Source organism: Rhinopithecus roxellana, chromosome 17 (genome assembly GCF_007565055.1).
Source record: "Rhinopithecus roxellana isolate Shanxi Qingling chromosome 17, ASM756505v1, whole genome shotgun sequence".
Taxonomy (NCBI): domain Eukaryota; kingdom Metazoa; phylum Chordata; class Mammalia; order Primates; family Cercopithecidae; genus Rhinopithecus; species Rhinopithecus roxellana.
The window spans coordinates 59971223-60043311 of NC_044565.1; positions in this window are offsets into that span (position 1 = coordinate 59971223).

A 72089-nucleotide genomic window follows, 5' to 3' on the forward strand; every position below is an offset into this window, starting at 1 on the left:
TTGCTTTAATTCTAGAAATATCTGAAGGACCATTCCAATCCCTGAGCACCTCCTAGGGTTACCTGAAGTGTCTGTTGCAATTGTATCACTTATTAACTTTTTTTTCTGCTCAATCCTGCTCTTCCTACTTGTTCACCCCCACCATTTGGGACCAGGCAAATCTCTCTCAAGCCTGTTTCACTTGGAGAATGGCCCAAGACCTATGAAGATATTAATTTAAAGTTTTTTTTTTTTTTAAATAATTTTCTTTGTGTCTTGGGGTAAACATTGGGCTACTTTTCAATTGTATGTTTGAGGTGCAGGAAGGTAGGTAAAGAGGGAATCAACTCCTCAGAATGACAACCACTTTTTAGCCTTTTTTCCTCCCATGCTCTCCACTTTTATGTCTACCTCTTTTGCAGGGTTTTGTTCTATAGGGTAGGGTGCCTCCTTGGTCTTCACTGACATCATTTCTGCCGACCTTCTGCACCTTGGCTTGTGCTACTCTATTTTGTCAGTCAATAAGCTTAACCTGCTTTTTGTGTTCCAGAAGTACATTAGCTTATCTCTTTTGTTAATATTCCCCCTATTCTTTCAGTTGTAGTGCTGAGATGGATCTTTTTATTCCTTTAGTGTTCGTGTGATCCTAAGAGAAACACTGTTCTGTACTCTTAAACCTGAAGTCTTTTCTTGACTTTTATTTGACTTTAGGAAGATTACGTTACTGATTGACTTTCAGTAAATGAAATTTCAATTCTCTAAGATGGTATAAAGATTCTAGACTTTCCCAAATTCCATAGTGGTTATTTGGGAAAACTACCAGATACAAACAAATGTATTTATATCAATTATCTGGGGGACTTAGGACTAGGTGCAATTATAGACATTTAACTGTGTTTCTCATAATTATGTAGTCAAATCATGACTGAATGTCTCCTCTGTGTCAGACTCTGAATATAGTGCCATGGATGGGTTAAAAAACAACAACAACAAACAAAACACATAGTGTCTGGACTCATAGTCTAGTGGAGGTGGCAAAAATAACAGATGTTTTTACTGCAAAATAGCAAGTGACAACTAATAGTATTAGGAAGCTTGTATAGAGCTAAATGTATCAAGTGTTTACTATGTGCTGGGTCCTCTACAAATGCATTACATTTATTAACTAATTAATATTCACAACATACTTTTGATATAGGTTTTATTCTCTTTCCCATTTTGCAAATGAGGCCACTGAGGCGTTTGCCCATTGGCTGAGAGCTGTTAAGTGGTAAAGCCAGGAATCAAATCCAGAAAGTCTGGCCCAGATACAGAACTCTTTGCCACTGGCTGCACTGCTTCTCGAGAGGAGGACAGAATAAGCAGAGCACAGAAGTCAGAATCCTGATGGAATTGGAGGTGACACCCTGAACACTTTCTTTTGTTTTGTTTCTATGGGAGGAGGGAATTCATGGGGTTTTTAATCTTTTCTTGACAATCTTTTGGGAAAACTGTTCTCAGTGTGGGCCAAAGTCCTTAAGCCATGGTCCTTTAAGAAAATACTTGATGTTCACCTAAAGTTGATGTGGCTATATATGAGAAAAAAAAAAAAAAAAAAAAGCCTAAAAAGAATTTATTGAATTCTAACTAATTTTGATAATTACAGATTAAATAATTTCATGAAACATTTAGATATTTTGTTAGTCTTTTTTCTTTGAAACTTGCCCTTTTAAAGAAATATTTAAGGATAAAATATTACCCCTACCGGTTTGTCAAAAATGAAATAGAAAATGCCAAGTCTTGGTAAAGATGTGGAAATTCACATATACTGTTGGACATTGAAACTACTTTTGAAAATCATTTAGCATATTCTAGTTATTAGAGTGTGTTTATTTCTTATAATCAAGGAATTCTACACATAGGCATGCACTTTGGGGAAGCTATTACGTATAACCTCAGAAGAAATGTAAAGGAATATTCATGGAAAGAAGCACTGCTTGTTATAGCAAAACCTTCGAAATGATACAAATGTCCATTAGAGAAAGAAAAAGTAAATCAACCTTGGCACCTTAATAAAATAAGATAAGAAGTAGAAATGAGAGTGTCCAAATACATTTCACTATATATAATACTTTTTGTGTGTGGTACATTTCATAGGATGATTTTTTAAAGAAATGATAACATTTTTAATTGGCTTTAGAAGAACAATGGGCAAGGTTTATATAAGAAATTAATGTAACCTTAATTAATGTAACATTACTTCAAGTAGTAACAGCAGAATTCCTAAATCACTTCAGACATTAAGTGCAAACAGGCTTTACATTAAAGACTTAAAGAATTTAGAACTACTAAGTGAGTTAAAGTTTCTCCTTTCTAAAAATGCAACTTAATAAGGCCATGTGGGTATCGGTGAGATCAACTACTCTCACTTTTATTGGTTTTATTCTTCAGAAAGGATGCTTAAAAAACAAATAAGAGTTAGCCAGGCAAAAGAAAGTGGGAAGTCCTTTTCAGAGGACAAAAGCAGCACAAAGAGAGAAAAAGTCATGGTCCTTTTATCTAATACTCTTTCTGTGGCTGCTTTATGGCACAGCTATAGTGAGTCTGCTAAATCCTTTGACGTTCTAAATCATAGTAAGTGTCAAATGTATTCTTTAACACATGCTGTTCACTTATTCATTACTTCACTCATTAATTTAACAAACATGTATGGAATACCTGCCATATGCTGGTCCTGGGACTGGGGAAATGCTAGAAAATCTTCAGTGGAATAGCTGGGCCTACATCTGTTCCATGACTTACGCAGAAATTCATCCACAGGCTGGCCTGCAGGAGAATGAACAACAACCAAAAAGCTTTCAGGAGGATGACAGGGACAGTGAACAAGAGCCACGCAACCATATATGTCCTGAAAGAAGGGAAGAATGGAGAGACAGGCCACTTAAATTGTTGGGTCAGCACAGTGGGTATGACAGAGGATACCATATTAAAGAAAGACTAATTTCAAACCGGGTAAATTTTCTAAAAATATGTGATAGATAAAGGGACAATATGCGTAACATATAAAATCTACCTACAGATCAATTTAAAAGTGGCCAAATGGAAAATAGGCAAAAGATATGAACATATATTTTATATTTAAAAACATACAACTCAACAACATCATTATCAGAGGAATGAATATTTAAAAGATAATGTCTTGCTTACCAAAATAGCAAAGTTTAAAGGCTGGTAATACTAAATTTTAGTCAGTAGGTATATGAGAAAATAGGCACTCTCTACAATGGTAGTAAGAATATAATTGATCAAATTTTCCTACAGGGCAGTATACATTAAAATTAAAAATCTCTGTTCTTTGATTCAACAATCAATTTTTAGGGCATTTTTCTTATGAAAATATTTGTAAAAGTTGACAAAGATATTTGTATAGTAATAATGGTCACTGCAATATAGATTTTTAGTAACAGAAAATTACCATCAGTCTACACATATAATTTCTGCATTATAATATTGGTTACATGGATGAGCTTTACTGAATGTAGAGGGAGAACAGGCAAGGCAATGAAGAGGTCCCTCTTTAAAAGAGTGTTCTTTTCTTGCTTCTGATTGTAATAATACAGGCTCTGGTTTCCTGGTCCTGATGGGGATGTGTGAGCTTGACATTCATTTGGGACATGGGGGCCCACTGTGACTCTAGAGCAATGGTTCTCTGTGCTGGCTTCACTTTAGAGTATTAGTGTCATATGGGTAAATTAGTTGTTGGGAGACTAGCTCTCACATCAAGGCAATGCAGGGGACAGAAAGCAGATGGCTCCCCTCCAATCTCTACTCCTCCTGCTGTGTCAAGAGGCTCCTTTTTCAGTCTTGCCCCTGCCATGCCCTCTTCCTGCTTCCATGCACATACACCAGCTCATGAAAGCCTTTGGTCTCTTAAGGTTTTTATATTGGTTTAGCAGATAAAAATTTCCCTCTCCTGTGTTGTTTTTCTGGAGTTGATACTGGAGGAAAGAACTAGCAGCCCATGCTTGTTCATCATCTTAGCAAGAATTATAAGTAACCTTTATATTTTAAAAAATCAAATGAAACACATGAGAATTTTAAAATATTAACTTCCTTTTCTTTTGTTTATTTGAGTTCATGATGTGGCTCTTTCTAAAAGTATTCTGAATTTAATATTTTTTCATATATTTATAGGGAACATATGTTTCTTTTCAAAAATATCAGGAAAGCTAGATCAATACATAATTAAGGAAGAGGTTTCCACAGTGGAGCTAGGAGATGACATAGGACGCTTTGTCATTTCCCCTGGGTTGTTGGCTGGAAGCACCAGCTGCAGCTTTCTGAGCTCGTCCCAAGGCAAGGTGACTGAGGGAGACTTTGCACACTGGGACCAACTCCACCTCCAACAGTGGAGGTCACCATGGCACTCTTTGAGGTCCCTTTGGAAAGGATGTTCTCTCTCTGGTTCTGACTCTAATTCTGCAAGCACCTGTTTTTCTCTTGTCCCAGTGGGGACACGTGAGCCTTGGTATTTATTTGGAATTTTGAGGCCCACTGATGCTGCAGAGCAATAGTTCTCGGAGTGGTTGACTTCTCATTACAGTTACCTGGGTGCATATGTTGGTTCCTATGCCTCCCTCCTAGATATTCTTAATTGGTTTGGGGTTTCACTTAAGCATTGCTTTTTGTTTTAAAGGACTTCAGGTAGTGGAATGCCTCATCTCACAACACAGCTTAAGCCAACCCTTGAGGCAGGAGGCACCTGTTATTACAGATACGGAAAATCATGCTTCCTTCCATCCTACTGCCATGTATAGGGCAACTAGGGTTACTCTCACAGTCTCCAAATTCTTGCACCTCTCCAAAGGTGTCACACACTGCCCACATCCTTCACTACAAGTAGCCAAAGTCAAAAGGCTGATGCATCAGTGAACCCACATGAGTGTGTTAACAGATGTATGTAAACTTCACAAGGTCAGAGCATTTTTGAAGAGACCCAGATCATTAATGAAGCATCTTCCAGGCAGGCAACATTATCAGAGAGGGAAATAAAGTAATTTATTTTGTATAGTTGTATTGTCAACCTATCAGCATAAAAAATAGTTTGACCAAATTCATAAATTGATTTGGCAGAAGCAAATGGTGTAGAAGACCAGAACAAAAATGCCAGGAGGCTTTTGTTGGGAAAAACAAACATGGAATACAAAATAACCCACCCTCTAGGAAAAAAGTGACAACCCAATTTTTTTCTAACCATTTTTCAATGGTTCTGTTGATAAAAGAAAACAGAATTCTAGTATTATGCTTCTAACATGTAGAATTCTGGTCTTAATCAAGACTTGCTATGTTTTTGAGCCTTTTTACCCCACTCACATTTAAACTAGGGATAAAGCAAACTAGGTATTTTCCAAAATCTGGTTCTATTCAACAACATATTCATGCAGCCTAATGTTATTCCTACAAAAGTGAAACTTAATTTTCATGTGAATTTAGGGTCCCAAGTTTTGCTGTGGACGGTTGTCTGCATTCTATGAAACCGATACTCCAAGCCTTCAGAAAGAAAAGACCTGGAGAATCAGGCTACTCTGTGGGATCCGGGGATGCTACCATGTGTTCAGGAGACCCAAGTTTAACACACACACACCAGAGTGTGTAGGGTTTTTACTATTGACTTTAGAAGATTTGTCTGGGGGTAAGAGCTCAAGTGCAAGCAGTCATCCTGGGTAAGATCAGCGGGCTCTAAAGATCTAGATGAAGCCTCCCCTACATTAACTAGCTAGAAAACAAATAAACACAATGAAGGTGGACTGGAAGGAGTTGAAGCATTGCTAAAACCAGTGCAGTTGAGTGACTCTTTCTAGCATTCCCCACCATCAGAACTAAAAATAATTTTTATTATGACTGGAAAAGCAGGCGGTTTTATCAGGTACTAAACCTCTTATTTCAGAACCCATTTAATCTCTTGGGCAGTGAAGTAGAAACAAAAAAATAGCTTTACTCTGGAATTGTGAATGAAAAATTACAGAACACACACACCTTCTGTTTTCCATAAATCCCTTAAGTGCCACCATAAAACCTCACCCTTGCGGGAAGCTGAGGCAGGAGAATGGCATGAACCCGGGAGGCGGAGCTTGCAGTGAGCTGAGCTCGCTCCACTGCACTCCAGCCTGGACAACAGAGTGAGACTGTCTAAAAAAAAAAAGAAAAGAAATAAAGAAGGAAAAAAAGAAAAAAGAAAAGCTAAACAATCAGATATGTCTTGAACTAATGGAGTAAGAACTCACTCATCACCAAGGGCATGGTGCTAAACCATTCATGAGGGAGCTGCCCCCATAATCCAATACCTCCCACCAGGCCCCAACTTCAACATTGGAAGTCACATTTCAGCGTGAGATTTGGAGGTGACAAACATCCAAACAATATCACATCACCTTTGCCTCATGACCTAATTCCTAGTCAATCTCTGTTTTTCTTAATCTAGCCTCAGGATAAGCAACCAAGCCAGAAATAATTCCTGCTTCCTTTAGATCTCCCTTAATGCCTTTCATCAGGATCTCAAACCTTAAAAAAGACATTTTCTTCCTTCCTCATGGTATCTGGATTGCCCTCCCTCACTGTTGAATCAATTCATCTGATCTGCCAGACAGCAGATTTGTGGCTGGTTGTCTTTGGCTGATAAGGTTTGGCACTGCGGCGGTTGTTATTGTAGTGATAGCAGTAATAGTAGGTGCAAGGTGTTCAGGGACTTAGAGATGCATTGCATATATTCTAGAGACATTTTATTCATTTGTTACTTACTTAAGTTTAAGACAGATTTTGTGTATGTGTGGGAGGGATAGGGGGTCATACATTTTTGTTAAATCTTTGAGTAAGAGCCCCGTTCTCTACTACAGGAGTCTCATAGGATGTCAATGAACAAAAGCCCATGTCACAGAAAACTTCAGGGAATCTTAGAAATCTGGGCATCCAAACACCAAGATGTAGGTTAATGGGACCTTTGTATGTGGAGTTTTGGTGCCTTTTCCCCAAAAGTAACATTGACAGTTTACCCAAAAAAATAGATGCTCCCATATTGATGGAATAGGTTTACATATCAATCTAAAGTAATATTAAAGTAGTGTGGGAATGAAGAGGCAGTATACAATTCACTGTTAGTGAGTCCTACCACCTTTTGAAGAAATACAGCATACTGCATTTTCTAGGTATAAGTTCCATAGCACATTGGCAGAGAGAATGCAATGGGGTGCCCATTGGTTGGGTAAGGCTTTGGGAAGCAATTGGTCCTAAAATGGTGTTTGAAACCCTGGCAGACTGGGAAGGGCATTTTAACCTGGAAAGAGTATGAAGGAAGAATGGTATGAGTCTGGCATGGAACAATGCCTTCTCTCTAACCAGTGATTATCCATTATTGAATAGAATGGAGAAACATATTACATGAAGTTGGGCCAATTTTTAAAACTCACAGTGCCCATAGGAGGGAAAACAATAGTTCATCATTAGTGGTGAAGAAATTAGAAAGTACTAATCCCTGCCAGGTTCTCGTGTGTGTTCACTGTACCATCAGCTTAGTAGTTCAGGGACAAAGCCAGATGTCAGATAAGTGAGTAAGATCCTGGAACATCAAAGGTCTTGAGCATTCATCAAGCCCAGGCCTACTTTTATTTCTGCGTCTACAACAGAGCTTCAATGGAATTTTCTTTTATAATGAAAATATTTTATATCTGTACTGTCTAATATGGCTATTGAACACTTAAGGTATGGCTTATGTGACTAAAAAATGGAATTTTGACTTTAAATTTGACTGAAACTATTTAGATTAATTCAAATTTAAATTTGTATGGCTAGTGGTTATCATATTGGACAACACAGAAAGGATTGATTGACTCCTGAATTCCATGGCAGAATGTTGGTTTGACATATTAACAGTGTTCCTCTCATTGATGGCAGTTTCCAGAAAGAGGTCATCTTTATAAATCATGCTTACTCTTTTCATTAGGAATTAAGGACAACACAGGCTACCAAGTGCAGAGCTCCTTAGAACTGAACGTTTCCAATATCTAGTCTCTGGCTACACCTGAAGGGAATTCTTGGGTAAAGCAAATAAACGAACTAAAAACGAGAACCAAACAAATAAAATACACTTTAGAAATGGTGACCAAGTTTCTTAGATGCTATCAGTTGATACAGGTGATCATTTGGGGCAGTTATTTCTGTTTTTAATTCTCAGGATCTAAATCCCTATTAGCAATGGAATGAGTTATAACATGTTTTATTTTCATACTGTTCATTAATTTAGCCATGGAAATGATGTTTATTCATTAAAGTATTCAAGATATGCATATGAAGAATCGTTATCCCTTCACAAGCTTGACTAAGTTCCAATATTCTGTTCTAAGGTGGGGAACACTTGCTTTTCCCACACTGTTGAGCTGCCTGGTTTTTGAGAGCAGTAAGTTGAATCAGGACCTATGTTTGGGGGACCATTCCAGGGTCCAGCCTGACACAGGTGTTAACAGAGGTCTTATGACTTGGTAAGCCAACAGTCGAGATTGGCCTGGTTTGGAACCCATCTTTCCACTTTCCTCTAAGAGTACAGGCTGATGTTTTGCAATCTTGCTCTTTTCTTTGTAAAGATTAGATTGGATTTTAATTTTAACATAATACACCTCAAAAAAGTATGATTAGGAGACCCTACCATTTGACTTTCCAGCAGGCCTAGTGTTTCAAGACAGGTTACAATATGTTACCACTGGGATTGAAAATACTTCTATTTCGTACCTGCTGAATAACTTGCTTCTGATTGTATTTCTTCTGAAAATCTCTTCTTTAGTAACTATCAGTGATGCATTACGTAAAAAAACTGATCCGTTTTTCATCATAATCTATATTCCCTAAGAAGAACAAGGCAGAATCTCAGCTTGCCAAATAAGGCAATTAGCAGATGATACTCTTAAGGACTCAACAGAATTGATAATTCCCAATTGCTAAGTATATTAATAAAAGCTAAGAAATATCTTTGTTGTTAGCAAAAAAAAAAAAAAAAAAAAAAAGATATTGGTAAACACTTCTTTTTTGTGTTCTAACAAAAGGGAGGCCACGTGAAAAACAGATTTGTATTTGTTTTACTTTTAAATCTGTTCAGTGTTACGGCGTGTTTTAGTTCATTTTCACACTGCTATAAAGAATAACCTATGAATGAGTAGTTTATGAAGAGGTTTATTTAACTAACATTTCCACATGGCTGAGGCGGCCTCAGGAGACTTAAAATCATGGCAGATGGTGAAGGGGAAGCAGGCATCTTTTACACAAGGCAGCAGGAGAGAGGGCGGGATGGGGGGGTAGAGAGAGAGAGGGGGAGGGGAGAGAGGGAGGGAGAGAGAGTTAGTAAGCATAAGGGGGGATGTGCTACACTCTAAAACCATCAGCTCTTGTGACAACTCACTATCATGAGAACCACATGGAGGAAACTGCCCCCATGATCCAATCACCTCCCACCAGGTCATTCCCTCAACACACAGGGATTATAATTTGAGATAAGATTTGGGTGGGGACACAGAGCCAAACAATATCATGTGGAGAGCTAATAAATGGATTAGAAATAGTTTCCCCATAAGAGCCCATAATCCAGCTGGACATGCAGCTTATGTCACAGTGCCTCATTTCACTTACACATTTTGCTCTGTGACTTTCATCAAATTTTATTTTAGTGAACATTTTTTTTTTCCTGAATTAGATTTGCCGGAGCTATAGTTCTACTTTTGTTATTTACTCAAAGTAAAAAATGTTGCGGGTTTTTCACTCCTGTTGTTTGGCAAGTAGAAGGGAGTATTACAGCTCTTTTACTCCCACCACTAGTGAGCTCCAGGTTCTTGTTCCATAACCAAGAAGAATAAGCCATGCAGACACTGGAGACTGAGTAAGTCAGATTTGGATGTATTAGGTGACAGAAAAGCTCTCAGCAAGAAGACAGAACTCAACAGGGGGTTGCTGACTGCAGGGATTTTTGGGGTTTTCAATGGGCTGGAAAGAGGGAGGAGTGTACTGACTGGTCTGCAGGCCAATTTGGAGAAAGCATCACTCAGAGAGAGAGACATGATAGTAGAAAGAACCAATTGGAGGCAGAGGTGAAGGCTTGGTACAGGACCTTGGCCCAGGATCAGTCAGGGACTGAAGTGAAGTCTTGGCCTGCCACAATCAGGGGCTAGAGTGATATTTCACTTTATGTAAACAAAAATTTGGCCAGTTGCCAATCACAGAAAGGTAGGTATATATAAAATAGGTGAAAGGTATCAGGAGGAAACATGTGCAACGAGACAAAGGTGCACCAAGGAAAGAGAAATGTGTCCAAAAGAGGAGTGGAATTTGTTCACCTGGGTTCACAGAGTAGGCATTTACCATTCAGGGACACAGGCTTTTTTTTTATCTGGGAACTGCAGCTTGATTTTCAGGCAGTTCTGGGTTTGGAGTTTTGCTGAGGACCCACCCTAACTCCCTGCCTGATGGGTTTCTTTCTTCCTCCTCTCTCACAAGCTCTTAAGTTTTAAAAATAAACTATATTATTTTAAATGTATTAATTTTAACTTTATTTTTCACTTCTATTTTTCTTAGGACTTCACTTATGTACTTATTTAACTTAGTGGTGACAGTGGTCGTGATTATGACTTCTTAAGTTTAACATCTAGCCTCTTTCTTTCTATTTTCTTTCCTTCCCTCTTTCCTTCCTGATACGGTTTGGCTGTGTCTCCACTCATATCTCATCTTGAATTGTAACTCCCTCAATTCCCACATGTTGTGAAAGGAACCCAGTGGGAAATGATTTAATTATAGGGGCAGTTCTTTCCTGCACTGTTCTCATGATAGTGAATGAGTCTCCCAAAACCTGACGGTTTTAAAAAGAGGCGTTTCCCTGCACCAGCTCTGTTCTCTTGTCTGCTGCCATGTAAGACTGCCTTTCACCTTTCACCATGATTTTGAGGCCTTCCCAGTCACAAGGAAATGTAAGTCCATTAAACTTCTTTATTTTGTAAATTGCCAGTCCCATGTATGTCTTTATTAGCAGCATGAAAATGGACTAATACAATAAATCAGTACCAGTAGAGTGGGGTGCTGCTGAAAAGATATCCAAAAATGTGGAAGTGACTTTGGAAATGGGTAACAGGCAGAGGTTACCTCTGGAACAGATTGGAAGGGCTCAGAAGAAGACAGGAAAATGTGGGAAAGTTTGGAACTCCCTAGAGACTTGTTGAATGGCTTTGGCCAAAATGCTAATAATGATATAGACAATGAAATCCAAGCTGAGTGGTCTCAGATGGAGATAAGGAACTTGTTGGGAACTGCAGCAAAGGTGACTCTTGTTATGTTTTAGCGAAGAGACTGGTGGCATTGTGCCCCTATCCTAGAGATTTGTGGAATTTGAAATTGAGAGGGATGATTTAGGATATCTAATGGAAGAAATTTCTAAGCAGCAAAGCATTCAAGAGGTGACTTGGGTGCTGTTAAAGGCATTCAGTTTTATAACGGAAGCAGAGCATAAGAGCTCAGAAAATTTGCAGCCTGACATTGCAATAGAGAATACAATTCCATTTTCTGAGGAGAAATTCAAGCTGGCTGCAGAGATTTGCATAAGTAACGAGAAGCTGAATGTTATTCCTCAGTATAATGGGGAAAATGTCTCCAGGGCATGTCAGAGGTTTTCATGGCAGCCCCTCTTATCACAGGACCAGAGGCCTATAAAAGGAACAAGTGGTTTTGTGGGCTAGGCCTAGGGTCACTCTGCAGTGTGCAGCCTAGGGACTTGATGCCCTACATCCCAGCTGCTTCAGCCATGTCTGAAAGGGGCCAATGTAGAGCTCAGGCCACAGCTTCAAAGGATACAAGCATCAAGCCTTGGCAGCTTCCACATGGTGTTGAGCCTGCGAGTGCACAAAAGTTAAGAATTGGAGCTTGGGAACCTCCCCCTAGATTTCAGGAGATATATGAAAATGCATGGACGCCCATGCAGAAGTTTGCTGCAGGGTGGGGGCCCTCATGGAGAACCTCTGCTAGGTCAGTGCAGAAGGGAAATGTGGGGGCAGAGCCCCCACACAGAGTCTCAACTGGGATACCACCTAGTGGAGCTGTGAGAAGAGGGCCACTGTCCTCCAGACCCCCGAGTGGTAGATTCACCAACAGTTTGCACTGCGAGACTGGAAAAGCCACAGACACTCAATGCTAGCCAGTGAAGGCAGCCAGGTGGGAGACTATACCCTGCAAAGCCATAGGAATGGAGCTGCCCAAAACCATGGGAACCCACCTCTTGCATCAGTGTGACCTGGATGTGAGACACGAAGTCACAGGAGATGATTTTGGAGCTTTAAGATTTGACTGCCCTGCTGGATATCAGACTTGTATGGGGCCTGTAGACCCTTTGTTTTGGCTAATTTCTTCCATTTGGAATGGCTGTATTTACTCAATACCGCCAACCCCCATTGTACCTAGGAAGTAATGAACTTGCTTTTGATTTTACAGAATCATAGGTGGAAGAGATTTGCCTTGTCTTGGATGAGACTTTGGACTTTAGACTGTGGACTTTTGAGTTAATGCTGAGATGAAGTAAGACTTTAGGGGACTTTTGGGAAGGAATGATAGGTTTTGAAATGTTAGGACATGAAATTTGGGAGGGCCCAGAGTGGAATGATATGATTTGGCTGTGTCCCCACCCAAATATTTTGATTTCTAACTCCCACAATTCCCATGTGTCATGGGAGGAACCCGGTGGGAGGTGATTGAATTATGTGGATAGGTCTTTCTGGTGCTGTTCTCATGATAGTGAATGAGTCTCATGAGATCTGATGGTTTTAGAAAGGGGAGTTTCCCTATATAAATTATCTTCTCTTGTCTGCTGCCATGTGAGATTTGCTTTTCACCTTCTGCCATCAGTGTGAGGCCTTCCCAGCCATGTGGAACTCTAAGTTTATTAAATCTCTTTCTTCTGGAAATTGCCCACTCAGATATGTCTTTATCAGTTGTGTGAAAACGGACTAATACACCTCCTTTCCTCTTCTTACTTCTCTCTATTTCACTCTTTCTAATATGTTTGCTTCTGAATATAGCTTAAGTTCCAGTCTATAAAATTAGAAAATTAACATTCCTTTTGTTTTCTAAATTATTTTATACTGATTTTCCTCTTTTGCCTAATAATTTATAGGAATATTTTAGTATTCTTCAGCACTTGGACTTTTTATTTAAAATTTGTTTGACCACATTGTTAGAATGTATTCTCTACAATATCTGTCTTTCAGAGTTTATTGATAATTGAATTGCTTTGTTTTATTCCAGCTAGTGTTCAATCAATTTTTATAAATATTTCATGGACACTTGAAAGGGATGCATATTTTTTGTAAAGCACAGCATCCAGTAGGTACCTATTGATTACATCTTATTATGTACTTCAAATTATTGATAGCCATGAGATGGACTATGAGTAGCATGCAAAAATCTTCCTCAATATGTGTATTTTTGTTGGTTTTTATATTTTAAATTTAGGAAGGTACCTTATTTCAAAACTATGCTATTTCTCACATAGAAGTTTATAACTCATGTTTTAGTTGTGAACAGATCCACTAATTAGTATTAATTAATTATCTCTGCTCTATCACTTAATATCTTAAATATATTGAATGTTGTTTAATATTACCACTACTGTTGTCTTTATATTTGCTTTTGCCTATTTATACTTTTACTTTAGCTTTCTCTTATGAAGTGTATCTTGTAAGTAATGTGTATTTTTTAATTTGATGTAAGATATTTGATTTTTAAAATAGAGCTTAAACTATTTAAATTATTGTAATTGCTGACATGTTTGGTCTTGTTTCAACCATCATGCCCTGGCTTTCTGATTTTTAGTTTTTCTTTGTAATTCTTGTTTTTCTGATAATTTTTTGCTTTGTTTTTTTCATTTTGATGATTTGAATGACAGAATAATATTTCCAACTCAAAAAATTTAAGCCGGACATGGTGGCTCATGCCTGTAATGCAAGCACTTTGGGAGGCTGAGGTGGGTGGGTTGCTTGAGCTCAGGTGTTCAAGATCAGCCTGGGCAACATGGCAAGACCCTGTCTCTATTAATAAAAAAAAAAATGCGATTTTTTACGTTTCTAAAATATAATTGGATAAGCCATTTTTGGTATTAAAGTTATTAATGAATCTGGAAAATAAATAATTTTATAACCAGGGAAATGAATGCCACTTTTACATTCTGCTCTGCTTCCCCCTCTTTTTAAAATTGATTCCAGAATTTTATAATTTTGCATTCAGATATTGTTCGTGAAAATTTTAAAAAGTGGTAAAAATTTGTGACTTCATAATAAACACACACAAACATACCACACACACCACACATCACACTTGCCATACACACATACAGGCAGTTTTTCATGTTAATATGGGACTGTAAAAAATTACTATCCACCTAAAACACTACCAAATGATCTTATGATTCTTCCATGACCCTTTTTGACAAGACATGTATAATTCTCTCATTGTTAGCGATATAATATATAGGGAAATGAAAGAAATAGTAAAACTCATATTTATTACATGATTTTTTTAAAAAGATTTACTGATATATAATTCATATATTATAAAATGTAGCCTTTTAAAGTGTATAATGGAGTATTTTTTAGTATACTGAGAGAGCTGTGCAACTACCACCATGACTTAATTTCAGAACATCTCTTCACTGAAGAAAAAAACCCCATTCCCAGTAGCAGTCACTCCTTATCCCTCCCTGACTCCAAACCATGGCAACCACCAATCTAATTTTTGTCTCTGTGTATTTGCTTATTATGGACATTTAATGTAAATGGAATCATACAATGTGTGATCTTTTGTAACTGACTCTTTCACTTAGCATAAGTTTTCATGGTTTATCCATATTGGAGCATGTATCAGTATTTATTCCTTTTTGTTGCCAAATAATATTCCATTGCATGGATATACCACATTTGGTTCATCTATTCATCAGTTGATGGACAAATTTTAAGCAACCAAATAGTAAGTGACCAAATAAATAAGTGGTTGAGTATCTCCTTCAATAACCATGTTGATCTCATTTTTCCAAGATCCAACACTAAATTCAGAAAAAAACCAAAGGTGTCTTTTACAACTAAACCATCTTCCAGGTTTCCCAGAGAGCCCCTGGAAAACACAGAAACTTGTTTTACCTTATAATTATGTTTGTTATATATGCTTCATGTTTTTAAGATGGCTTAACAAGGCCGGGCACGGTGGCTCAAGCCTGTAATCCCAGCACTTTGGGAGGCCGAGACGGGCGGATCACGAGGTCAGGAGATCGAGACCATCCTGGCTAACCCGGTGAAACCCCATTTCTACTAAAAAAAAAACACAAAAAACTAGCCGGGCGAGGTGGCGGGCGCCTCCCAGCCTCTCGGGAGGCTGAGGCAGGAGAATGACGTGAACCCGGGAGGCGGGGCTTGCAGTGAGCTGAGATCCGGCCACTGCACTCCAGCCTGGGCAACAGAGCGAGACTCCGTCTCAAAAAAAAAAAATCAGTTTCCTGATTTCCAGTTTTATATAGAGCTAGGCCAATGGAGTGAATTGGAATTATATTCACAGCTAATTCCTAGCTGGCCAAACTCGGCTGTTTTAGAACATGGGCTTCTCTCAATCAGTTGTCTTATAGCTTCATTTAATGGACCTTGCCCCAAGGCACCAGGGTTTGCTGTCCTTTCCTAGATGGCAAGCTGCCTGAGTGCAGCAACAATGACTCTCCGACTCTGTATTTCCATCTTCTCCATGGTGGCTGACACGTAACCGACTTTCACAGATATGTGCTAATGCCAGAATTAATGGTTTTGGTGATTGCTTGCCTACACTCCTCAGTATTCAAAGTTATAACTTTGTCTGTAATGTCTACAAACAGTGTCTCACTCTGTTGCCCAGCCTGGAGTACAGTGGAGCAATCTCATCTCACTGCAACCTCTGTCTCCCAAGTTCAAGCTATTTTCATGCCTCAGCCTCCCAAGTAGCTGGGATTGCCGACGGTGCACCACCATGCCCAGCTAATATTTGCATTTTTAGTAGAGACAGGGGTTTGCCATATTGACCATGGCCAGGCTGGTCTCAGACTCCTAGGCTCAAGTGATCATCCTGCCTCGGCCTCCCAAAGTGTGGAATTACAGATGGAGCTACCACACCTGGCTTACAATGGACATTTTAATAGGAAAGTAGGAAAGGTACTATATCAGGGCCTGTAACGTGATAGACCACTTCCACCCATAAGCTCTGTTTTTAATTATCTCATCAGAAAAATGAGAAACTATCTTGGAGTGTGTACTTGAGTGAGAGCAGAGAGAGGAAGAAACATTCAGAAAACTGCATCTTTTATATGCCTTAGAGATTGCAAATTACCTTGTTTTGGTAATATTACATTTCAGACTTCAGCAACATTGCTGTTTTTATAAACTTGATCTTACACCTTTTTTATTTATGCCATGTTATAAAGACACAAAAGCATAACACCAAATTGATTCTAACCTCCAACATACTTTTTATGAAAATTTAAATTTGGATTCACAGCAAGGAGTGAGATTTTTTTTCCTTAGGATCAGACTGAATAATTAGTTTAGTAATAAACTTAAAGCAGAAAAACAAAGATAGCACTTTCCTTATGTTGGCAGTTCGGTTTCCTCAAAACTGTTTCACTAAAAATTATGCCATTTTTTAAATTTTTTTAAAGAGTGAAGATTGCTGATTTAGAGTGAAAGTTATTGTTTGTTTTGTTTTTGGCCAGTCTCTTCTTTTTATTAAGTGACCTATTCCGAAATTATTTTTTAAATAGGAATTTGCATGTCATCTAAATCTGAGTACAAATCTGGTATGTAGAAATTCTGATTAAGATTAGGGTCCACGTGTGGTGGCTCACACCTATAATCCCAGCACTTCGGGAGGCTGAAGCAGGAGGATTGCTTGAAGCCAGGAGTTAAAGATCAGCCTGAGCAACAAAGCAAGACCCCCATCTCTATAAAAATTAAAAAGAAAAACACTAAGTAGACTGAGAATATAAAATATACCTTCTCTTGCTTTTATGAGCTGTCTGACATTTGAAGTAAGTCTGTTGTCATGCCTATCACGTCATATATTGCCACAGGCCATGTTTGGATATCTGGAATTGTGTTTTTTTACCTTTTACGTCTGGTTCGGTAACTTTTAAGGACTGAATAGAGAAATGGGTAAATCATTTGAAAATGATTTTAAAGTGTTATATTTTTCTCAGTCAATTGGAATTCATAAAGTATATCCTGTTAGAAATGGTGTAGATGATGCATGCTTTCAGAGGACTAACCATTTTTAAAAGAGAAAGCATATTACCATCAGTATATTTTTCTTGTAGCATAGGACAAGGTGACAAAAAGTAGATAAGGAGGGATTGATATGTGTGTGAATGGGGTGGCCGGGGGTGCCCATTGAAGTAAATACCATATAGGTAAATTATATCTAGCAGGGAGGTCTGTAAGCATTAGCTACATTTATGTTTGTTTTTAAGAATGACAAAAGCAAAAAGACATCGTTGAGTCAGTCATTTGTGTACATGAGGTATTTATGTTCTCAAGTGCTAACTATGCTATGCATTGTGCAGCTGGTCTACTGAGATGGAAGAGGCTGTGAGGAAAGAGTCAGGAAAATGGTGCTGGGCAGCTCTGGGAAAGTGAAAAAATATCCAACTTTATTTTGAAAAATACATGCAGGTGCCAAGGAAAATTTGTACACATACCAAATTCTAACTGGATTTCAGCCAGATTATCTTAAGACATTGAGTCACAATGGCTTTTTCTTTTGTGCTTATTAAAAAAAAAATTACATTGAATGGTTACTTTTTTTTTTCAAGTAAACCTGTTCTGTGGCAGCTTCCAAATATGGCCAATCTGAAGAATAAAAACACAGCCTGTGGAACCTCAACTATCCACGTACCGGCAGGTGAGGACACAAGTGTGTCTTCTCAGGGGTAAAGTTAACGTTGTGTGAAATTGTGGGAACTGGCGAATGACTTGATCTCACAGTGAAGAATAACATAAAGAGTGTGTCTTATAGCTGTGGCTGGCAGGATGAGCTGCACTGTCTTCCATCTCAGGCATCACCAATTTTATGTCTAAAAGCTTTGTCTGAGATGGAAGACTGTGCAGCTGGAAACAAGACATGTATGGTCCTGGATGAACCCCACTCCCATGAGAACATTCCCTGCTTCCTTTGCTGCCAGCTTCTTGCTGGAAGCCAGACCAACAGCACTGATCCTGCCAGCCACAGCTATAAAGTGTGCCAAGATGAAACCAAATGGATTAAGTCTGCGGAAATATCTGTAACTTCTGACTCCAAGTTATGGGTGATTTGGTTGGAGTGTGAAATGAATACCCCAAATTTGGAAGACTAGGTACGCTTTGCTTTCTGGAGCTGTCTAGTGTTGGCCAAGCATCTCTCTCTCTCTGTTCAGTTATCTCAGAGCCTCCCCATCTGTGGTCTAAGTTGGACTTCTTCACAGCATAGTGGTTTCGGGTCAATTGGATTTCTTACATGGAAGCTGAAGTCTTTCAAAATGATTATCCTATCTAGCATGGTGGAAGCTACATTGTCTTTTATGATCTAGCTTCACAAGTCACTCAGTCTCATGTCTGGTGCATTTGATTGGTTATAAGCAAGGCACGAACACACTCAGATTCAAAGAGAGGAGTATGAGACTCTACCTGTTGATAGAGGAGAAGGAAATATTCTAGAAAAACACACGGGGTTGGAGGTACTGTGGAAAACATTTTTGGAAGGTTGCAATCTGCCACAGTCATCACCAAGCCACTTGTGGGAGGCTTCGATCACCAGTCACCTCTGCCTCTGGCTGTGCTTGTTATGTTCTCTTGTCACAAGGAACTTGTCCTCTGAGATATAGCTTTCACATGAGGTCTAGAGATTGTCCCTTATAATAACTATTTTAGAAACAGGGGCTCAGGTAAGTCTTTCCTAGTGTCCTAAAATCACACCATGCTGCATTCTTCTAAATCCAAGCTCATGTGTCTTCATGAACATGTATCTGGTGGCTCACATTGTGGCTTTTCTTCTCTGAAAGTGTGTCTGCATCTGTGGGCATATGAGCAGAGTGGGGCAGGAGGACAGAGAAAAGCAGAAGGAAGAGAAAAAAAGCACAAGTATGACAAAGCAGAATTTGAGATCTCTCTCACCTTCTCCGAGCCTCCTGAAGATGGTGCTGGGCCTGTGGTTTTGGAGAGGCAGCCATATTTGTTATCTAGTTATCTAGTCACATGCCAGAATATTTGATTCTCTTGTTTTGTTCCAAAGGTTTAGTAGAGAGTTATTTAATTTTTCCTGGCTGATCTCAGCTGTGCTGCAAAGTATTAAACATTGACCAGAATTTCTTCTGGGGTAAAAGGTTAAAGGAGGGGGTCAGCACCCCTGGAGGCCAGCAGGGTAGTTGCAGCCATGATCTGTAGGACTCCTAGGGAGAAAGTGAGTCTCCTTCATTTACTCAATTATTCAGTCCACAAATATTCATTAAGTGCCAACTACACTGCCAGATTCTTTTGTAGGACTGAAACAATAGAGAGCAAGACAAAACAAAGAGCCTGTCCTCATGGAGCTTCCATTTTAGTGAGTGTATTAGTCAGTGTTCCCTAGAGGGACAGAATTAATAGGATAGATGTATATACAAAGGGGAGTTTACTGAGTCACAGGATCACAAGGTGAAGTCCCACAATGGGCTGTCTGCTAGCTGAGGAGCAAGGAAGCCAGTCTGAGTCCCAAAACCTTGAAAGCAGGGAAGCTGAGGGTGCAGCCTTCAGTCTGTGGTCAAAGACCTGAGAGCCCTTGCCAAATCACTGGTGTAAGTCCAAGAATCCAAAAGCTGAAGAACTTGGCATCTGATGATTGAGGGCAGGAAGCATCCAGCATGGGAGAAAGATGAAAGCCCAAAAACTCGGCAAGTCTAGTCCTTCCACGTTCTGCCGGCTTCATTCTAGCCATGCTAGCAACTGCCCACCCAGATTGAGGATGGGTCTGCCTCTCCCAGTCCACTGACTCAAATGTTAATCTCCTTTGGCAACATCCTCACAGACACATCCAGAAACAATACTTTGCATCCTTCAATCCAATCAAGTTGACACTCAATATTAACCGCCATAGACAAATAAACACATAGATACCTATAGAGGTGCACACTCTGGAGAAAAATAGCAGGTAATGCAATACAGCATAATGAGGGTATTTAGATGGTGACTCTGAAGAGGTGACATTTGAACAGAGACTTGAATTAATGGAGTTAATTCAAGTCTAGATCCCCTGCCTTCGTCATCATTTAAAAGAATTGTTTAAGTGAATGCATATTCTGGATTTTTCTTTCAGACTATAAATGTTTGTTATATGCAATGATTTTTCCGTGTGTGTGTGCGTGTGTGTGTGTGTCAGAGTCTTACTCCGTTGCCCAGGCTGGAGTGCAGTGGCACAATCACGACTTACTGCAATCTCAATCTTCTGGGCTCTAGCTATCCTCCTACCTCAAGCTCCCAAGTAGCTGGAACCACAGATATGCACCACCATGCCTGGCTAGTTTTTAAAAATTTTTGTAGAGATAGTTTCCCGCTATTTTGCCCAAGCTAATCTTAAACTCCTGGACTCAAGCGATTGTCCTGTCTTGGCCTCCCAAACTGTTGGGATTACAGGTGTGAGTCACTGCACCCAGTGTAATTTGTGTGTTTTAAATACCTTAGTCACTTTCTTACATATTAACAAAGACTAAACAATAGTTACTGGCCAGGAGTGGTGGCTCACGCCTCTAATCCACCTTGGTAGCCTGAAGTGGGAGGATTGCTTGGGCTCAGAAGTTCAAGATCAGCTTGGGCAACATAAAGAGGCCCTGTCTCTATCAAAAAAAAAAGAGAGAGAGAGAGAAATTATTTGGGTGTAGTGGTGCACGTCTATAGTCCCATCTACTCTGGTGGGGGAAGCAGGAAGATCGCTTGAGCTTAGGAGGCGGAGGCTACAGTGAGCTGTGATTGTACCACTGCACTGCAGCCTAGATGATAGAGCAAGACTCTGCCTAAAAAATAATGATAATGAAAATTATTATTATAATTATTAATTCAATGATTAGTTCCCTTACTTTACAAGTATAATTTTTCTCACTATATTTATTTAACTCTGTATTCCTTTGGCCAAGAGATGAATTTTTATTAATTTTTTCCCAAGGATGATGAGCGATTTTTGTGGTACTGATTGGGCCTAAGTGGAAAAAGGCAGTATGACACTCAGAAAATAATGTGATCACTCTAGTTTGTAATTTACTCTTCATCTGCCACTTGACAGCAGAGTAGTCTTGAAAAAGTCATTTAAGTTCTTTCAGCACAGTTTTTCTCATCTGTAAAATGGAGGATAATAGCTAATTTCTAAACATGTTGCTCAGTAATGTACATCCTGTTCATCCTACTCCACAATCATAAATTCCTATAGACAAACAGTAGTGTTTTTTATTAGGGACATTAGTCCCTAAGGTCTAGGACAAGCTGGTATACCTAGTAAAGACTGAGTCATCCCACGTCAATAAGACATTGAGGAAACTTCGTTGCTGGGATTTTTATTTCTCATGTTTCAGTTTAACCTTTAACTCTCAACTTCTCCAACAGCTCATATGTAACCAAAAACTATAGCATGTGCTACACTAAGAAGCTAAGGGATTAGTCTGGGTCACTCAGCTGGTGGATAGTAGAGGTGCAACCAGAATCACCTTTTCCTGACTGTGGTGAACATTATCTTGAGAGATTAAGTGACTCTGACCAAGTCTTAGGACCTAGACTTGATCAAAACGCTCAAGTCCAAAAATGGCCTCTAAAAAATGGTGTAAGTTACCAGGTGATTAATTTTTGCTTTTAAAATATGTGGTCAGTACCAAAATAAGTATCTCTGATTTTTTAAGAAGGAAGGAAAATTATTGGATGAAGAGAAGCATGAAAGATAAAATTTGTCACTGACAGATCATACAGAATTCAGCCTTGACCGAGCAAGGAGGTTCACGCCTATAATCCTAACACTTTGGCAGGCCAAGGCAGGCAGATCCCTTGAACTCAGGAGTTTGAGACCAACCTGGGCAACATAGTGAGACCCCCCACTTCAATAAAAATAAATAAATAAATAAAAAGAGAATTCAGCCTTGCTGAAATCATTAGCCTTTTCTTTTATTTTCCACTTCTGAACATGATATAACTGGTCTAACTGTGGAATGTAAAAATCAGTAGTCAAAAAGCGATACTCAAGCCTTTTAAATCTGATTTTAGATACAGTCTTCCCCTTAGTACTCAGAAAGCTATCAATAGTCTTACAGAGAGGAAACTAGATGTCAGTTAAGTCTAAAGGAGAAAGCAGTAAATCATCTCTGTATTTAAATATTGTCACGTTAACTCATTTTTGATTGTGAGAACCACTCTTTGCCTTCTCAGACAATACAACCTGGAAATGCACGTCCTGTGACACTCACAGTGGCTGGAGTCCTCCTGTGGGGAATGTCTGGGGGCTCCATTTCTGGGCCATTTCTCAGCTCACTGCCAAAGTGTCCATCTGGATACCTATTACTGAACATTACAATCTGCCTTGTCATCAAATAGGGATATTTTTTGGCTCTGAGAGATCTGTGGAAAAAAATGCCTATATTTCTTTTGTTTTTGCTATAAAAATATAAATGCTCTGGTAGGCATTTTCTCCTGATGTATCAAAAGTCACTTCCATCCATCGATTTTCAGAATGCCTCCATTGCTGCTTTACTTCATGGTCTGGAGAGATTGAGTGACTTGACCAGTGTTTCACAGTGATTTAGAGGCAGAGTTAAGATTGAATCCTGAGTTCCCTTATTTTTTCCTCTGGTGTACTAAATTACTACTTTATGCAACCTTTAGGTTCAAATGCCTCCTTTCAGCTCCTAGCTCACCACTTCATTTCTTAAGAATGTCAGAAGTTACACTTTTCTTCTGGAAAAGTATTCATAAATGACATGAAAAATTCTCATTATTACCCTTGGAATACTTCACATTTGTGTGAGTATTTTAAACTTTCTTTGCAAAGCTGTTAAATGCTCTCAGGATATAAAGTAATTAAGTAATTATTGAATTTCTTTTTTGCCTGCTTGGATACTAACAGTAATCTTTTTAATTTCAAAGTATGACAAATTTACTTGCACCTTGGTAGGTTTCTACAGTGCTGTCATTCCACTGAGATGATCTGCCGTGTGACTTTTTCATATTGTCCCCTTGGGGACATGCTGACACTGGGGTGCCTCAAAGGCTGATGTTGCTGATCCTGGTGTACTATGGTGTGCCTTCTTACATATGCACTACCTTATTTGAGGTAAGAGAGGAATGAAAATCTTGAAAGTAGTATCAGTAGGCTCTGAAATAATTATTATACGGCAATTGAGAAACATGTCATATCAGTTGTGTTTGAATACTGTCTTAGGGTTCTTCCCCCATTAAAAAACAGAACCAATAAGATACACACACACACACACACACACACACACACACACACACACACACACACACACGAGGCATCTTCAAAGAGTTCATGGAAAATGCATGTTAAATATTTTAAAAAACTGCATGGATATCAACTTTCTTGGACTACAATAGATTATATTAACATGTTATATCTGATCAGGATCTAGTTTAAGGCACTAAGAAGGTTAAAGTATCAGTTTGAAAAGAGCCTCTATTAGAGCAAAATGATTTCTGGTAAAATTGAAGCAAGAACAAACATCAGATTTATGGTGAAGTGGGCTGGAAGAATGGTGAAATCATTGATGTTTTACAAAAAGTTAATGGGAACCATCCCTCCCCCCACCAAAATCAGCAGTTTCCAAATGGATAACTCATGTTAAGAAGGGATGAGATGATATTGAAGATGCACACTATCCATATCAATTTGAGAGGAAAGAATTAATCTTGTTAATGTCCTAATTGAGGAGGACTAATGATTAACAGCAGAAACAGTAGTCAGCACTATAACATCTCAACTGATTCAGCTTATACAATTCTGACTGAAAAATTAAAGTTGAACAAACTTTCCACTTGATGAATGCCAAAACAATTGCACCCAGATCAGTGGCAGACAAGAGCAGAGCTTTCAATGGAAACTTCAGGCAAATGGGATTGTTACGGGATCTTTGGGGTGTTGCTTTTCTGGCCAGAAACTTCTGTGGCTGGTGGCACCTTTGCTCAAGTTCTTGTCCTGCCTCCTGGAATGAGGTATGTAGACAAGTGGAAGGTGAACAAGATGAAGAGGAACTTTGTTGAGTGTTACAACCGCTTAGAGAAGAAACTCAGTGGGTAGCTCCTCTCTGGCCATCTCATCCAGTGTTGGGCTCTCAGCAAAGAGGAGGCCCTTGAGAGGGTAGCTCCTCTCTGCAACTGGTTCTCCTGATGTCTCTCCATCCTTCCTCCCCCCTGCTCCCTCTGAGCGCAGGGCTTTTATGGAACACAGAGGTGGGGAAGAAGTGCATGCTGATTGGTCCATGGCCAGTGGCCCCGGACCTACTGATTGGTTCATTGGTCACCTGCTCTGGCCTGAAGGTGGGGCTTCGCTGGGGACCCGCCCCCTTTTGCCCAGGAGCCTGTTTGCCTCCTGCAGTCATCCATGGCATTCAGGCTGCTGGCACCAAGGGATACCTTCAGGCCAGCACCCAGCTACGCTTAGCCCCCCATCAGCTTCACCTCTGGTGCTCCTTGGTGCCCAAAGTTTGGAGGGGGCCGAGGTGGCAAGGGGCTGGCATGTCAGCACTGCCCCAAGGGTGTCCCCACCCAGCCAGGCTGTGATATCACCTGGGCTTGGCCGGAACTACACTTCGAAATTGGATTGAGTGCCAGGAGTCAGGAGAGGCCAGGCAGTGGGAGCAGGCAAGGGCAGGGGTGACTTCCCAGGTCCCCCAAGAGTGCAGAGATGCCTGGGTCTGCAGTTCCAGTTTGGGCGACTTCAGCTGCCGGGGTGGGGGTGGGGCCACTGCCAGCTCCGTGTAGCAAGAGGCTGGGATCTGCTCTGCGGCCACTGACTTGGGGGCTTGGGCGGCTGCAGTTCCACCTGGGGAGCTCCCATCCTGCCAACTTGGAAAAGGCAGGGCTCCTGCTTGTCCTTGGCTCCCGGGGGCTCAATGAAGCACAGCACTCGGCCACGCCCCCTTACTGCCTGGGGCTGGGTCTCCAGGTCCTTGCATCCAGGGCAGGGACAACGTTGCAGTGAGCTTCCCCTGTGGCCCTGGGGTTCAGGGGTGGCCTGCAGCTCCCCCTTACCTGGTACGTGACCTAGCCCAGCCCCATTGTGGCGGACCTCTGGGTGGCTGGCTGGGGGATGGGGGTGGTGCTGTCTGCCTCCTCCACGTGCTCGCCCTGCAGTGGCTGGTGTGATGGCAGTGGCCGAACCAAACAACCCACCGTTGCCATCGGGATAAAGATCCTAAGGTTTTCTTTGAAAAACGGTAACAAGAAATGAAATATGGCTTTACCAGTACAATCCTGAAGATAAAGCTTAATCAAAACAATAACCACCAAGGTGTGGAAGCAGTCCAGTCAAAGCAAAAATGGACCAGTTGTGAGCAAATGCCATGACATCAGTTTTTTGGGGAATGCACAAGGCATTTTTGCTTGTTGACTTTATGGAGGGCCAAAGAACGAGAACATTGACTTATTATGATAATGCTTTGACAAAGGTAGCCAAAGCTTTATCAGAGAAAAATGCACTGAAAAGCTTCACCAGAGTGGCAATACTCCTGCTCATTGTTCTTATCGAATAAAGTCAATTTTGCAAGAGTTTCAACGGGAAATTATTAGACATCCACCTTACAGTCCTGATTTGGCTCCTTCTGATTTCCTTTTGTTTCCTAATCTTAAGAAATCTGTAAAGAGAACCCATTTTTCTTCATTTAATAATGTGAAAAAGATACCATTTACATGATTAGAATCCCAGGACCCTAAGTTCTTTAGGTATGGACTAAATGTCTGTTCATTGTTTATGAAAATGTCTTGACCTTGATGAAGCTTATGTTGAGAAATAAAGTTTATATACTATTTTTACCTTTTAACCTCATTTTTCCACAAACTTTTTGAAGCCCCTTCATATGTAGATATATAAGAAGAGATTGTTGTATGGGAATTGGCTCATGTAATTTTGAAGGCCAAGAAGTCCCAGGATATACTGTCTGCAAGCTGGAGAACTGGGAAAGCCAGTGATGTAATTGGTTGGGTGTGGGTGGAGGGAGATGCTAGTATAAGTCCTGGAATCCCAAGGCTGGAGAACTTGGAATTCTGACACCCCAGGGCAGGAGAAGATAAGTGACCAAGCTCCAGAAGAGAGGAGAGTCAATTTTCGCTTCCTTTGCCTTTGTATTCTGTCTCGGCCCTCATGAACTGGATGATGCCTGCCCACATTGGTGAGGGCAGATCTTCTTTACTCAGTCTAGTGATTCAATTGCCTATCTTTTCTGGAAACACCCTCACAGACATACCCAGATATAACATTTTATTAGGTATCCAGGTGTCTCTTAACCCAGTCAAGTTGACAAAATTAACTATCACAAATATCAAGTCAATCAATCAATTGTTTTTGAGTGGAGTGCTTTAATGTCTTCTTTGAACAGCCTGGGCATTCGATCTTTATTTATTAGAGCAACTTTACCAATTGATGCAGCAGAGTATAAGTTGTTCAAGTTTTAGTCTGAGTCCTTATTTGAGATAACAGTTTTAGATACTCAGGCATACTCAGCTTGGTTGCAGAGACGTAGTAGAAGGTTAGAGCATAGATTGTGTGTGTTTGTTTTTAACCTGCCTTTATAATCTCCCCACTAAAGACTCCTTCTCTTTTTAAGGGCAACTTCATATTTGCAGCTTTTATTTTTTTATCCTCTCTGCCAATCATTGTTTTTTAATTGGTATATTTAGATCATGTACATTTAAATTTATTAGGGCTTAAATAAGCTATTTTATTATTTGTTTTCTTTGGTTGTTTCTGTTTTATCATTTATTCCTGTGAGTTACTTGAATATTTTTAAGGAATTTATTTTATTTAACATATCTTTTAGTACATTGCTTGGTCTAATTTTTAAATGGTTGCTCTTGGTATTACTCTATATATAGATATACATATATCTCTCTATATGTCTTATAGTCTATTGATAACATTTTATTGCTTTGAGTGTAGCATGAAAATCTCACTTCCATTTGGGTCACTTTACCATCCTCACTATTGAAATATCATTGTCTTGAATTTCAGACGGTGTTATGGACTGAATGTTTGTGTTTCCCTCCAAATTCATATGTTGAAGCCCTAACACCCAGTATGGCTATACAGATGACCCTTGAAGAATATAAGTTTGAACCACCTGGGTCTACTTACATGCAGATTTTTTTCAATAAATATTTTTAAAGGTTTTTGGGAGATTTTCAAAAATTTGAAAGCAATGCAAATAAATCCCATAGCCTAAAACTATTAAAAAATTAAGAAAAAGATGTGCCATGAATGTATAAAACATATGTATATAGTAGTATATTTTGTTATTTATTACCATAAAGTACCCCAAGACAGCAAGACCAACTCTTCCTCTTTCTCTTCTTTCTCAGCCTACTCAATGTGACAAAAATGAAAACCTTATAATTCACTTCCACTTAATAAATACTAAATATATTTGCACTTTCTTATGTTTTTCTTGGTAACATTTCATTTTCTCTAGCTTACTTTACAGTAAAACATACAGTATATAATGTATATAACACACAAAATACATATTAATCACACTCTTTATGTTACTGGTAAGGATGTGCCAGTAGTAGGTTCTTAGGAGTTAACTTTTTGGGGAGCCAAGAGTTATATATGGATTTTCAACTGCACCAGAGTTCTGGCAGCCTAACCCTGATGTTATTCAAAGGTCACCTCTATTTGGGGATAGTGTCTATAGTTAAGTATAAATGAGGGCACGGCGTCAATCTAATAGGCTTAGTGTCTTTACTAAAGCCTTACTCATTGGTGTCAATGAGTGCTTCCTCTTCCTCTGCAAGTGCACACCATTGAAAGGCCAAATGAGGACAGAGGGAGAAGTTGGCCATTGGCAAGCCAGGAAGAGAGTCCTCAGCAAAAAAACTGAACCTTGTCAGAAACTTAATCTTGAATTTTCCAGTCACCAGAACTATGAGAAAATAAATTCCTGTTGTTTAAGTCATCTAGTCTATGGTATTTTTTATGGTAGCCTGAGCTGATGAATAGATAGTATTATGATTTTTGTTTAATTCCTTAAATAAGATTGAGAAAACTCATCAAGAGAATAGTCTATTGTGACTAGCAATGTATTAGTCCATTTTCACACTGCTATAAAGAACTTCCTGGCCGGGCGCGGTGGCTCAAGCCTGTAATCCCAGCACTTTGGGAGGCCGAGACGGGCGGATCACGAGGTCAGGAGATCGAGACCATCCTGGCTAACATGGTGAAACCCCGTCTCTACTAAAAATACAAAAAAAAAAAACTAGCCGGGCGACCTGGCGGGCGCCTGTAGTCCCAGCTACTCGGGAGGCTGAGGCAGGAGAATGGCGCGAACCCGGGAGGCGGAGCTTGCAGTGAGCTGAGATCCGGCCACTGCACTCCAGCCTGGGCGACAGAGCGAGACTCCGTCTCAAAAAAAAAAAAAAAAAAAAAAAAAAAAAAAAAGAACTTCCTGAGACTGAGTAATTTTTGAAGAAAAGAGGTTTAATTGACTCACAGTTTTACATGTCTGGGGAAACCTCAGGAAACTTACAATCATGGCAGAAGGCTAAGGGGAAGCAAGGCACATCTCACATGGTGGCAGGAGAGAGAGAGAGCAAGTGGGGGAGGGCCACACTTTGAAACCATCAGATCTCATGAGAACTCACTCACTATCATGAGAACAGCAAGGGAGATATCTGTCCCCATAATCCAGTCACCTCCTACCAGGCCCTTCCTCTGACACACAGGAATTACAATTCAAGATGAGATTTGGGTGGGGACACAGAGCCAAACCATATCAAGCAATATTTTGGTTATTTCCATTACTATTTTTTCTCATTTCTCATATTTGACTATTTTGATACTCTATGATTTCTCTTTTTTATCATTTTAGTTTAAAGAATTTTCTTTAGCCTTTCTGTAAGGGTAGGTCTGTTAACGGACAAATTATTTTAGCTTTCTTCCATATGAGAAAGCCTTTGTTCTCCTTTCATTCTTGTAAAATAGTTTTGCCAGTTATAGAATTTACAGTTGACAGTTCTTTTCTTTTAGTACTTGAAGAACATTGTGCCATTTCCTTCTGTCCTTCATTGTTTCAGATGAAAAATCTACTGTCATTCAGATTTGTATTTCTCTATAGGTAATGCTTTATTTCTGTCTGGCTGCTTTCGAGCTAATGTCTTTGATTTTAGTGTTCAGAAATTTAACTATAATGTGTCTTAGCATGGATTTTTAAAGTCTTACTTAAGGTTCTCTCAGCTTATTAAATTCTTAGATATATATCTTTCTTCAAATTTGGGAAGTTTTTATCCTTTATTCCTTTCATTATAGGACTCCAATAATAGGATATTGGATTTTTAGTTATTGCATGGATTAAACAGATCTGCATTAAAATTCTGTTTAAGCCATTTAGTAGCTAGATAGTCTGAGTAAAATTAATCTCCTTTAGCTATATTTTATTTTTATTTTTTTCAATGAAATGGAATATGATGCCAGCCTATATTGGACTTTTGTTGTTTTGATTAGCAACTCTCCCATCTCTGATCCTGTGTGCACAGGCACAAATCATTTTCTTTGAAAATGCCAGTAATATTACTATTTATTCATCTCTGACTCTTGATTAATTTGAATTTTCTGTGGGATAATTGCTGTTAATAGAGAAAAAAATCTCGATCTTTAATGTAAACATGGGTCTATCATGGTTTTTATTAAACTAAGGCTAAAGCCACCAACAGTGACTGTGGCAAGCAGGCCTGATGACAGTAATGCTGATTAATCTCCATATACCTGAGCATCTAGTTTTAGGAAACTGAACAGAAAACACTCAGCACTAGCTCAGCAACCTGGGTGTTCATTGATTGATGAATATTGAATACGCACATTAGTCATCAGAATGTCCAAATGGAAGAGCACATTGAACCCAGTGATCTGACTGTGTTGGCAGAGCTATTCTTTGACCCTTCATTCACCCCATTCTTCAGACCTCAACTGAGACCCTGTTGATGGACTGCTGTAGGGTCTGGCTTCAGCAGAGAAGAGAGAGAGAAGAAACTTCCTCCCTTGTCTCTGCCTGAAGGATGGCAGGTAACATGGTTTGCTTGTTCCTTGCAGTCACTCGTATTGTGGCTCTGGCTGACCCCTTTTACTATTTTCCGTCTCTCGTGTTTCTTCTTCTGTGCTAACCTATTCCAAGTACTCAGTACTCTGTTATCTACATCATGGCCCAGGAGAAGATTTTTCTCACATTGTGAGTTAATATTATGATCTCTCTCCCAAGAGGATTTTTCAACCTTGAATGTTGGATGTTACTGGGAATGAACAGATCTGTGCCCTGGGGCCCTGAGATACTTGATGCTCTCAATTCCTGCCCTGACTTCCACCCCCATTCCCTGACAATATTTGCCCAGGACTTATAAACATTTAATTACTTTTCCTCCTTTGGTTATCCTATAAATAATGAAGTTACACAAGATCTTTCAAAATATTTAAGTGACATTTCGTTATTATACACTTAGGGTGAATACATTTACATCAGTGAGATAATTATGTAACAGGATAATTGGCCCCCAATCTAACAACCTTTTATTTTTTATTTTTAAAGGCTAATGTTTGCAGGGAGAAGGTATTTTTTTCAATCAAAATGGGTTCTTCTGGGACAGCTTATGATACTAGATTATAGACTGTAAATGTACTCACATCCCTTTGCAATGAGGACAGAAAAACTGAGATCTACAGAATTAAACAATAATTTTATTACACAAAATCTGTGCTTGAGTTATTGACACTCAATTTCCTTGATTACTCAATTAATGAAGTCAATGCACTGTGCTTTGCAGTAGCATCAGAGCAACTAAATTAGCATTTTAGGGAGATGTTTACGGGTATTGTTGATTTGAGGAAAAAGAGTTGACTGATATGGGTAGCTGCTTAGGCGGAAAAGTTTGCACCCAAATGGGAATGAAACATAAGACTGAGCAGCTGTTAGACCAACTTCTTAGTGCCTGGTATGTGGTGTGATATTGTCGCCTGCTTTTCTACCAGGGAAGTCTAAACTATAGTCACCCGTCTGCCATAGCATTCTATAGCAACATGGCTGCATTTATTCTCAGAAAAGTGTTTAGTCATTGGTCTCTCATATGTCTTACTAATCAGTTAAAAATATACAATAAAATGGCCAATAAAAATAACTTTCTTATTATGGAATAGTTAAAAAATAAATTGAAATCACTTTGTATACATTTCATAATTATTCTAGCTAATTTTGACATTGGGGAATGCAAAAAACAAGAATAACAAATAGGGTCTCTTATTTCTAGAGGGCAAATGTCCCAGCAGCAGTCTTTCTGGAAGGTATCTACTCTCTGCCTTTTTCTACGTTTTAGTGTGACTGAACTACAATAGGAACCAGACAGAAGTGAATTCCAATTATCAGTGTCCCCACATAGGTTGTGTGCCTTTGGGTAAATTATCTCGGGTAAGTTATTGAAGCACAATGTATCTGGTTTCTCTTTCTTTAGAATGAGGATACATATATCTGCTTCATAAAGTCAAATAAAAAACATGCAATCATTTGGTTGTGTTTTCAACATTCTAAATACCAGATTTTATATGACAGTCTCAGAATGTATTAATTTGCAAGAAGATGGAAAAGGCAGAAAAAGGACTTTATATAGAGAAACTTTATAGATTGACTATAAAGATGCCTTCTGATTTTAAAAACATGAAAATGTGAAAGGAAAATCTTATGCGTTAGGTTTGAGAAAATACCATAGTGGATGCTAGAGAAAAATAGCCACTTCCCTTCTCCTTGAATATTCAAAGAGCAGACAGAACAGTCCAACAAATATTCAAGGAGACTGGGATTTCTTGAAATTTGTTTAGAAGATACTTTATTTGTAGTATGAGTATATAAAATCCAAAATACACAGATCAAAAAATCCTAACCTGAGATGTGTGAGCCTATCACATGGCCTTTATTTCTTATGTTAAGCTTATAAATAAAACGAGACAGCCCGCAGGTTCTGTTTTGTAATCCAGACTCAATCAGTCTTGTTTTTTGGGGGAAATAGAGGATGCTGCAAAAATTATCTTTATTTGACTATAAAAAGAACATTTCTAGCACAATAAAAAATGGTAAATCCAGAAGAATTGGTTGTGTATAATCATCGTGAAGCCTATTTCTATTTTTATCAAAGTGAGGCATGAGATTTTGGATGTGTTTATGTTGTTTTGGTTTTGGCAGGAGATGAGGAAGTAGGGAGAGTTTTGAGAGAATAGTGTTGCTCTATAACTGTAAAATTATTTTTTTTTCTAATATAGCAATGCTAATTTACTTCACTCTCACCCACTGATTACAGCCAAAGAGCTCAGCCTGGTCAGTGCTGTGGAGAGTGGATTTAGAAACACAGGAGACAGGTAGAAATTTAGGCCTCTTGGAGATAGAGAGATGGGAAAATTATATATTTATATGAATAAATATTTTATATATGATATAATAAATACTAATATATTTGTATATAAGTTATACAGAGACATACTGCTAGAAATATAGATACAATGAGTAGATAGATATCAGACAATACAAAAACCTTCTTTCTTGGGAAGCTGTATTAGTCTATTCTCACACTGCTAATAAAGACATACCTGAGACTGGGTAATTTATAAATGAAATAAGTTTAATTGACTCACAGTTCCACATGGCTGGGGAGGCCTCATAATCATGGCAGAATGCAAAGGAAGAGCAAAATCACATCTTACATGGCAGCAGGCAAGAGGGCATGTGCAGGGGAACTCCCGTTTATAAAACCATCGTATCTCCTGAGACTTATTCACTCTCCAAGAATAGCACAGGAAAGACTCACCCCCATGATTCAGTTACCTCCCACTGGTCCCACCTATGACACGTGGGGATTATGGGAGCTACAATTCAAGATGAGATTTGGATGGGGACACAGCCAAAACCCTATCAGAAACCTAAAAACTTGACCCTATAGGGGGTTACTTTTAACCCCACCCTCCAGAACTTATAGTATTTCTAAGACACTTTGGCCTCTAGCCTGAGACTTGTTTCATTAATCCAAGCCACACTGAGCATCTTGCCTGGTCAGGGTCCACCCCTTAACAAAGCTGTCACTGCTTTTGGACTCCTCTTTTGTAATCAAGCTCTTACGTCTTCAATTTCTGAGTTCCTGGAAGGCTGAATTACAAATTTTTTTTTTTTTTGAGGCAGAGTCTTGCTCTGTCACCCAGGTGGAAGTGTAGTGGTGCGACCTCAGCTCACTGCAAGCTCTGCCTCCTGGGTTCATGCCATTCTCCTACCTCAGCCTCCCAAGTAGTTGGGACTACAGATGCCTGCCACCATGCCCAGCCAATTTTCTGTATTTTTAGTAGAGACAGGGTTTTACCATGTTAGCCAGGATGGTCTCAATCTCCTGACCTCATGATCTGCCTGCCTCGGCCTCCCAAAGTGCTGGGATTACAGGTGTGAGCCACTGCACCCAGCCAAAGTACAACTTTCTAATACAAGATTTTAGTTCTCTTTCTCACTAACAAATAAGTGCAAATAGTAAAAACCTATTATTGTATTGAACAACCGCTATATTCTAGGAAAGCAGTTTAGTTAATTACTGAATGCAGTTTTTGCCCCATTTTGGAGGAAATTATTGTTGTCTTTTAATTAAGCACACTAAGACTAATTGAATAATGTAATACCAATAGTGTTGTATCATGGGCATTAGTTTTTGGTTGATGAGGGCTGAGGGAGCTGGTCAGGGGAGATCAGTTCAGATGATTTAGTTCACTGATTCATTTTTACAGAGCAGGAAAATAAGTCTCAGAAACAGAAAATGATTTGATCACGGTCTTGCTGGGATGTGTGTTGGAGCTGGGAACAGAACTCAGGTCTTCTGACTACCAGTCCATGGTCTTTTGTGTGAAATCAGCCTCCTTCGAGAAATAGAATGACAAGTTGGTTGCAGAGTGGCCAGCTGTAACTGCTGATATTCCAACAGTGTTACTGAGACTCCCTGCAAGCTGGACCAAAAAAGGGAGAAAGGCTTTGGGGAGCTATGCTTATCCTTCCTGGATTTAGAGAGCCCATCTTTGTCTTGGCACTTGGGCCCATTCTCTCCTTTCAGGCCCCTCTGTTAGAGAGAGGCCTGATTACATCTCCCAGAAATAAGCAATTATTAGCTCAGCTACAGGATAAGAAATAGGGCATTTGTAAAAGCACACTAAATCAAGAACATACAGAGCAAAGTTAAAAATTAGGAAAATACTTTCCTCTTCAGCGCCAGTCTCACCTCTTACCTCCCATGCCCTAGCATCAGCTTTGCCTGCATTAATTTTAAAACCCCAAATAAGAAGGTGCAAGTGCTAAATTCTGGGCACAATGTCCTCAAACACTCTCACTCCCACCCATTCCCAAGGCACTCAGGGCTGTTGTCTGTGCTGCCTTCTTGATAGGGTCTGCAGGGTCTGCTCTCTGTCCCTGTGCTCAGTCTGCACTTACTTGCTTCTCCAAAGCCTTCTAGTTAATGGAGATGCATGAAAACCCCAGTTTGTTTTTTTCTTTCTTTTCAGCTCTTTAGTCTTCCAAGATTAGGGTTAGGGTTTATCAGGGACAGGGTGATAACTGTGAAGGTGGTAAGGTAGAGAAGTCAGGTGGAAGTTGTCATATAAGTGGAGGGAAACAAAACACTTTAATCTTATTTCCTCTGTGTCTCCATGGCCTAACCTAGGTGCATTCATTAGCACACTTCTAATTCACTGATACTCTCTTTGTGTTCAGTCCAGAGTTCATCCCATTTACTGAATTCTCTTTATATACATATTTTTATTTCCCTAATTTATCTGCATGTTCTGGTTTTATTTCTGCCTTTCATTCTTTCATACTTCTTATTCTGTTTCAGTGGACATTCTAAACCTATTTATTTTATAGTGTTACTTAGATTGTTCCACAAAATATACTATCTCTGTAGTAATCAATGTTCCAATTGTTGATATTTGCCTATCTTTTGTATATTTAAATTTTTTTACATTGTTTTAGAATTTTGACTTGTGAGCTAATTTTGGTAGAAGTACATATATTCTCCTTTTTTCAGTGCTCAATTCTCACTTCCCAGCAATTTTACATTTGCTTCTACTGTGTCTTTAGTCCTCTAGTCCAGTCTGAACTGCCATTTTAGTGACATAGAGGATATCACAGATGGTCATGTGTAAGAGACTTGGTTCACTTCCTGATCACTAGGTAGCTTGCATAAAGGTATATCCTTGCCTGTAGTTGGCAGCAGTTTTGTCAACCTCCTTCTGTGAGTGGGGAAACCTCAATGGAATCTCTGGTCTCAAGCAGTGGGGCTGATTCATGTTTCCCTTCTGAGTGGAGCACCTGAGGGCATTCGTATCATAGATTTTTTTTAACCCATCCCAGACTCTGTGGCCTGGCCTAGCTCTCAGGTTATGTAAAGCACAAAATTACCTTTGTACATAAAATAGAGATAATATCTACCTTCAGAGTCACAATGAGTCAATGAAACATGTAAAGCAGCACATACAGAGTGGGACAAGTAGCAGGCCCTCTACAAAAGCTTGCTGTCATTGGGAGAAATTATCCAGAGGACTCCTCACTCCTTACTCAAAAGAACAAGTGCGTGGGAGACAAGATATCACAACACATTTACCCGCACATAAATGGAGAAACCAACAGAAGTGGAATCTTCAGCATATAAAGTAAGAGAAAAAAATCAACTTTCTGTGTCACTCAAGATTCTCAGACCTCAGATTGGTAAAAAAGAAAAAAAAAAAAAAAAAAAAACAAAGATGATGTGCTCATTAAGTAGTATGATACAAACCAAGAGAAGATCTCTTTGCTAGAATGATATACTGATAGCCCCAGACAACTGTACATACAACATTTGACAGCCCTGACCAGTGTCTTCTGGAGGCTACTTTAGATACTGCAATATAGCACAGAGATAATGTGAACATAGTTGTATGGGCACAGACAAATCACAGAAACAAAGTGATGTATACCTAACACAGGAAATGAATTATATGGCCAATACACAGAAAGTGTTAGGTTTTGTTCATGCAAGTGACAAATCTTAATGATTTCAATATTGTGTTTTGATTCTTGGCTTTCCTATCACTTCACCTAAAATACTTTCTATTCAGTTCTAACACGAAACCTTTGCTATGGCTACGTTCCTGGCCTGGAACGTATTTTACTTTCTATTCCTCACTAAAACGCTTTCTATCCTTAAAGGCCAGCTAAGATAATTTCTTTTGGGAACTCTTTCTCATTAATACCATCCATAAAGAACTGTCCTCCTCTGATCTCCTGGGTGCAGGAGTCTGTTGGTGTTCTCTTGCTTGCAGAGTGTGATAATCTGGATATGAATGAAGTTTATGCTTCAAGTCCCCTCACCTGCAGAGGTCCCCCTCCTGGTTCCAGGAGGGGTTGCTAGCAATGAATTAACATAGTTCTATTTTTGTAAACATATAAATATAAGAAATGTTGGCTGGACACGGTGGCTCACACCTGTAATCCCAGCATTTTGGGACACCAAGGCGGATGGATCACCTGAGGTCAGGCATTTGAGACCAGCCTGGCCAACATGGTGAAACCCCATCTCTACTAAAATACAAAAATTAGTCAGGTGTGGTGGTGGGCACCTGTAATCCCAGTTACTCCAGAGGGTGAGGCACGAGAATCACTTGAACCTGGGAGGCAGAGGTTGCTGTGAGCCAAGATTGCACCACTGCACTCCATCCTGGATGGCAGAGTGAGACTGTCTCAAAAAAAAAAAAAAAAAAAAAAGGAAAAAAAAAGAGAAATCTGCCTAGTGCCTCTGTTATTTTCCAGCTACATGTGTTTTTGTCACATCTTTGTGTAGAGTTTGTAAAATAATTTTACATGAAGAGAATAACATGTAATCCTCATATTTTGTGTGACTGAACAAAATTTTTTTAATTAGTTGGTAACTGAATTGTATAAACACTATTTCACATATACATGTATTTACTGTTTGGAGGACTGCAATTAGGTAAGGCCACCATTCCTTTTCACTCTGACATGTCCTCCATCCTGGGTGGCACTGGAAGTGTTGGCTGAATGTCACTGGGTTTTGGCTGATGAAAATTTGGGGATGTGTTTAGTTTGAATTTAGTGGGACATGTTTACATGGCTTACAGTATACTGGTGGTCATCCAGTGTAGCAACAGTTCCTAGAAACTCTCCCCCTAACCAGTATGCTGAGTTACTTAGTTTCCTGGCACACTAGGTAGTGCCAGGGTTGCATTGTGACATGAACTTGTCTGGAGGTGCCTGACATCAGTAGACAATAAACAAAATTGCAAATGGTGAAACCAGAAGTGAGTCAGTGGAAAATTTTTCCTATAACCGGATATATGAAATTTCAAATAAAGTTATCAGTTTACTTTGATGCCTTAGTCAAATGGGAATTCTCTTCTGTCAAGAATATTACCTATAATGTAACATATACAATTATAAATGGAAGCTAAGGGATGTGAAGGACCTCTTCAAGGAGAACTACAACCACCTCTCAAGGAAATAAGAGAGGACACAAACAAATGGAAAAACATTCCATGCTCATGGATAGAAAGAATCAATATCATGAAAATGGCCATACTGCTCAAAGTAATTAATAGATTCATTGCTATCCCAATCAAGCTACCATTGACTTTCTTCACAGAATTGGAAAAAACTACTTTAAATTGCATATGAAACCAAAAAAAGAGCCCTCATAGCCAAGACAATCCTAAGCAAAAAGAACAAAGCTGGAGACATCACACTACCTGACTTAAAACTATACTACAAGGCTACAGTAGCAAAAACAGCATGGTACTGGTACCAAAACAGAGATACAGATCAATGAAAGAGAACAGAGACCTCAGAAATAATGCCATACATCTACAAGCATCTGATCTTTGACAAACCTGACAAAACAAGCAATGGGGAAAGGATTCCCTATGTAATAAATGGTGTTGTGAAAACTGGCTGGCCATATGCAGAAAGCTGAAACAGGATCCCTTCCTTACACCTTATACAAAACTAACTCAACATGGATTAAAGACTTAAACATAAGACCTAAAACCATAAAATCCCTAGAGGAAAACCTAGGCAATATCATTCAGGACATAGGCATGGACAAAGACTTCATGACTAAAACACCAAAAGAAATGGCAACAAAAGCCAAAATAGACCAATGGGATCCGATTAAACTAAAGAGCTTCTGCACAGCAAAAGAAACTATCATTAGAGTGAACAGGCAACCTACAGGATGTGAGAATATTTTTGCAATCTATCCATTGGACAAAGGGCTAATATTCAGAATCTACAAAAAACTTAAATAGATTTACAAGAAAAAACCCCATCAAAAAGTGGCCAAGGATATGAATAGACACTTCTCAAAAGATGACATTCATGCAGTCAACAAACATATGAAAAATTGTTCATCATCACTGGTCATTAGAGAAATGCAAATCAAAACCACAATGAGATACCATCTCACACCAGTTAGAATGGCGATCATTAAAAAGTCAGGAAACAACAGGTGCTGGAAAGGATGTGGAGAAATAGGAACACTTTTACACTGTTGGTGGGAGTGTTAATTAGTTCAACCATTGTGGAAGACAGTGTGGCAATTCTTCAAGGATCCAAAACCAGAAATACCATTTGACCCAGCCATCCCATTACTGGGTATATACCCAAAGGATTATAAATCATGCTACTATAAAGACACATGCACACGTATGTTTACTGCAGCACTGTTCACAATAGCAAAGACTTGGAACCAACCCAGTGATAGACTGGAAACAGAAAACGTGGCACATATTCACCATGGAATACTATGAAGCCATAAAAAGGATGAGTCCATGCCCTTTGCGGGAATGTGGATGAAGCTGGAAACCATCATTCTCAGTAAACTAACACAAGGATAGAAAACCAAACACTGTATGTTCTCACTCGTAAGTGAGAGTTGAGCAGTGAGAACACATGGACACAGGGAGGGGAACATCACACACTGGGGCCTGTCGGGGGGCGGGGGGGGGGGGGTAGGGGAGGGATAGCATTAGGAGAAATACTTAATGTAGATGACAGGTTGATGGGTACAGCAAGCCACCATGTCATGTGTATACCTATGTAACTAACCTGCATGTTGTGCACGTGTACCCCAGAACTTAAAGTATACTTTAAAAAATAATAAATTTAAAAAGGCAAATAAATTGCTTTTTTTGATGGGAATTGTGTAAATTTATCAGAATATACTAGAATTTCTGTGTTTGTATGGCATAAACCTGTTGCAGTCTTACAAACAGCAAATACATGTATATATTGTGTTTATATAATTCAGTTATCAAGTAATTAAACAATTTTTGTTCAGTGATACAAAATGAAAGAATTATATCCTATTCTCTTCATGTAAAATTATTTTACAAACTGCACAAAGAGGTGATAAAAACACATATAGCCAGAAAATGTAAGGAAAAAATAATAGAGGCACTAGGCAGTTATTTAATAAAACTAGTATATTATATTTCTGAATGGTGTGATGTTTACAGTATTTGTCAGTTCTTTTAAAATTTGTAATTTCTTGTTTTTCTTTATCCAATAAATATTCATTCTTATATTTGTTTTTTTACTCTTATTTTTTAAAAGAATCCTCAAAATAGAATATGCTGCAGTCCCACATCACCTGGATTGGCCTCTGCCTATCTAGGGTTTCAACCCCTCTTGTGGAGTGAGTTCCTGGATAACAGGGGTGATTCTTTGTGCTGTTTGTGAATCTGTTGCTTCCACTCAGTGCTGTAGACAGCTCAGGTGTTCTTCCACTACTTGAGTAGTTATCAATAATATGCAAGAGGGCTCTCCTTCCATGTGGTACTTGGTGCTGCTCTTGGATTTAAATAGAATGATTCTGAAGGGTTTCTCTAGTTTTCAAGATTTATACCTTTTTATTTTAAGCACTGCTGCCTAATCCTGTCATGAGACTATGTCAATATTGACTAGTTTGTTAAATAAGATTAGAAGATGCTCAAATGTTGAACTTATCTATACACAGTGCAAATTGATACCACTTCTCCCTCCATCCCTAGAAAGAATCTTAGATAATTATATATATAAAATACTTTTCTATAATCTTTATAATTATAATATCTGAGGAAGTTTAACTCTTCATATATTAGAATTGTTTTGAACAATTCATTGTGCTAAAGGAGTAATTTCATGAACTTCCTGTTACTGTGAATCTTTTGCTCAATGTGTCTCTAAAATGGCTATCAGAGAGTAGTTATGTTAGGGTCTTTGAGGGAGCTTTGCTTAAAGTAAAATATTTTTCCATAGATAAAAAATTCTGTTGAGCAAGAGATTTCCTTGCAAGAGTACAACAAATCCGCTTTGAAAAAAATTATCTTTAATCTACAGTTTGTGATATAATAGGTTCTTGGATTTAGTTAACAGTGGTTGAAGAAACCATTGCTGGCAAAAGATAAGTGCTCAGAAAGATCACAACATTAATTTTCACTATGTTCTCTTGAGCACAGAAATTCACATACAATTGTGTTGTATTTTATATTTTAATATCCTGATGTTCTTTTGGGATCTTTTAAAAAAAAAGTGTAATCTGTGCTGGAGCAAGTGATGTATGTGAGGTTTTCTAGACTAATATGCAAACAATGCCAAACATCCTAATTACCTTTGGGAGGTCCCAAAACCTTGTCTTTCAAAGCCTTGCTCCTAGGTTGCTGGGCTCAATGCTAGGGACTGCGCTGATGAGGACCTGGGTCAGAAAGCCCTAGAGAACACCAGTAGGGCAGAAAAGTCATTGCTGTCTTCTCCCATGGTGAATGGCAGGGGTCAGGGCTTTAACCTAGAGAAGATGTTAAAGAAAAAAGTATTTATGACACTTGTTAAAACAGTAAAGCAAACTTTATTCAGGATTATCGCAATAGGTATAGGGATTACAGCAGTGGAGTTTTGCAATAGGAGAGAGAGATTGGGCTCAACTCTGAATACAAGAGAAAATGAGAATTTATAGACAAGGAGCAGAGTGGGGTCAGTGCACAGAAAATTATTGAAAAGAAACATCAGTGGTAAGAAAAGATTCTGGCTGAACTGACCAACAGGAGTCTTGCTAAAATTAAGTGATTAAAAAGTACACAGAAGTCCAAAAGTTAGGGCTGAGTTGGGAAGAGGATTCAGAGAAGCCCAACTAAAATTTGGTCAAGGAGAGACTCCATCAGAGACACACCAACAATATTACAATCAGCAATTCCAAGAGTTAAAGGGGGAAAGAGTATTTCAGATTATCAGGCAGCAGTGTCAGAAGCTGGGATAGAACCTTCCCTCCACATGGGCTAGGCTAGTCTCAGCATATTGGGAAGCTGAAGTTGTCAAGGGTGTTCATTGAGGGGCTGTTTGCAATCACTTCTACTGTGTTCAGAAGCTCAGGGAAGGTAGGGATGCTTTGAGGAGACAGAGAGGGACAGACCACATGCAGTTGTGGTTTATAATGTTCCTATCATTTAGAAAATTAAACAAGTTGGGTTTCATGTTACTCTTTCTCAGTAACTCCCAAAATGAAGATTTAATCTTCTCTACAAGAGTAGTGAGTTAAGCTTTGAGATATGGTCATGTCGTGCTGCTGATATCTGGGAAGCCTTTGTGCAGTTTGTGTTTAGGAATTGTAATTCCTGGGCCAGTTTAAAAAATTTTTTTTAAATTATACTTTAAGTTCTAGGGTACATGTGCATAACGTGCAGGTTTGTTACATATGTATATATGTGCCATGTTGGTGTGCTGCACCCATTGACTCATCATTCACATTAAGTATATCTCCTAATGCTATCCCTCCCACCCTCCCCCAACCCCACGACAGGCCCCAGTGTGTGATGTTCCCCTTCCTGTGTCCAAGTGTTCTCACTGTTCAATTCCCACCTATGAGTGAGAACATGTGGTGTTTGGTTTTTTGTCCTTGCAATAGTTTGCTGAGAATTATGGTTTCCAGCTTCATCCATGTTCCCGCAAAGGGCATGAACTCATCCTTTTTTATGGCTGCATAGTATTCCATGGTGTATATGTGCCACATTTTCTTAATCCAGTCCATCATTGATGGACATTTGGGTTGGTTCCAAGTCTTTGCTATTGTGAATAGTGCCACAATAAACATACATGTGCATGTGTCTTTATAGCAGCATGATTTATAATCCTTTGGGTATATACTCAGTAATGGGATGGCTGGGTCAAATGGTATTTCTAGTTCTAGATCCTTGATGAATCGCCACATCATCTTCCACAATGGTTGAACTAGTTTACAGTGCCACCAACAGTGTAAAAGTGTTCCTATTTCTCCACATCCTTTCCAGCACCTGTTGTTTCCTGACTTTTTAATGATCGCCATTCTAACTGGTGTGAGATGTTATCTTATCGTGGTTTTGATATGCGTTTCTCTGATGGCTAGTGACGATGAGCATTTTTTCTTGTGTCTGTTGGCTGCATAAATGTCTTCTTTTGAGGAGTGTCTGTTCATATCCTTTACCCACTTTTTGATGGGGTTGTTTGTTTTTTTCTTGTAAATTTGTTTGAGTTCTTTGTAGGTTCTGGATATTAGCCCTTTGTCAGATGAGTAGATTGCAAAAATTTTCTCCCATTCTGTAGGTTGCCTGTTCACTCTGATGATAGTTTCTTTTGCTGTGCAGAAGTTCTTTAGTTTAATTAGATCCCATTTGCCAATTTTGGCTTTTGTTGTCATTGCTTTTGGTGTTTTAGACATGAAGTCCTTGCCCATGCCTACGTCCTGAATGGTATTGCCTAGGTTTTCTTCTAGAGTTGTTATGGTTTTAGGTCTAACATTTAAGTCTTTCATCCATCTTGAATTAATTTTTGTATAAGGTGTAAGGAAAGGATCCAATTTCAGCTTTCTAAATATGGCTAGCAAGTTTTCCCAGCACCATTTATTAAATAGGGAATCCTTTCCTCATTTCTTGTTTTTGTCAGGTTTGTCAAAGATCAGATGGCTGTATATGTGTGGTATTATTTCTAAGGGCTCTGTTCTTTCCATTGGTCTATATCTCTGTTTTGGTACCAGTACCATGCTGTTTCGATCACTGTAGCCTTGTAGTGTAGTTTGAAGTCAGCTAGTGTGATGCCTCCAGCTTTGTTCTTTTGTCTTAGTATTGTCTTGGCAATGTGGGCTCTTTTTTGGTTCCATATGAACTTTAAAGTAGTTTTTCCAATTCTGTGAAGAATGTCATTGGTAGCTTGATGGGAATGGCAATGAATCTATAAATTACCTTGGGCAGTATGGCCATTTTCACGATATTGATTCTTCCTATCCATGAGCATGGAATGTTTTTCCATTTGTTTGTATCCTCTTTTATTTCATTGAGCAGCAGTTTGTCTTTCTCCTTGAAGAGGTCCTTTACATCCTTTGTAAGTTGGATTCCTAGGTATTTTATTCTCTTTGAAGCAATTGTGAATGGGAGTTCACTCATGACTCTGTTTGTCTGTTATTGGTGTATAAGAATGCTTGTGATTTCAAAAGCTAGCAGAAGGCAAGAAATAACTAAGGTCAGAGAAGAACTGAAGGAGATAAAGACACAAAAAACCCTTCAAAAAATCAGTGAATCCAGGAGCTGGGTTTTTTGAAAAGATTAACACAATTGATAGACTGTTAGCAAGACTAATAAAGAAGAAAAGGGAGAATAATCAAATAGATGCAATAAAAAATGATAAAGGGGATGTCACCACCGATCCCACAGAAATACAAACTACCATCAGAGAATACTATAAACACCTCTATGCAAATAAACTAGAAAATCTAGAAGAAATAGATAAATTCCTGGACACATACACCCTCCCAAGACTAAACCAGGAAAAAGTTGAATCCATGAATAGACCAATAACAGGCTCTGAAATTGAGGCAATAATTAATAGCCTACCAACCAAAAAAAGTCCAGGACCAGACGGATTCACAGCCGAATTCTACCGGAGGTACAAGGAGAAGTTGGTATCATTCCTTCTGAAACTATTCCAATCAATAGAAAAAGAGGGAATCCTCCCTAACTCATTTTATGAGGCCAGCATCATCCTGATACCAAAGCCTGGGAGAGACACAACAAAAAAAGAGAATTTTAGGCCAATATCCCTGATGAACATCGATGTAAAAATCCTCAGTAAAATACTGGCAAACCGAATGTAGCAGCACATCAAAAAGCTTATCCACCATGATCAAGTGGACTTCATCCCTGAGATGCAAGGTTGGTTCAACATATGCAAATCAATAAACATAATCCAACATATAAACAGAACCAAAGACAAAAACCACATGATTATCTCAATAGATGCAGAAAAGGCCTTTGACAAAATTTAACAGCCCTTCATTCTAAAATCTCTCAATAAATTAGGTATTGATGGGATGTATCTCAAAATAATAAGAGCTGTTTATGACAAACCCATAGCCAATATCACACTGAATCGGCAAAAACTGTAAGCGTTCCCTTTGAAAACTGGCACAAGGCAGGGATGCCCTTTCTCACCGCTCCTCTTCAACATAGTGTTGGAAGTTCTGGCCAGGGCAATCAGGCAGGACAAAGAAATAAAGGGTATTCAATTAGGAAAAGAGGAACTCAAATTGTCCCTGTTTGCAGATGACATGATTGTATATTTAGAAAACCCCACCGCCATAGCCTAAAATCTCCTTAAGCTGATAAGCAACTTCATCAGTCTCAGGATAGAAGGACTTTTTTTACTTGATATTTCTTATTTCTTTTATCACACTATGTATTTTTTTTTTTTTTTTTGGCTTACTGGCTTTATCTCTATCTCATCTTCTATTCTCTTGGATTTAGGAGAGGGAAATATTTATGCATTTCCGTAACTGAGAGTGGAGGAGGGGAGAGGGGGAAAAAGAGACAGAGAGAGGGAGAGAGAGGGAGAGAGAAAAAGAGATCCGTCTGCTGCATATATTGGACCTTGTCATGGTGACCCATTGCCTTGTTATCCTGTGATCCTAGGATTCCTTCCTCACTGTGGCCATTTCACAGTAGGGCCTTTTTCCTCTTATATGTAGCTCTTGCTCAGCCTAATTTCCTTTCAGACAACTGACCTTATTGGTATATTTAATTTTCAGATTGACATATACTAAAGTAATACTTTTGTCAGTAGTTGCTTAATGTGTATTAACATTTTCTTCTTTTGTAGATTATATTATCTGGATTCTTTTTTTTTTTTTTTTGAGACGGAGTTTCACTCTTGTTGCCCAGGCTGGAGTGCAGTGGCACGATCTCCAGCTCACCACCGCAACCTCCGCCTGCTGGGTTCAAGCAATTCTCCTGACTCAGCCTCCCGAGCAGCTGGGATTACAGGCATGTGCCACCACACATGGCTAATTTTGTATTTTTAGTAGAGATGGGGTTTCCTCATGTTGGTCAGGCTGGTCTATCTGGATTCTTAAATCATTTGTATGAAATTACAAGTGTAGTGAGAGAGATACAATAGCTTAGGTTCCATGTCTTTTTGAACTTTTCCTGACTTGAAATGGGTAGATTTTAAGATCAAATGTTATTTATTAACAAATAAGTACAAATATATTATTAATTTTTAGTAAAACGGAGACTATGTGTGGGATTTACAATGCATTCGATTCACTGTGCAATTCTATAGACTTTGATATAGTGTTTCCAGAAGGGCTGATACCTGTCAAGGAGTTGAGATCTGACCACTGGAAGCAGTCATTCTGAGGAGCTGCAGCCTTGTCAATGGTGGGAGACCAGTAATTCCCAGGTTTTAGATGAGCTGCTGGTGTGTTTGGACTTACGCAAGAGTCCATGGTCCCATAGGAAACTAGAGGGAGGTAAGAATATGGTGGAGAGATTCTGGAAGGTGTTTCAGGTTGGCTCCTGGAGTTTCTATTTCCACCAGTTAAGTATAAATAATCTCACCACTGAAGTTCTCACTTAACTCACACTCATTCTTTAAAAAATCTCTTAGGAAGAATATATAATTATAATTAAGATACTCCAGTAGTAATCCAGATGAGTACATTGGAAAATGGATCACTCATTCTGACTTTCTGGATTTAATGTCACTTTTCCTTTTATAAAAGAATATGAACACTAATTTTCTATTTCCTTTCACTATCTGTTACCATAAGCTCATAGAGAAAATATATCTACAAATCATAGTTACTAAAAATTTACTCTTCTTGTCTCATGGGATGCAATTATGAGTGTGTGTATGTGTACATTTATAGATTCACATTGTCGTTACTTTCTGTGTGTTTTCTCCAGATAAGAAGCAATGTAACCTTCTTAGCAGACATTAGTATAAGCCCTAAATGTAGAGAACAGTGACTCTGAGCTTCTAACCTAGCCAGTGATCTTTAACCAGCACTGGTCAGTTTTGATCAATTTCTATGTGGGTTAGAGAAAAATTGATTCTTTTGTAAGGCTTTGCTTTTCTCTTTTTAGTAGCAGACATTGGTCATTACAGACTGGACTTTAAGATGGGTCCAATTCTGTTCATCGAAGTCTGCGTGGTAACTCTGCTGAGGAACTCATGTGCCGGCAGATTTGGATTGTTAGCACATAAGCATCTTGCTGTAATCTCTCCATAATGCTTTTGACCACATGCTTGTGAAAGAGATACAAGAACAACCAACGTGTTTTTCCTATCTTACACACAGTTAAACAATATTCAACACAACATCCCTCTTCTGGTCAAAAAAATGTGTATGGAGATTTCTTCCACTTCTCCAGTGGACACCAACTCAGTGTCTTATAATTTAATTATATTCTGGCACTATCTATGTGGACATAGTGTCAGATGCCACAGGCTAAAGGCTCAGCCCCACAAGACTTTTGCCCACTTCGGATGCCAAATGCAAATAGTAGGTTGTCACCTATACTTCTGACTGACCAGCTATAAATTGGGGGTCCCATTGCCCTCTCCTTGGGTTCAATTAATTTGCTGGGAAAGCTCACAGAATTCACAGGGAAACTAAGGTTTGTTTACTAGTTTATTATATAGGATATTACAGTGTATACAGATGGGCATCCAGATGAAGGGCAAGGTATGGGATGGGGCATGCAAAGCTTCCATACCCTCTCTGAGTGCACCACTCTCCAGGAACTTCCACGTGTTCAGCTATCTGGAAGCTCTCCAAATCTAGTTGTTTAGGTTTTTATGAAGCATTCATTTCTTAGGCATGATGGAGTAAATCACTGGTCATTGGGGATTAACTTAAACCTCAGCTCCTTTCTCTTCCCTGGAGGCTGTAGAGTGGAGGTGGAAGTCCCAACTCCCAAATCATGTCTTGGTTTTTCTGACTATGAGCCTCATCCTGAAACTACCAGCCATTAACCATCTCACTAGCATAAAAGAGGCACTCACACTTTAGAGATTCCGAGGGTTTTAGGGCTCTGTGCCAGGAAACATGGAGAAGACCATACATATATGTACATACATACGTATATCTTATTATAAATCACAGTATCACTGTTTGCAATATGTTGTGTAACTCAAAAGCAAAGACAAATGAACAGCAATGGGAAAAAAGTCCAGGACCATTTTCTGGACTTTTACTCTTTGAATAAAATACTATATAGAAATCAAAAAAGTAAACTCTACAAACTTATAATACCTTGAACCCTGACCAATAACTTAAGAAACAAAAGAGGATAGATAATTCATCTGTGCTTCAAAATGATTTATATGGTAGCTCCTAATTACCTTTAGTCTCTTTCTACTCTGATTATCATCAACAGTACTGTGTGCTAGATTGAGAGAACTATGTAATTCAGCATGAATAATAACTTTAGTTTACATGGTGTGGAGGGGTGATAATCCTCCCTCAATTTTCCACTGAGCTATTTGCTCATTTTCTTCTGAATTCCACAGGGTAAAGGAATTATTTTTTTTCTTACACTTAAAACTTTCTGCTGTCACCTTAGCTGCGCCATGGTATTAAAAAATTTAAATTCCTCTGGTGAATATCCAATTGTGACCTTTCTTTTTATGGAAGATGTATTCCATTTCCAATTTTGCTTGGGCTGAAGCAGCTTCTAATGCAAATGGTTAAATGTCTTACAAAATGTCACTAATAAACACCCTGTCATTTGACATTAGTGTAAGCTATCTAATAAGAAATCATCTATGTTTCAACAAAAAAAACCTGGGTAAAATAAATAATTTCTTCTATTATCTTTTGATATTAGAGTAAAATGTGTGTGTTTGTGTGTGTGTGCATGGTGATTTATTGTTGTGAATTAAACTATTGTGTACAGAGCCACTTTATTTTTAGATCGGGTAAGATGGTTATTATACTTAATCTTTGTTTTTGTGCATATAGGCAAAAACAAGAAAAGTAGACATTAGGCAACAAAACCTAGACATCTTAGTGTGAATAAATAAATGCTATATCAGAGTCCAGAGATTTCAATGTTAGCCCCATCCTGGCCTTTTGCTACTCATATGACCTTGAACAAATCAATCTGAGCCATTATTTACTTGTCTATAATCTAGAGCTATAAATACCTATTCTATCTTATTGGGTTGTCATGTGAGATAATATTCTTGGCATTTGTGAAGTACTATACAAATATGAGGTAAAATTATTTTTAAAATTGAGCTAAATTATTTTTGGCTGAAAGGCAAGTCAATAATCAAGTAACTGTTTATGTCAGAGTATCCCTTTTTCAATGGAAAATTTATCAGTGAAATCTATCATAGGTGGATACTTTTATTCATCATTGTATTTAAATCATAATAACACATAATTATTTGCTGACTTTGAGGCACATATTGTGCTGACTTGGAGGTTACTGGTAATAAGTGATAATATGAGCACCTCATTGCCAGTCAAGTGCCAAGCACTGTGGCTGGGGCTTCACACATATTATTTCTGCTTCTTACCAAATCTCTGCAAACAACTGATACTAAGCATTAACAATGAGTCAATGACTTATTCAGGCCCTAGAATTCTCCTACACAGGGTCAGGATTCATATTTGGCCAGGACATATACTGGGAATAATTTGGAATTTGTATATTGTTATGAGGAATTGGAAGACATCTTGGGAACTAGCATGAAGCCCAGAGAGAGGAAATGACTTGCCTATGGTCACACAGCCAGTTGATAAAGTTTCCAGGGGTACCCAGATATTTTAACAAACTATCTTCTTGTTTTCTTAGGTTCTTATTTCCTTTGTTTTAACAGAATCTTCCTGTATAGCAGCAGCTGTTTTACTTACCAAAGTGAGAAATAAGTTGGCTCTAATCCTCATCTTCCATTGTTTGTGAATTCAGGGCCCTACACTAACATCTCTCCCAAAATACAGACATTGTTAACTCCTACAGGACCATGGAAGGTCCCTGATGGACTTTTTGTGCTCATGATAAAAGTTTTGCTAACTAATTTTAAGCTGATCCCGCCCCCTCACAACTAGTCTAAGGCTATTTGGCTGTGCTCCTGAAGAGTGGGCTTAGGTGAGAATCTCAAAGCCTTGAGATGACAATGCAAGTCCATAGAAAACACAATTCAATTTACACAAAACATGTTAGGACTCCCACATATATTAAACATACTATTCTTGCTCCAACATGTTGTGTTTTTTTACAACCTTTCTACCTTGTGTAGAAAAGGAATGACATATAAGGACAGAATTCCTGTGTGTTATTTAAGAAATTAATCATTCACATGTGAGAAAAAAATTAAGAATATATGTAATTTTGTTTTGATTTCATATTTGCCTCATCAGAATCACTATCCCCGATGTATATACCATTTTCTCAAACTATCATATTGAACAGTTTCTCCTGAAAGGTGATTATAAAGATAAGTGCCTGTGTGACATGCAACATAGAAATGTCGCAATTAGCAGTGGTCTATTCATAAACATAAGCTGAGTGTCAGGCTTAGAATAGAAAAAAAATTAATATGTAGGTCCTGGTCCTTCTACAATATAGTTTATTGCTCAGATGTACCCTTTTGCATTTAAAAGTGGAATTATTATAATTTGCACTTTGCTTCTATTATTGCCACTCTTGAGTGACTCATTAAAATCTTTAACTCTGTTTATCTTTTCTTGAATAAAATAGTAAGATTTGAAAAATACTAATGCAGTAAGATTTTTTTGTTTTCATTCTATTTGGTGTTTCATTCTATTTGGTGTTTTAGGTTTGGATAGATATGTTGTATGTATGTGTGTATATCTGCATATGTGTCTCCATAATACTATATATACCCATAATATATATTTTATATATATATAATGATACGTGTGTATAACAGTATACTATACATACTATAGTGTATATAGTATACTAATATATAATATATGTATATATACATATATAATGTTATAGTATATAATATTAAATGCATATTATATAATATATAATATAAAATGTATAGTATGCTATATAGTATACTAATCTATAATTTATATGTGTATATATACATATGTGTATACTAATATATACCAATATCATATGTATAAATATGTATATATGTATATATACATAATATATTTGATATATAATAGATATATATTACATAATAATTGATGTATTTGTGTGCTTATATATACACATGTAACATATATACACACATACACACTTCAGTGTGTCAAAAGTAAAAACCTAAGCAGAGACTTCTTGCCAACACAGAGATTTTGAGAGAAATATTCAAAGAGGAGAAAATATATTTAACCAAGGTATCTGTTAACAAATAGAAATTATTTCAATACTGACACTGTTAATCTAGAAAGAATCATAGAAAAACTGAAGAGTATATTTGACTACCACAGAGAAATAGTAGAGTTAAACAGATAAATGTAGCTAAATCCAGAGAAGAGAAAAATGTATATTTCCTGGGTCCTGATCTTTCTGCAATAGAATTTCTTGCTTAAATGTACATTCCTTTCCATTTCATAAAATAAAATTGTCATAGTATTTATTGAGGAATTCGAATAGAAACACTTGGTGATTATAATAGTATCCTATTCCTGAGCATATTAGAATCATAAGGACCAGAGAAGGCGTGCATTCATCCTCCCTCTTCAGTTGTAAGCCCCCTCCCGACACATCCAGCATGTGGAATACATATGACTATGCAGAAGCACCTCCCTCTCTATACTGACAGTTTTCTCCCTGGATGTCTAATTTACTCATTCAACCAACATTGAGTGCCTACAAAGGGAAAAATAAGAACCTGTCTCTGTCCTGGAGCCTATCACAGTCCAGTGAGATGAAAAATAGAAACGGCTTATTAGTATACCAGGCAATAAGCCCATAGTAGGAAAACTAGAAAATTCCAGATGAAATCAGAGGAGAGAGTGACGGACTCTGAAGTATTGTGAGAAGACTGGACTAAAGAGTTGACATCTGAAATAGATTTTGATACATTACAGGTATCTTATTAAATTCTCCTATTTTGCCTTCTCTGTCTCTCACTCTTTTTCTTTTGCCTTATAACACATGTGGTAAAATATGTAGCCCTTTTAAAATTCTTCATAGTCATAATTTTATTTTTAATCTTTCTGCATCTGCTTTGCTTATGTTATTGATAATCTTATTAATAAGTTTTGCCAAAACTATCATATCTAGATAACCCTATGAAGCATGAATTGAGCTAATGTGCCCCCAAAAGGCATAGCACAGGTTTACAGTAAGGTTATAGGACTCAGTGAAAATAAATATTTTTGTAATAATAATAGATATTCAACAATGTAGCAGGCTGCTGTGGAGAGTAGTAAGTTCTCTATCTTCATAACAATTTGAGTAATACTATACTTCTATTAATGTGAGATCATGTTATATTGACTTTGGGTTGATATAGCTACAAAGTTGTGTGTTGGATCTATAAGAAAATCTTTACGTATATTTACTGAATCATCTTAACCTTTTATTCTCTCTTTGGACATAATTCTATAAGTCATGACTTTGATGACAATGTTTCAGGACCAATGAGAGTGATTTTCATCCGTGGTAACATGGATGTTAATTTGGTACTAAATAGCAGCAACAACAAAACGATTATTTGCAGAGATATTATATAATATGTCCAACTGATCAGTCTAAGTTTCAGAGTTGAGAAGGAGAAAGACTAACATATATTAAGCAACCCACTGTACTGTCTCATTCCATCCTCCCCCCAAAATGTGTGGTAAATATTTTATTCATACATATGTGATGTATGTGTGTATATATATGTGTATATATACACAAGTGAACACATACATAATACTTTTACAAGCTGTTAATTATATGTTTACGAGTGAGGAAGTGAAGCCTTAAAATAACTTTTTCATGGTCACATTATTAGTATTCAGTCCCACTTATGATTTCAAATCTCATTGCCTTTCTACTCAGAGAAGATAAAATAAACAAAAAAAGAGGAAAGGTTGTATCTGCATAGGCAAAAATAATCATGCAATTTGACCAAATTGAAAAAGGAGAAATGTGCACTTTTATACAGAGTGGAGGAAAGACATTACTGAGAAAGTAACCAGCTATATTTGATTGTTTAAAAACACTTTGCCTTGTAATAAAAATTATATTTATACATACACTGAATCTTTTTTCTTTTTTTGAAGACAGGGTTTTACTCTGTCGCCCAGGCTGGAGTGCAGTGGAATGATCATTGCCCACTGCAGTGTCAAACTCTGAGGCTGAAGCAATCCTTGTGTCTCAGTTTCCCAAGTAGCTTGGAGTATAGATACACACCATCACATTCAGCTAAGTTTTTCAAAATTTTTTTGTAGAGATGTGGTCTTGTTATGTTGCCCAGGCTGATCTCAAACTCCTGGCCTTAAGCCACCTTCCCACATTGGCCTCCCAAAGTTCTGGGATTACAGGCTTGAGTCACCATGCCCAGCCTACACATTGAAACATTACATCTTTATTTTCTCAAAACGAGCCTGACCCAGTTTAGGTTACCTCCTGAGGTCAGAAAGTTATGGGCCAGCACAAGTGGAAGTCTGTCTACTTCTGTCAATGTGTAATCAACCTGCAGAAATTTCTGGAATGCTGGTAGCTGGGATGCCTTTGGTGCTACTCAAGGAGTGTCTTGTCCGTAAGACTACTTTTCTAAAGGAAAGGGAAAATAATTCAACCTAAACTTTCTGAATTCACAAAGATTAAATGAGGACAATGTTGTTGTGAGGTTAATGAAAAATGAGTACAATAGTAAAATAATATAAAGGGGACTAACTCTAGGTTAAGTCCATCAAAATAATTACGCGTAAAAGCTCACGAAACAAATACAGGCTTTGTAGGAATAAAGGCTGTTAGAATGCCTGAACAATACCTTTGAAATAGTTGCATAATTGTTTTAAGGAAATTAGGTGATGGCTTATGCATATTTCATGAAGTCTGTACGTCGCCCTGTCTAGGCATGTGCACACACTTAGGAAAAGCACTCACTTTTGCATTTAATAGCAGTATAAATCTGATCTACAAATGCACCCCACACTTTCTCAGTATGCTTTTCCCCAGTTTTTTTTTCCTGTAGAAAATTCTACTCATCTTTTAAAGCCTTGTTGGTAGTTGGTAATAAATGGATTACTGATTTAAATTAAAAAAGATTGAATTTTGCATATTTCTAGTACTATTGATAAACACCTTTTGAATTAGCCAATTTTATGAACTACTACAGGTCTTTTCTATCATAAAAGAACATCTCTTCTGAATGTAAAAAAAAAAAAAAAAAAAAAACACAGAGCCATCTGTTAAAGGTATACTGACATGAAGTAGTGGAAAGAACATTGGTGGTTAGGAGATAGTGGTCCTTATCCTAACCTGTCATTGATTCCGTGTGCAACTTTTAACAGACATCTTTCCTGTTGTTTCTATTTGTATGACTTAGGAAAAATGCCTTGTTAAAAGTTACACAGAGAGTGCAGCTTAACTTACAGAGTAAGTTGTTTACTATATAGCACATTTAGCTTCTTGCCTTTTCAGCTAGACTGTGGTCAACAGGCATTGTTGCACATCTTTTATGTCCAGTAACACCCAGCAGTGCCAGATACCCAGAAGATACTAAGATATTTCACTTTAATTGATTTAAATTAATTGGATTTTATTGTTCTCCTGTGTGGAGTAGAAACAACCATCCTTGCTCTGCATACTGCACACTTTGTTCTGTGGCAAATCATTGCATGTCAGGTTATGTTAGGGGAAACATCACATAAGGCATTATGTAAACAGACAGGTTTGGGCCAGCGTCGTCTTCTCAAGAGAAGCAGATCTGACTTATATGGCCTAACATGTGAATTCAGTAAAGGGAAATAGTCCTTTGTAGGTTGAATAACAGCAACCAAAATACCAGTTCTAGAATCTGAATGTTGAAACCTCACAATGCTGCAGCATTTTTTTCTGCAGTAATATTGCATCTGAGCTGCTCATCTATTTTTCTGCCTTCATGTATGGATGTCTCTGATGGATTCATAAGTATGGAAAGTCGTTGTCCTTATTTAGAATCAGGACCATGTCATCTTTCCCTGTTATACAATGCTGTCTCACAGGGGCACAACACTTTCACCCACAGTGTTGCTTGAGCTTCACAAAAACAGTGATTCAATTACAGAGATTCTCCACAATTTTGGAAGACAAACTCAATAAAATGAATTGATTTGCCAGTATCAAAAGGCTGCTTAGTATCAGAACCAAGATAAAAATAAAGGATGCTAAATTCTCAGACCTTTTCATGGTTCTTTCCCATCATAGTACCTTGGACTTGAAAGGAAAAACTGGTTCATGTGACACAGATCCATGAGATCAATTAGAGCCCATCTCCAGTGTCCATGTTTGACTTCACATTAGTGACCTATGACTAAAGCTATTTAATTACATTCTCAGTCGCCTGAGTTTCAGTTTGATGCCTTGGTTGACTTCCAGAAAAACACACAAGATAGATGATAAGCCATTAGGGAATTATGTTCTTACAACTCTAACAGCAGCTGTTCAACATGAGGTTATACCTCATGAGGTTATGCCGAGAGATGCTCGGCAGGGACATCAGCATATGATTACCACTCTAAAGACTTCCAAGGATCTTTTTTCTCAGGACCATCCTTACACTGGAATATTTGGCATTCTGTATCTTCTAGAATCATAGATACATAAAATTTTTGTGAGGTTGGGATCTTTAAGAAATCTATGCTTAAAATATCTTCTTAGAGAAGGCTCCAGCCATTGTAGTCTCTATTCTGACAGTTCATCTTTTCGTATTTTCAAAAATCCTCCAAATTATTATGCTAGTATCAGCCATTAAATTTCTTTCCTGTCCATCCTCATAAAATAACAGATGTGATTAAGTAAATATTTTGGATACTTTAACATTATCTGATTCATTTTCAGACCAAGTGAAGCTTTTTCCAGATGTTCATGACTTTGATCTAGAATGGATGGCAAGTACATTTATCAAGACATTCACTGTCTTCTAACCACCAGCTCTTGCATATAACCATGTCATGAAAAAAAAAACTTTAAAAATCAAGTAATCCCAGTCTAGAAATATGCAAAATATTTTGTTTGCATACTTTGATTATAGACTCTGGTTAATGTTTGATCTAGACTGAACGTGTGATATCTTGCATATCACTGGTTTTCCAGAATCTTAGAAATATATATTTTTTATTTCTAAATAGACTTATTCAGAAACATACTTATACATTTAAAGAATGTATAAAATAAAACAATCTGCTTTGTAGCAGCCTGGTTTGCATCACTTTTGCGATAATCTATGTAATAAATTTATTAAGGTAAGAGTATTATTTTCCTTACTCCTTCCTATTTCTTAGTAGTGTTATGTGCACAAAATGGATTCTGGTGATTTTAACAAATAAATGTGTAATACTAATATGTGTAAGCAAGTATTCTAGGTTCCTCATAAGCAAATATCAGTGCTATATAATTTATTTGATTGTATAGATAATTCAGTATGCAGATGTAATTATGACCAATGTTAAAATGTGTTGTGTGCTTCAGTTACTGTCATTTTACTTTAACCAACTACAAAATCTTAAAAAATACGAGTCAGAAGCTGAGTGCTAATTGGTATTCTAGGTTTTCAGAATGGCAGAAGAGTAGAACAAATGTCATTGCCTACTTTTAAGGTACTTGTCACCTATATAGGGTGAAAAACCAAAAACAGGTCAATGCTCTTTGGAGCTCTAGGCCTTACCTTGGAAGGAACATTAAGCACAGGGGATTTCATCTTTTAGGCCTCCATGACATTGTTCCTGGCACAGAAAAGTCTCTTTATCATTGGCTGACAGGCAGGGAAGATTGAGGGACAGAACAGTCCCGTTCAAAAGCTGGGTCAGCTGAGAGGGAGACCAACAATATGGCCTGGAGTTTTTGGCCATCAGCCTCCATCGATCCTTCTGGAAGGCCAAGACTATTGGCTATATTAAACTGATCTAAAACAAGCCCTATGATCCCAATTACATGTCCATGAAACATGAAACTATAATATATATTTTCTATACCATATAGCTTTTTGTCAGGAACTCTCACACTAGTGTTTTCTCTTCTAAGTATTAGGGTTCCTTCCATGTCCAAGTCAGCCTCCCTATGCTCAGGCCTGGGAAGCCTCTCCTTCATTTCCATTGACTGCTCCAACTTCCTCTCTTCTCGATGAGAGGTTTTATACCTGCCTAAGATGAGCCTGCAGAGTGAGATGTGATCCTCTACACATGTTCTTTCTTGCTGCCATGCATGATAAGCTTTGTTCAAATGGTTTATCCCTGTGGGAGAACATATGGTAAAGAAATATGAACATACAAAAGTGTGCTCCCAAGTTCTTACCAAGAACTTACCAAGTTCTCTTGGTCTCTTTCTGTAGCCTGACTCCTTCTAAGAAGTTAATGTTTGTTTTGATTCTCTTGAGGGTGGTACTGACTACTCTCTTCCCCAAACCCTTGAGCCTCTTTCATCCTAATTTTGAGGAGCTTATGTGAATTCTTTATGCCTTATTGTCCTTTTATATAAGCCTGAAGTTGACATACAGACAGAACAATGTCTATGAACCTAATTTTATGAAGGATAAAATCACAAGAGATGGACTTGGTTCCTGAAAGGAAACAAAGCTATTTGTCTGAATATCATTTACAGGAAGTATACTGGGTGCCAGAAACTGGTTTGGTGATAGCTGGATGAATAGGCCTTTGCTCTCTAAAAATTTTAGATTTTGGGGAAACAAGTGAAAAGTAAATTACATGTTGGAAATAAGAAATTGAAGTGTTTTGGCCTGGCGAATAGAATCCTGGGAGCAGAGGAGGGAAGGGAAGCATGGTAGCTGTCTTCAAATAATGGCTGAATAGTCTTAGATAAAGGGGCTAGGAATGGTGATTAATAAGAGCAGATAATTTCGATGCTGCTTAATGTGTTGAAGGCCTTTCTAATAATCAGAGCTGCTTGACTTTGAAATTAGCTCCAGTGAAATGTGATGAGCTTCACCTCTGCAGAAGAGGCGATCTCTCATTGAGACATTGTGGGAATCTCAAGGGTGTTAGTGGGGCCCCAAGATGCTATTAATCTACTTAGGCTGTGTTATGTATAACTTTCTGACCGGGGCTCTCAGAACTACAGGGACTAAGTGGGAAACTCTTGAGCCTCAAAGCTAATTTCTCACTTATGATTTCCATCCTCGTTTATTCACCTCAATGTCGGCCTTTCTAAAGTAGCACTTCTGTTAAGCACTGTAAAAACATTTCCAGAAATGAATTTTCTTCTTAAATCTATTTTTCTAGCCTCCCTTTGGTGAACAACCTTGTTTCTTTTGGTTCGTTAATATTCAGCCTTTGTTTTGACTCAGTGTATTTTGCAATGTTCTAATCATTATTTCTTTGCTACTGTTAAATTACCCCCAATCCCCAGACTTTGCTAGATAGAAGATTGATAAATATTTTTATTGGAATGCTATAGTCTCTAAACTTCAGTGACTTTGTGAAGTTTCATCAGAAGTGAGGCTTTTGAGTTTTTAGTAAATATAAATACTCATTCTCACTGCTGCTTAGAATTTCACTGATTACACTTTGGAGCTGCGTAATTGTGTAATTAATCTTGAGAGTGTCAGAATGCATATTTTTAAAAGTAATTTCCTTAGGGAAATAATACATATCTCATCATTTTTTACTGTAATTGATATTCATGGGCTCTTAGTTTATAGGTATAAAACCTGACAGACATGGCCAATATCAGTGCCATATATTATTAAAATGGATTAATTTTTCAAACACATCTTTCATTCAATTTCTCATTAAACAAGGCATTGTAAATTCTGCTGTCAAGGGATGCAAATAACATGATTATGCAATACTTTCATTATTCAAATTTTTCTTGGCTAGGATGGTTATCTGCTATAAACACTGCATTTATTCTTCATGGAAGAGAATTTTAGGACGCAATTGTCAAACCTAATCAAGAACCAGCTGAAGCTCAAATCTTGAATATTCTCATTGCTTTCACAAGTAAAGAGCATGTGATCATTTATTTACGAATTGCATCCAGGGAGAAACCTAAAGAAAGAGTAAAATTTACTTTACCTATAGTTTCTGAAAAAAAAAGTATTCCTCATTCAATGACTACCATTTCTAATACAAACATGAGCAAATGGATGGATGAATAAATGAATCATAATGGTTAAAGGAAGAGTGATACATACCAGCATTGACATGGGTAAACTGAAGTAAAAACACATATGTCTGTCAATAAGGGTATCTTTTACTGTGTATTCACTCACAACCACATGGACACCAGTTTGCCATCTACACATAACAATGCTGCCCTGTGTGAAGGCTTTCAGTTTCTCAGTATAAAAAAGTTTAGTGGAAATCTTGAAGCATTAGGCCTAGATGAATGCCAGGCATTGGGCCATATGAAGTTGAATAAGACAGGGTTTTGCTGGTGAAGATCTTATCATGTCATTGGACAGGCACATAACTGAGCACAATAATTCGAACATGATGTTTTTGCAAGTGCCAGCAAAATGCTGTGTGCCTCCAAAGAAGACATCATGTCACACTGCAGGGGGTTGGGGCTAGTAGGGGAAGCTTCTCAGAGGAGGAGAGTTCTGAGTATTGGCTTGAGGAATAGCGAGGGCTGTGCCTGTGGGAGGGAGGAAAAGAACTCAGAACTGAGAGACCAGCAGGTACAGAGGTATAAGGTAGGACTGGGTCTGGCATTGGCAAGAATCACTATTAAGCTCCTCAGGGATGGAACAAAGGGTTGGTGGCAGTTGTAGGCCTACCCTGGTCCTATTCTGTGGGTAGTGGAGTGGGTCTGGAGGTTCTGATGCAGGGAGGAACCTAATCATACTGCTTTCTGGAAGACTACCCTGAAGACAAGGTGGAGGGCAGATTGGAAGATAGTAAGGCTAGAGGGAAGAATTGTTTTTAGTATAGTGCCAGGAAAATGAAAAGAGAAAGTTCGATTTGAAAGAGATATACAAGATTGAATTCAACAGGATATTGTGACTGATCGATTCAAGGCACAGAATGAGAGGAGTGGAGAATTAATTTTGAGCCTTGGGTAGATTATTAGGCAATTAATGCAAATCAGAAATTGAAGAGTGGTAGAGACATATTAGATAATGAGTTCAGTTTAGGGTATGCTGCATTTGAATTGCTTATGACATTCAGGGACACATATAAGAGTTGAGATATCTAGCAAGCAGGGTTTTTTTTTTTAACTTTAATTTTTGGAGCATATTTAGGTTCATAGCAAAAATCGGCTGCAAGTACAGAGAGTTCTCATATATCCCCTGTACCCTCCTGATATGGTTTGGCTGTGTCCCCACACAAATCTCATCTTGAATTTTCACATGTTGTGGGAGGGACCCAGTAGGAGGTAACTGAATTAAGAGGGCAAGTCTTTCCTCTGCTGTTCTCATAATAGTGAATAAGTCTCACAAGATCTGATGGTTTTAAAAAGAGGAGTTCCCCTGCACAAGCTCATTCTCTCTTTGCCTGCCACCATCCACACAAGATGTGACTTGCTCCATCTTGCTTTCTCCCATGATTGTGAAGCCTCCTCAGCCACGTGGAACTGTGAGTCCAGTTAAACCTCTTTCTTTTCTCAGGCATGTCTTTATTAGTCTAATACTAATACACCTCCTTCTCACACATACAGCCTCCTCAACTACCAACATCCCCCACAGTTGATGGACCTACATTGACACATCATTGTCATCCAAAGTCCATAGTTTACATCATGATTCACTCTTGGTGTTATACATCCTGTGGGTTTCAACAAAGGTATAATGACATGCATCCACCATCGTAGTATCATACTGAATCACTTCACGGCATAAGTAATCCTCTGTGCTCTGTGCATCCCTTTCTACCCCCAATCTCTGGCAACCACTAATCTTTTTATTGTCACAAATTTTGCCTTCTCCAGAATGTTACAGAATCAGAATCATACAGTATGTAACCTTTTCAAGTTGACTTCCTTTCCTTAATAATATGCATTTTAGGTCCCTCCATGTCTTCATGGCTTGATAGTTCATTTCTTTTTAGGGGTGGATAATATTTCATTGTCTGGATGTGCCAGTTTATTTATCTATTCATCTAGTGAAAGACATTGGTTGCTTCCAGGTCTTGAAAACTGTGAATAAAGCTGCTATCAACACCTGTGTTCAGTTTTTCTATGGATTTGTTTTCAACTCATTTGGATAAATACCAAGAAGCACAATTGCTTGATTATATGGTTGAAATGTGGTTAGTATTGTAAGAAACTGCCAAAGTGCTGTACCATTTTGCATTCCCAATAGCAATAAATGAGAGTTCCTGTTGCTTCACATTCTCACCAGCATTTGATGTCAGTGTTCTAAATATAGGCCATTCTAATTGGTGTGCAGTTGTATCTCATTGTTGCTTTAATTTACAATTATATGATGTGGAACATCTTTTCATATTCCTATTTTCCATCTATATCTTTATTGGTAAAGCATCTGTCACATCCTTAACCTATTTTCTTTTTTTAATCAGGTTTTTTTTTGGTTTTCATTGTTGAGTTTTAAGAGTTCTTTGTATATTTTGGATAACAGTCCATTATCAGATAAGTATTTTGCAAATATTTTCTCCCAGTCTGTGGCTTGTTTTTTTTTAATTATCTTGAGCAAGCAGTTTTTTATATTTATAAAATGGGGAAAATAATTATAATTACCCACTGTGACTTATTTAAACTTTTAATTTTGAAATAATTTTAGATTTATGGGGGAACTGTAAAGATAGGACACAGTTTCTATACACTCTACCCAGCTTCATTTAATGTTACCATCTCATAAAACAAAGGTGGATTCATAAAATCAAATAAATTAACATTAGCATAACAATATTAACTAAATTACAAACCTTATTCAATGTCATTAGTATTTATTTGATGTCACTAGTATTTCCACTAATGTCCTATTTCTCTTCCAGGACCCATTCAAGGCTACCATATTGCATTTAGCTATTATGTCTCCACAGTCTACCCCAGTTTGATTGTTTCTTAGCCTTGTTTTTCATGACGTTATTATTTTTGAAGGGTGCTAGTTTAGTATTTTGTAGAATGCTTCTCAGTTGTGTTTGTCTGTTGCTTACTCATTCTTTACCGGGGTTTATAGCTTTTGGAAAGAATACCACAGTGGTGAGGTACATTTATCATCATATCATATCAAAGAATACATGATATCAGCATGACTTATCACTGGAAATGGCAACTTTTCTTAGTTAAGGTGGTATCTATCAGATTTCTTAGTAACTGTAACTACAGTAACTCTAAAGTTACTGTTTTTCCCTTTCTGTACTCTATTCATTAAGTACAAGTCACTAAGTCCTGCTCCCACAAAGGAAAGGAAATTAGCTCTACTCATCATAATTTTTGAGTCTCCAAAAAGTAAGGATCAGTACAGCTATTCATAATAACAATAATAGTAATAATTCTGCTTTTTTCTATGAAAATCTAACAGAAGTTATTAGTCACTAAGAAGGAACCATAAAGAAGAAACATCATGAAGATTTCAGCAACTTAGGTCAAGATACACTTTTCTTTCAGTTACTTGAAGCTTCCCAGAGAAAATCATCCCTTAGGTGTTTGATGGTATTGTACAGAGTGACCATCAATTAGGGGATGATATAGATTGAATATTTGTACCCACCTATATCTCATGTTGAATTGTAATCCACAGTACTGAAGCTGGGGCCTGGTGGGAGGTGTTTGGATCACATGGGAATATCCCTCATGGGTTGATGCTGTTGTCCCAATGGTGAATTCTTGTGATATCTGGTCATTTAAAGTTTGTGGCAACTCCTGCCCTGATTCTCTCTGTCTTGCTCCTGCTCTGCCATGTGAGACACCTGGACCTTCTTCATCTTCCACCATGAGGGAAGCTTCCTGAGGCCTCCCCAGGAGCAGATGCCACTATGCTTCCTGTATAGCCTGCAGAACTGTGAGGCAATTAAACTTCTTTTCTTATAAATTACCCAGTTTCAAGTATTTCTTTAGAGCAGTGCAAGAATGGCTGAATATAAGGGACATTTACAAAACAATGATTCTATACTCAGCAAGAAAACTCTGTCCAAAGGTAGTCATTTTGGCTGTGCCAACTTTATTTCAAAATCACCAGAGGTTGAAATGTTGGCCAAGGGACTGATGTGAATTACGTACCTGAAGCAGCACCTTGGCTGGGAGATGTGAAAACTAAATAATAAACTAATGGCCAACAAAACCAACTCTTTGGCGGAGGCTGCTTAGATTAACTGAATTCAGATCTGAATGTTTATTCATTTTTACAACAGTACTATATGTTCATAGAACAAATATTTATGAGACATGGCACATGTTTAGATCAAGAATTGGGGTAATAAAAACTGAATTTCAAGTTGAATGTAAATATGACTATGCACAAGTTTCTGAACTAAATAATATCCATATAGCTTTTAGGCACCATATGTGATTTATAGTGTTTAAATATCTAAAATATCTTTTCTCTTTTTATAAGTGCTGATTTTTTCTTCCTAGTCTCTCTTTCCCTTTCTTCTTTCACAATATTTGGCATATTGTGACATGCTGGAATTCCCCTGAAGGAGCAGCCATACCTTCCCAAACAAACCTGGCCATGCTGTGTTCAGTGATAAGGGACAAATTTCACCCAAGGGTTCACTTGGCCAAAGGACTAATCTGAATCATGTACCTGAATCAGCACCTTAGCTGGGAGGTATGAAAACTCAATAATAAACAAATGGCAAACAAAACCAACTCTTTAGCGGAGGGTGCATAGATTAACTGAATTCTGATCTGAATGTTAATGGAAGACAATGAAAGACACAACAGGAAGAAGGCTTCTGAAGCTGGGACCATGTTTGGGTACTCTTTGTATCTCCTGCTGGGCTCACATTTCTTTGAGGACAAGAATAAGGAATGATTTTGTTGGAGAGTCATGTGCCCAGTGAAGAATCTGGTGAAGCCATCCATTCTTTCCTCCCATAGCATCCATGGCTGGCAACTTCTGTTATGAAAGTGAATGATCTAATTTGAATTGAAAAGTCACAGTCTGAAGGCAACTCCATCTTGACTAGAATTCCTTGATTCTTGACTACATAAAACAGCATATTGCTACTTACACCTTTTAAGTAAATAATAATGAATTCTTCCCTGCAAACACAAGAATTTGATCCTAATACGGCATGTGTTAACCTGATCAACACTTTTTTTTTTTTTTTTTTTTTTTGCAATGAATCTATCTTTAGAAGAAAGTGAATTTCTTTACTGAGGTCCATACTTTACTATCAAAGTCACTGCTCAGAGACAATTGTAGAATAGTACAAAGAATATAGGATTTAAAATTAAATGATTTGGTTCAGATACTAGTTCCTCAATTTGCAAACTGCATGAAGATTAAAAATGAAACAAAATAGGAGATGATATTTGACCTGGGCCTGGAAGGCTAAGTTGGTTTGTCATCTGGGGAAGGGGCAGAGTACGTGAAGGTATGAAGCATGAAAATGTTGGTGTGTGCCTATGGAAGGAAGTGGTGGGAGGTAAATAAAAAAATTAGATTAAGCCTAGGTTTGAAAGGGACAGATGCCATGTTAAGAAGTTTAAGACTTAGCTATAGGGCGTAGGAAAGCATTAGAGGTTCCTGAGTAGTTTTAAAAGGGTGATTTTGAGGGTGATGTGAGGTAAGGTCAGAGGAGGTAAGACTAATAGCAGACAGACTAGTCTAAGGGATGTTTCAAGAGTCCACAAGAGGGAGGATATATGAGGGAATATAAAGGAATACTGGATGGGATATTTGTGAAGTCAAATCTCCAGACCCTCCCATCACTTCATGGATATAGCAGAAAGATAGCAGATTCCAGAGCAATGGAAGATACAAGAGACAATGAAGGAAAAGGATGGTCAGGACTGGATGATGAAGTGCATAGGAAAGAGAAGAGGAAAGATTCTAAGAAAACTTCCCTGTCTCCAATTGGGGTAATCAGAGTGTGGGTGTAAGTGGAAAATGTGATTTGAAAATGGAAAAAGTTGCAGGTTTGGAGTGAACAATGAAAAACAAAAGCCAGTTGCAAACAGAGAGTTTGAAATCTTGCCATTTATAAGAGGGTTTGGAAGGCTGCTTCCCTTTTCTTTATTCCTCACCTGTGAGAGGAAGGGTTGGTCCAGATGGTCTCTGGAGGTTTTCTGGCTTTAGCTGTAGATCCCGTGTTTTTCAGGAAGGTTCTGTAAGCATCCTGGTTCCCTGAGGCTCTCAGGGCTGTAAGAACTTTCTGCTGCTGTTGGATGATTTCAGACTCAATTATGGGTTCCCACAAGTGTGCTTTGAGGCCAGAGATTTTCACACACTGGAAAAATGCTACATGAGAGGAAAACAACCTCCCACTTTGGGGAATGTAATGAGGAAACATGAATGTTTCCAGCTCACCGCTTTTTATGGGCTATGAATAAGTAAATACAGAGTGAAATGGGAGAGCAAGCATGTGCTTCAGTGGAGAAATATTTGTTTAGTGAGCTAATCAGTACTAGCCCAGTTTATCCTTCACAACGGCAACGTTTGATGTGCTCAATATGGGACTCCCATCTGAGGCAGACCTACTCTGGTCCAGATGGCATCACTGGTTCTTTCATTCATTTGTACTTTCACATATCGAACACTTATTTGTCATCAACATCGTGCCAGACTTAGTGCTAGGCCCTAGGACACAGATATGCACATGTAACTTTAAAGAACTCCCAGTTCAGTGGGTGAAAGAGGCTTGCATGCAATTAATTACAACGTCATTTGGCAGATCTGAGATGAGAGACACATGTATGCACTTCATTTCCTCAGCTCTTGTCTTGCAGGCATTAGCATGTAAGAGTAATTGCACAGTTCTATTCCATGGAGGTTTTCTGGAACTGGGAGACAATATAAAACATCTGAAGCATGTTGTGTACCTACAATGTGTTTCTCTTTGCAACAATCCTGCCAATAATCATTTTTATAGTTGAATAGCTAAGACAGAGTGAGGTTAGGTGATGTTCCTCAGATCACAATAGTAAGCATACAAACCTAGATAGAAGCAAATGTTTAGCTCCAGAGCACATATATTTTTCTCCTTTATTGCATGGTTTGGAAATGTGATCTGAGAGCCCTGCGATACCCAGCCCCTGTAGCAGGTGTGAGTTCAGGACCCCAACCTAGCTGAAGATCTGCTAAGATGTCTCCTGTTTACCCCTTGGCCTTTCCCATACCCTTTCATGTCCACATTGGTAGACCAGTCATCATAGCAATAGAAGTGCCATTCCTTGCAACCTGGTCCTAACTGGGTAGTGTGTTGCTGTCAGGACTGTTTCAGAGTCCTTTAAGACTGAAGACAAGTATTTGAAGCATTTTTGTTTTGTTTTGTTTTGTTTTGTTTTTGAGACAGAGTCTGGCTCTGTCGCCCAGGCTGGAGTGCAGTGGCTGGATCTCAGCTCACTGCAAGCTCCGCCTCCTGGGTTTACGCCATTCTCCTGCCTCAGCCTCCCGAGTAGCTGGGACTACAGGCGCCCACCACCTCGCCCGGCTAGTTTTTTGTTGTTGTTGTATTTTTTAGTAGAGACGGGGTTTCACCATGTTAGCCAGGATGGTCTTGATCTCCTGACCTCATGATCCGCCCATCTCGGCCTCCCAAAGTGCTGGGATTACAGGCTTGAGCCACCGCGCCCGGCCTTTGAAGCAAATTTAACCTGAAGGCATGACCGGGCAAAGAAGATAAACACTCAGAATCAGCCTCCTGCTTTTGCTGATAGTGCCTGTCAATCTGGGCCTTTGTGATGAAGCAGGGTATCTTTTCCTGTGCCCTGGTATGAGATGCTTCCTTGGCTCAGGCTTACATAGTAACCACATATGGGAAAAGAGCCTGGATGTAGGCTACCTCCAGGTTTAAACTCTAAACTTAGCACAACTTGGAGATAAAGTCCCAACTCACATGTCTGAGTTTTCTTCCTCCACTGCTAGCAGTATTCCTCCTCATCTTCCATGGCTTCTCATGGATTGGTGGCCTCATGTTCTCTTCTCTGTTCTCACAGATGCCTTTCCAGAGCATCTTGCAGCATGGTGCAGTGAAAAGAACATAGGATTTTGAGGTGGACAGGCTTGGATTTGCAGTACGACTCAGGCAAGAAGCTAAGTCTTTCTGAGTTTCATTTCCTCACCTGTAAATGGGTCATAGCACTTATCTTGAGGAATATGGTGCAATGAAATAACATTCAGTTGGCAAACTGGCACCTTCTTGTGCTATTATAATTGGCCTATAGTTGATGATTTTTTTTTCCAAGAGATCTTGCTATTTACTATGAATTAGTAAGCAATTGAATTCCCTTTCACACAATATATTTGGCTTTACTTTTCATCTTTGTAAGAAATGTTTTGTTCTCAGGGCTATTTTCATCACCATAGGAAGGCCCCAGAAGTAATTGTTCAGGGGCAGAGTGACCTTCCTCTTGCTCCTGAAGGACATAGATACTCAAGGAAATGTTTGGTTGTTCTTTCACCAAGTACCCTTCCAGTGAAACTCTTGACATCTGTCTCCTGAGTGGCCTAAGGACAGTGCTGGTTTTCTACCTTTCCTCCAGAGTGAGGACATTTCTTGCTTCCTGGCTCTCTCCTAAAGGGCAGTAGACATTGGACGGAGAGTTGGGGGATTAAAGAAGGCATCCTTTAAGGACTTCTTCACAACCATGTAATGATTAAAGAGGAACACTGAGTAATTTGAAAGCAAATATATAAAGAACATTTAGTTCATTCACACAGCAAGCATTTCTTTGGAACCTTTTAGTGCCAGACATCAAGCTAGAAACTAGGATAGAGAAACTAGCTTGACCCAGTGCCTGCCCCAGAGGAGCTCATAGTCTTCTGTAAGAGGTAGATAAGTAAAAAGACATTTGCACACTTTCTAGAAGGTGTTAGGGTAGAGTTAGGTACAGCATGACAGTGGGTGTGCAGGAGATGGCATTGTAACCCAGGCTTCCTTCAAAGATGCAAGACCAAGTGAGTGAGAGTTGGTCAGGATGTGAAAAGAGCATCCCGGTAATATAATTAACATTGAAAAATTCATAGAGGCAAGATGTGTATAACTGTCTGGGGCTCAAGATCCATGTTAATGAGTGACAAGAACTGAGATTGGAGAATGAGCGAGGCAAGATTTCACAGAATTGTATTTGCCATGATAGCGGTTCATTTATCCTGAATATAATAAGATGCTATTGAAGGCTTTTAATTAATTGATTTATTTCCTTCTTCATTCCTCCCTTTACCTATATTTGTTGAGCATGGGTCCTTACTTTGAACCCCTACTCTGCATTTGACACAGAGTAGAGGTTAGGAGGAAGAACCTGTATCCAAATCACTTGGGCTTAAATCCCTTTTCTGCTACCTGCAAGCTCTGTGACCAATGTAACAGTTTTTTAACCTCTCATTGCTCCAGTTTTCTCATTTGTAAATTGGACATAAGAATGGCACTCACATTAAAATATTGTCAGATTAATTTAAGATACTATATATAAAGCATTTAGAATAGTTCCAGACTTATGAACATCCATACATTGTGAGCTATAAACCTTGTGTCTGACAGGTTCTGGTGACAAGCAGAGAAAGGCACCATCTCTGCCCACCACAAGCATGGAGTTGACGGAAGCTGGACTTTCTCCATGCTGTAAAAATGAACATACCCAATATTGTGGATTGCGTGCCTTGAATAGGATACTATGGAAGCACTCAGGAGAGACTTAGACTTGGGAGACCAGAAGGGGCTTTTGGAAAGAAATGTCTCAGCTTGAACCTAAGAAATGAGTAGAAATTAGCTAGACAAACGAAACAGAAAAAAGTCAAGAGGAAGTCACAGTAAATGCGCATTTCAAAATGCTTCCCCTGGCAGCAAGTGTAGGGTGGACCAGAAGGGGAAGAGTCTACAGTCATGGAGGACCATTAAGAGGCTCTTCGTAGGAGTTGCCTACAGCTCATGGAGCAGGTGGGCCAGAGGTTGTTATCCTTCTCAGATAAAAGAGACAAATTCTAATGGCTTCTCATGCTGTCCACTTGGTGACTGAGCCAGGGTTAGACTCTACCTCTCCTCATTATTATCCCACCAGTTCTCAAATCCTCAAACGGGATTTCACTCCTATATATCCTGTAGTAGACTCTCACAGACAATGGTATGAGCATTGGTAATTTTGCACAGGAATAACTTTCTCCGTATGAAGCACGTGACTATGGTTACCATTTCACAGACGTCTCAGATGAATATACGTACTGTGTACAAGTCCTAAAATCTCACAGTCAAAAAGAGGAGAATAAGATCCATTTGTGGCCAAAGGACTATATCATTTTAGAAATGCAATTCTTATCATTGCCTTTGAATATTCTTCTTCTCACTAGCCAAGAAGTTTTCTGCTTGCCTTTCCGTAATGTCATTTTTGGTATTGAAGTTTTGATTGTTGGGTGGGGCAGACAATGAGGATGACACGACATAAGTGTTCAATAAAATCCAGCCAGGTTAGTGAATTCCACCCCAAACATGTCCCTGGAGCTGGTAAGGCAATGCCACTCAGATACACACTGTCTACGTGTTTACAAAAGTCTTTACAGAAATAGTAAATAGACCCCTAATCGCAGGACTCCTAATCTGGTGTCCTTTCCACCACAGTTTGCTATGGCCTTTATGTACAAACTATCACAGGATGCCACCTCCACTGTCAGCCCCGTGGAGGATGGGTGTGACATTTCTGTGTCTTTCTTATTGTTAAGTGCAATTGATATTCAGAACATTCTTGATTAATTCATTTAACACAGGGAAACTGCAAAGATGAGGAAAACATATTTGTTTTGACTCATCAGGAAATATTTATTTCCTTCCATTTATGTTTCACTTAAAGGTATGAGCTACTCAGGGGTAAAGTGAGTAAATTTAAATTTGCATTCCAATGTCTTAAACTATTTCATCAGTTCTCCCAAGAACATTGAAATACTTTTTTTCCTCAATTCTGCTAGTTTGCTCAGGATTATAAATTACTAATGCTCCTAAGAAATCAATAACCTCCCAAAGGAGATAGAAGTCAGGCTTTGAAATGTTACTATAAAAAAAAAATTTCCCACCAACATCTAGACAATAGGCCAGTGAAGTGGGTGAGCTACCTGTGTCAGTTTCACAGTGTGAATACAAATTGTGGAAGAAGATGGAAAAAAATCATGCCTGAAAGCTCAGGCTGATGTGTTTTGTGTGTTGTGGCTCTTGCATAGGCCAGTTTGCTCTTGGACAGGTTGTTAGCAGAGTGATCAATAAGAACTACCACATACCAGCTAGCTTTGGTTTTTAGAATTATCAGAAGCAAGGGGCTGGGGTAGGAGAGGGTGTTGGCTAAGAGTGCAGACTCTCTTGTTAAAAATCCTGTGGTCAGCCAGGCACAGTGGCTCACACCTGTAACCCCAGCACTTTGGGAGGCTGAGATGGGTGGATCACGAGGTCAGGAGATCGAGACCATCCTGGCTAACACGGTGAAACCCCGTCTCAACTAAAGATACAAAAAATTAGCCAGGCATAATGGCACGCACCTTTAGTCCCACCTACTTGGGAGACTGAGGCAGGAGAATCACTTGAACCTAGGAGGCAGAAGTTGCAGTGAGTCGAGATCATGCCACTGCACTCCAGCCTGGGTGACAGAGCGAGACTCTGTCTCAAAAAATAAAATAAAATAAAAAACTTGTTTGGTCAAAGCTCCGCCTAGCCACTTAATAGTTGGGACAACATATGTAATATAGTTTCTCTCTGCCTCAGTTTACTCATCTGTGAAATTATGATAATAGCTATTATAGGGATGAATTGAAATAATGCATTTGAATACTTAGAACGTTTCTGGTACAAAGGACACACTTAATAAATCCTTGCTATTATAATCAAGTTTGCTTTAAATATATAAACATAAGTTTAGTGTCAGTGTGAGAGTTACTGTAGCTCAGGCTTTTCATGTCATAAATGAGGAAATATTAATGTTGAGTGAGCAGTCTGCTGGTGTTCATTACAGAGCTGTTTTATTTTGCAATATTTTCTTTATTCAGAATTTGAAAAAAACATAGAATAAAGGAGGAAACAAGTTAATACGTGTCCATAATCTTTAAATTTAGTGAGTTTAAAAAACAAATTTAATTGCTTTTTAAATTTACCATCTGTTGTTCCATATAGGTGAGTTTTTTTTTTTTAAATGAATTGTCATAACTTACTGTTTCAGAACTTCTTAAAAACGTGTTTTAATTAATTTTGCTGTATTTAAGGCCCTGGAGCAAGCTTTTTATGATGCTTCTATGGCACCATCTGCCAAGTGGAAAAATGACCCTGCTCTGCACATGGACCTGCGTTCCTGTGGACAGAGACCCCTCCGTGGGGTGAGATGTAACCTATGCTATTCTGGGGCACTGGGCAACATGCTGCCTGGTCAGGGACACTAGCTAATCATCCCTTTGTCAGCAATATATCAAAATCAACAGCTTGTACACCCTTGGGCCTGAATAACATTCATGTTGGGAACTGGCCTCCTTACCTATCAGCAATCAGTATGTGGCACTTCTGGCTTGAGGTCAGGAGATTCAGGCTTTCGAAAGTTACTATTTATGTTGCATATTCCTCCCTATGTACAAATTTCCTGGTGTTTACGTTGTTTAAGCTTTTGGAAACTCTTCTAGGTTCTGTCTTGTAACTGTCAGCTGTTAGCATTTCAAGCACATGTGGGAATTTATCTTAGAAATTTTCCCAAGCTGGTGGTGGTGGGAGAACTAAGCACCCTGAAGAATAGAACAAAAAATGTTGATCTGGGATTGAAGAGACAAACTTTAGTTTTCATCTTTGAATAATCTCTGTAAATGGGGATACAAACATGAATGTCAAATGGTCCTTGACTTAGGGAGTTCGCCACCTAGTAGGCAAGACAGGTGTGAAGATAAAAGCCATGCTGGAACCCAGGGTTCCGTGGGAACCTGAAGGAGAACCTGACTCAGAGTGGAGGGAAGCCCAGGGAGGATTCCTGAGAGAGGAGAAGCCTGAGTTGAGCTCTGAAGGGAGAGTAGAAGTTTCTTGAGCAAACCGTAAGTGAGGAAGGCACAGAAGAAACAGTGTGATAAAAGGGAGAGAGAAAATAGAGGTAAAGTAGGAATATTAGAAAAGCTGTTTCTAAAGCCTGGAATATGTGCAGCCTGAGGAAACATGAGGCCACAGAATGAGGACCTTATTTGCTACGCCAGAAAGCTTAGGCTTTGTCTGGTAACTGAGATCTCTCAATCAGTTGCAAACAGAAGAGTGCCATTATTGCATTGCATTTTGGGAATATCTCTGGTATCGGTATGGGAAATTGAT